Source organism: Lactuca virosa, chromosome 8 (assembly GCF_052849685.1).
Source record: "Lactuca virosa cultivar CGN04683 chromosome 8, Lactuca_virosa_CGN04683_v6, whole genome shotgun sequence".
NCBI lineage: Eukaryota > Viridiplantae > Streptophyta > Magnoliopsida > Asterales > Asteraceae > Lactuca > Lactuca virosa.
In genome coordinates, this window is record NC_136433.1 from 19,689,770 (window position 1) to 19,761,858 (window position 72,089).

The 72,089-nt window shown below is 39.0% G+C and overlaps 1 protein-coding gene and 1 long non-coding RNA gene across 3 annotated transcripts; both read left to right on the top strand.

Moving 5' to 3' along the window:
- Positions 1-35,605: 35,605 nt before the first annotated feature.
- LOC145128700 (uncharacterized) lies at positions 35,606-36,452 on the top strand. Of its 2 annotated transcripts, XR_013717059.1 has the most exons (4): positions 35,626-35,699; positions 35,800-35,851; positions 35,969-36,088; positions 36,301-36,452. It is a non-coding gene; the product is annotated as an uncharacterized LOC145128700 (long non-coding RNA). The 2 variants fall into 2 exon arrangements; XR_013717058.1 differs by having other exon boundaries at positions 35,606-35,851.
- Positions 36,453-37,329: 877 nt separating this feature from the next.
- On the top strand, positions 37,330-39,192 carry LOC145134957 (trigger factor-like protein TIG, Chloroplastic). Its single transcript, XM_079069757.1, has 7 exons — positions 37,330-37,400; positions 37,578-38,141; positions 38,215-38,307; positions 38,403-38,490; positions 38,717-38,797; positions 38,883-38,957; positions 39,071-39,192. Exons 3-7 carry the CDS (start codon positions 38,258-38,260, stop codon positions 39,101-39,103), a joined length of 327 nt encoding a protein of 108 aa, XP_078925883.1. The 5' UTR covers positions 37,330-37,400; positions 37,578-38,141; positions 38,215-38,257; the 3' UTR covers positions 39,104-39,192.
- Positions 39,193-72,089: the final 32,897 nt, after the last annotated feature.

Consider the following 72,089-nt stretch of genomic DNA (forward strand, 5'->3'; position numbering starts at 1 on the left):
CTTCGTGATCCTTACTAGTCCAAGTTAGTGTGCCGGTTAACCACACACGCTCCACCAACGACTTGGTAAGGTACAAAGTGTGAATTTCATGGGTTAGCATAATTTTCACATTTTCCTAAAGTAACTAAGATTGGGAATTTTAAAAAAACATTTAGTTACTTCATAATAATCATTATACTTTTAATGAGAATTTAAAGTCATTGTCCTACCCGTTCGGCTAACGACCCTTCACCGATCAAGGAAGCGGTGGGTGAGAATGGACACCCATTAAGCTGCCATTTTATAGGCAACAACCTTATACCTCCCTTATAGACCGGATTCGTGAATGAGGCCTACTAACGGTAAAACGACTTAATCTTATACATATATATAATTATTAACCATTAATCTTATAAATAGTATAAGGGTTGAATTTTAACTTTTAAAACTCTAAGGGTTGGAATTAAAGTCTATTAAAGTGTGTTCAACTTTAAAATTTCCAAAACTTGAGGACAAGTTTTGAAACTATTCAAAACGTTTCATTTCATAACTTATGAATTAAAGGTTCATAAAAATGAAGACTCTTCATTTTCATGTAACTTATGTGTTTTAAATGTGCATAAAAGAAAGTGACCTTTGGAAATCCATAACTTGAGGACTAATTATGGACTTCATTAAAACACATAAATGATAAAGAATTAATTAATAAACAATTTAGCAAATAATTCCTATGATCTAACAATAATTCATAAGAACATGAACATCATATCAAAATTTCAAGAACATATGAACACATATAAACATGTAATTTTGATATTGGCCATTGTAAATGGATTAGCATAAACATTACACCATCTAAAACAGGTTTTAAAACATCAAAACAGTTTAGGGTAATGTTTCTAGTCCATTTCCAGCAGCAAAAGTCGAAAAAAACTGCAGTCAGAGCCTCCTACTCGTCGAGTGCAGTAACCTACTCGACGAGTAGGATGAATTTGTTCTTGGACTCGTCGAGTCCCCCCATGGACTCGGCGAGTCCCCTGTTCATACAGCAAAAACTTCGACTTTTTCAGCTATTTTGCATCAAGTATCAAACAAACAAGCATAGGCTCTTATACCACTGTTGGGTTTTGAGCATACTAACACTCCTAAGGTGTTCATGCAACCCTAGAAACCTTGGATCTATGTTTGACTAAAATACATGCAAAATAATTTTCCAAGGTCCATAACCTATCTAGCATGGCATGGGGTACTTTCAAACATAAAAGATACTAGAAGAATTACATACCTTTAGTAGTGAGTTGATTCCTTAGGAGTTTGAGAGCCTAGCGCCAATAATGTGAATGCCTCAAATGGAAATCACAAATCACCACAAACTTGGAAAACTTTATTAGAGAGTATAGAAGCTCTAGAAATCGGCCACTCTTATGCACACACACATAGTGTCCTTTCAATCACCACAAGCCTCTTATATAGTGTAGATGATTAGGGTTATGAACCATGCAGACCCTAAAAACCCATGTCGTTTCCTTTTCCAAGGATCCATGGGTTAAAAGCTCCATGGATCATCCATGCACTCCCATGAAAGCTTAGCCCATTTCCTAATGAGTATTAGCCCACACTATATAAATATAATAGCCCATTATTTAAGTAGTCACATTTTGATCACTAAATTAATTCATAATTAATTTAAGATCAATACTAATTAAATAATATGATTTCATATTAATATATTATAACTTATAATATATTAATTAGTCACAAATATACTATTCTCATAATATTATCCATATAAATAGTTCGGGTGAAGTGCAACCCAAATGGACCATGCCGGGTCGGGTCAAGTATATACCAAATAAGTTATGGACTTAGACACCTTATCCAACATATGCAACCCAAGTAAGAATCTTTGGGATATTAAGGAGCATGTGTTGGGTTAGTGTCTAAGGCTGTAACTATATTTAGTAAGTACTTGACCCGGTTGTGCATGGTCCTTTTGGGTTGCCTTCACCATAGCAACTTGACAGGATGATTTGTTAAGAGAGAAGAGATATTATTGTTAATATATTATGAGAATAATATATTAAAGAAATAATAATGTTATTTAATTAATATAAGTCATATATTAATTGAGAATTAATTTGGTGACTTAAAGAGGTTAATTGAATAAAGGGGCATAAATTGTCAAATGTGTGATAGTTGTATTTTGGGCTATGTATCCTTATGGATATGAGGGTGGACGAATTTTAGGGTTTGGATACCATAAAATCGTCCAAGCCTATTATCTAGAAGGATCTTGGATTGCTTAGGGCCTAAGTCATTCAATTAGGGTTAAAGGTGAAACCCTAGTAGCTCATAGTATAAAATAGATCCCTTGGGGTGGGGAAATCGGCACTCATGCAAGGCAAGAAACCCTAGGGCCGATTTCTCTCCCTCCTATCTCTCTCAAGATCATCTTCTTGCTATTTGGTGTTTGTAAGCCATTAGAGGAGTGGCAATTGTGACTCTAAGCTCCAAGAAGAAGAAGTATCAAGCAAGTAATTCAAGGTATTCTTTTAGATCTGATTTCATATGATTAGATTCAATTGTTTACATTAGATCTAGTATTGTAAGTCTTGGATACAATGTATGTTCAATTAGAGAAACCTAGATCCAAGCATTAGGGTTTGCATGTGCACATAGGAAAGTTCTTATGGCTCAAACCCATCAGTGGTATCAGAGCTTTGATTGATTTCTATTGAATTGTTGCATTGGTTGATTGCTTGTTGCTTGAAAAATTCGAGTTTTGTGAGACTGCCTGATGAACTCGGCGAGTTCCACTGTGGACTCGGCGAGTAGCTCCAACTCGGCGAGTCCATAGAGGTACTCGGCGAGTTCGAGCGTCAGAAGGAGGAAGTTTCGGGATTTCTTGCTGTTTTACTTGAGGATACTTGCCTTAACTGTTTTGGGTCATTAAAATCCGATTTTAATCATATATATGAGTATATTCTTGACCAAATAAAAGATAATTGTCAATTAGTTGAATAATAATTTCCTTATATGATTATAATTGATTATTTGAATTGAATTGGTAAATTGTCTTGCAAGTAATTCTAAATAAGATCAAATTGAGATAATCTAATTAGTTGATTTATATTATTTGCTATTTGATCCTTATGTTTTGAAAAGTTCTAAACTTGTCCTCAAGCTTTGAAATTTTATATTTTATGATTAAATGTTTAATTTGGATAATTTAAATTTCAATCCCTAGAATTTTACAAGTTTAAAATTCAACTTTATACTATTATATTATTACAAGCTTAATATATATATGTATAATTTAAAATGCTAGTCTTACCGTTAGTAGGCCTCATTCACGAAGCCGGTCTATAAGGTGGGTATAAGGTTGCTGCCTATAAAATGGCGCTTAATGGGTGTACATTCACACCCACCGCTTGCTTGACTGGTGGAGGGTCGTTAGCCGAACGGGTAGGATAGGGCAAACCTCCTCTCATTAATAAGTATAATGAATCTATATAAAGTAACTAAACATGTTTTATAAAATTCCCAATCTTAGTTACTTTAGGAAAAGTGAATTGATGCAATCCCATGAAATTACACTTTGTACCCTTGCTAAGACATTAATGGAGCGCGTGTGGTTAACCGGCACATTAATTGGGCTCTAAGCAAAGGTGGCAAAGGGTGACTCATTGTTTGTTATAGTTCAATGGAGCGTGTGTGGTTAACCAGCACATTGAATAGGTAACTGTAACAGTGGGGGCACCTTGTATATTTGCATGGTTATTCACACCCACTTTGTGATCCTCGGCATCCCAGTCACAAACGAGAGGGACATATCGAGATTTAAACATGCCATTGAAAGGTTCAATGAATCTCAATGAAATCTAGGAATTCTCAATACATTTAAAACTTAAAGCTTATGTTTTTCATGGTGAAGAATTAGTGAATCGTCATTCACTTACCTCCAAATTATTTGCATGTTGGATTACGGCATCCCTTTTCTAATGTGTAAATAATGTTGTTGGGTCCTAGCCCTAATTTTCTTTTTGGGTGTTAATTAGGGGCTTAATTCTAATCAAACTTTGTTCCTTTCTATTTGTAGATGTCTAACGCAAACAACGCTACTGCTAGCTCATTCCCGCTAATGAGCCTTTGTCAAAAAGTGACTTTCGATGGAACGAACTTTAGCGAATGGATAAGATACATTCACACGATCGCGCGTTACGAGGACAAAGAGTATGTTCTCGATGAGAAGCTCGAGAAGGTCAATCCAGAAACTGCTAGTCCTGAAGAAATGGCTGTCTTTGAGAACCATGAGCGTGATGCAACGAATGTCCATTGCATCATGATAGCCACAATGAACTCAGAATTCCAAAAATCCTACGAGGACATGTATCCTTATGAGATGCATCTAGACTTGATGGAGAGATATCACCAAAGCGCGAGGCAAGAACGCTATGAGATCATAACGAATATGATCACTGCTAAAATGGGAAGTGGAGAGTCTCTAACTGTGCACTTGCAAAAGATGCAAATGTATGTTGATCATCTTCGCAAGTTGAATGTCAACTTTGGGGAAGATTTGGCTATCGACATTGTTCTTCACTCCTTGCCCTCATGCTACAACCAATTTAGGATGACCTACCACATGAACAAGGAAGAGGTCACCCTAAGCAAACTCCAAGGGCTCCTGAGGACTGCTGAGAGCAACCTCAAGGACAAGTCTGTTGCACCAACTCCCAATCCACCCGTTGCTCCTGTTTTGGCTATTGGACAGGGAAGGGGCAAGAAGAGGAAGACTTTTTCAAAGAACCACCGCAAAGGAAAGTCCCAAGATGGTTCCTCTTCTAGTGGGACCAAGGTTGATCCTGCTAAGCCCAACCCAAACCCAAAGGAGGGAGAGTGCCACCATTGCCACAAAATAGGACATTGGAAGAGAAGCTGCCCGGAATATCTGCAAGCCATCAAGGATGGGAAGATCAAGCCATCTTTCGCAGGTATTTACACAATTAAATCTAATGATTCATCTCATGCTATTTCTTGGGTTCTTGATACAGGGTGTGGTTACCACATTTGTTCTGATTTGCAGGGACTAGGAAGAAATGGGGATGTGGAGCTTGGAAGAATAAATCTAATCATGGGAAACAGAAGAACGTCGCCTGTCACCAAGATTGGAGTGTATTCTTTAGTGCTTAGAAATGGATTAAATTTAGATTTAAATAATTGTTGCTACTCGCCAGATATGGCAAGAAACATCATTTCTTTTCATGGTTTATTTAGACAAGGATTTAGATATTCGTTTAATAATGAGAATGGTTCGATTTATGCTTATCTAAATGGTGTTTTATATTTTGAAGCAATGCCTTGCAATGGAATTTATGAAACTGTTATGGTTGTAGATAGCCTAGGAAATGATGTGTTGTGTATGGATTCTTCCAATAGTATGGATAAAGCATCCTTATGGCATTGTCGTCTTGGACATGTCAACAAGAAGCGCGTAGCCCAACTCCAAAAGGATGGAGTGTTGGAGTCGTTCGACCTTAGGGAAGATGACACGTGCGAATCTTGTTTACTTGGAAAGATGACCAAGTCACCCTTCACTGGCACTTGTGCGAGGGGTGAGGGTTTATTAGATCTCATACATACAGATGTATGTGGACCCTTTAGATCCACCACAAGGGATGCAAATCACTTCTATGTGACTTTCACAGATGATTATAGCATATATGGGTATATCTACTTGATCAAGCACAAGTCAGAAACCTTTGAAAAATTCAAAGAGTTTAAACAAGAAGTGGAGAATCAATTGGGCAGGAAAATGAAGATGCTTTGATCTGATCGAGGTGGAGAGTAACTAAGTCTTGAATTCCACGACTACCTCAAGGAATGTGGAATAGTTTCATAATTGACGCCACCTAGGACACCACAATTGAATGGTGTAGCTGAGAGGCGTAATCGAACCTTGCTAGACATGGTTCGTTCCATGATGAGTCGTGCTTCACTACCTATCTCATTCTGGGGGTATGCCTTAGAGACTGCCGCCCATATCCTCAATTTAGTACCTACAAAGAAGGTTGCCAAAACACCTCACGAGATGTGGACAGGGAAAGCTCCCTCGTTGGCACATATCAAGGTTTGGGGGTGTGAAGTTTTCGTAAGACGAGAAACTCACGACAAGCTCGAACCTCGTAGTGAGCGATGTATATTCATCGGCTACCCACAGAAATCCTTTGGATATCTCTTCTATAGACCGAGTGACAATGTTGTCTTCGTTGCGAGGAGAGGGGTTTTCTGAGAGCGGGAACTCATAAGCCAAGGAGACAGTGGGAGGCAAGTCGATCTTGAAGAGATTCAAGAGTCGAGCGATGAAGGAACCTCTAACGATGGCGCTCAACCCGAGGAGGAAACTCCGGTTGAACCAATTGACGAGTCCTTACCTCTTAGACGTTCCGAAAGAGTTAGAGTTCATCCCCAGTTTTATGGTTTTCATATTACTACCGAAGGGGACACGTATATTAGTGATGGTACACTAATAAATCTAGATGAACCTAATAGCTATAAGGAAGCCATGGCAGGCCCAGAGTCTGTAAAATGGAAAGAGGCGATGGACAGCGAGATTCAGTCCATGTATGACAACCAAGTTTGGAATTTGGTTGACAATGTACCAGGTCGTAAGACGGTCGGGTGCAAGTGGATCTTCAAGAAGAAGACCGACGTGGATGGGAACGTGCACACTTATAAGGCGCGATTGGTTGCGAAGGGTTTCACTCAGACTCCTGGAGTTGACTACGACGAAACCTTCTCACCAGTTGCGAAGATAAAGTCTATTAGGGTGATGCTAGCCATTGCTGCATTTCATGACTATGAAATATGGCAAATGGATGTAAAAACCGCTTTCCTTAATGGGAAGTTGGCTGAGGATGTTTACATGGCTCAGCCAGAGGGTTTTGTCGATCCAAAGCATCCCAATAGAGTGTGTAAGCTTGAGAAGTCCATTTATGGGCTTAAGCAAGCGTCTCACAGATGGAATCTTTGCTTCGATGAGAAAGTCAAAGAGTTTGGATTTGTACGAAGTGAAGATGAATCATGTGTATATGTCAAGGCCAGTGGGAGTATAGTTAGCTTTCTCGTTTTGTATGTCGATGACATAATGCTCATAGGAAACAACGTCCCGACTCTGCAGGAGGTTAAGTCCTGGCTTGGGAAGTGTTTTGCTATGAAGGACCTCGGAGAGGCTTCCTATATTTTAGGAATAAGGATAGTGAGAGAACGAAGTAAGAGACTAATAGGACTTAGTCAGAATACTTACTTGGATAAGGTACTAAAACGTTTTAGTATGGAAAACTCGAAAAAGGGAGAACTACCAATACAGAGTAATGCCAAATTGAGTAAGACTCAAAGCCCGAGTACAGAAGCCGAGATAGCTGAGATGAGCCGAATACCCTATGCTTCCGCATTTGGTTGTATCATGTACGCTATGACTTGTACTCGCCTTGATGTGGCCTTTGCTTTGAGCATGGTCAGTAGATATCAAGGGAACCCGGGCAGAGCTCATTGGATTGCGGTCAAGAATATACTTAAGTACCTTCGGAGGACCAAGGAATGGTTTTTAGTCCTTGGAGGGAGTGATGAATTAAAGGTGCGAGGGTATAGTGATGCCAGTTTTTAGACCGACAGGGACAACTACCGTTCGCAGTCGGGCTGGGTCTTTACCCTCAATGGAGGAGCAGTGACTTGGAAAAGTTCCAAGCAAGAAACTGTAGCTGATTCAACGTGCGAATCAGAGTACATTGCAGCAAGCGAAGCGTCAAAAGAGGCAATGTGGCTGAAGAACTTCATTGGTGATCTTGGAGTTGTGCCTGCCATAAAGGAGCCTATGGAAATCTTCTGTGATAATGAAGGAGCGGTTGCCTTGACCAAGGAACCAAGGGATCATGGTAGATCTCGGCATATCGACAGAAAATATCATTTTATTAGACATCGAGTAGAAGAAGGACACCTCGTGGTGAAGAGGGTATCGTCAGAGGATAACCCAGCAGATCCGCTTACGAAGGGACTGAGCAGGGTTAAGCATTTGCAACACGCTAGGAGCATTGGGCTGAAGGACGATATTAGTTTAGATTAGATAGTTTGGAAACATGTAATAGATAAATGTAATTGACATTTGATGATTAAATAAAGGAGTATTATTTATAAGTAAAGCTACTGTCTTATGTTAATTGTTTAACTATTGTTTCATTTTGCATGTTTTGACTTCCTGAATAATTAAGTTATTTGATAATAATCGAATTATTTGAATAGTCCACAGTCGTTCATATGTTGGAAGTAGATATGAATGAAGACTGTCATGAATTGGTGTGTAGATTGTCTAAAGTGTATTAGACATAGCAAAGGTTTGCTACAACGTTCATGAGTGCTTATGAACTTGATTTGAGCATTGGAATAAACCCACACTTGTTGGAATCACTTCATGGAATTTATCACGAGTAATCACAAGATGGTAATATCATATGGTCTTAAAACCTAGATATATGGTTTATTGTTTGTTAATTGGTTATGCATTGATAATGCGCAAACGCATCAGTAACTTGATGTTATAAAACGTATTGTTGTGTGTAATTTGATTAGTGGATAGTAAATGCATATAAGTCGAAGTTTATCTGTTCCTTTTATCCTAAGAGGGTAAAAGCGATATCAGGGCCCCTCGATGATTTGATTTGACTTATGTGCCGGGCCCGGTCAGGACTGAATTGATGTGTTCAATTAAGTTCTAAGTCAAGTAAATCTGAGATCGAGAAACAAATTGCAGGACAATAAGTATGACCATGTTCCATGTAATTGTCCGCACGGTATCTAGAACAGAGGATTATACGATCCCTTATCTGAAGGACAGGATACTGATAAGATCAGAGTTTGACAGCGTCTTTGAGAGCTACGATTGCTAATCGGATTATATTTGCATATATAGTTACTAGACTTATCCAAGTGGGAGACTGTTGGGTTAGTGTCTAAGGCTGTAACTATATTTGGTAAGTACTTGACCCGGTTGTGCATGGTCCTTTTGGGTTGCCTTCACTATAGCAACTTGACAGGATGATTTGTTAAGAGAGAAGAGATATTATTGTTAATATATTATGAGAATAATATATTAAAGAAATAATAATGTTATTTAATTAATATAAGTCATATATTAATTGAGAATTAATTTGGTGACTTAAAGAGGTTAATTGAATAAAGGGGCATAAATTGTCAAATGTGTGATAGTTGTATTTTGGGCTATGTATCCTTATGGATATGAGGGTGGACGAATTTTAGGGTTTGGATACCATAAAATCGTCCAAGCCTATTATCTAGAAGGATCTTGGATTGCTTAGGGCCTAAGTCATTCAATTAGGGTTAAAGGTGAAACCCTAGTAGCTCATAGTATAAAATAGATCCCTTGGGGTGGGGAAATCGGCACTCATGCAAGGCAAGAAACCCTAGGGCCGATTTCTCTCCCTCCTATCTCTCTCAAGATCATCTTCTTGCTATTTGGTGTTTGTAAGCCATTAGAGGAGTGGCAATTGTGACTCTAAGCTCCAAGAAGAAGAAGTATCAAGCAAGTAATTCAAGGTATTCTTTTAGATCTGATTTCATATGATTAGATTCAATTGTTTACATTAGATCTAGTATTGTAAGTCTTGGATACAATGTATGTTCAATTAGAGAAACCTAGATCCAAGCATTAGGGTTTGCATGTGCACATAGGAAAGTTCTTATGGCTCAAACCCATCAGCATGTAGGGGCGGGAAATTGAGTGTGAGTATGCTCGAATAAGTCTCTGATTATTTTTGTGTTGTGTTTCAGAGACATTATGGTGGGTACACGCCATAACCCCGAGGGCACCAGTGGTACCAGTAACGAGGAGATTCGCAGGATCATTCATGCTGAGGTGGGCGCAGCTATCCGAGAGGCGATATTGGAGATGTTTGGGTCTATTAAGACCACGTTGATTGAGACCTTCGATGAGCGCTATGCTGCTGTTACTGAGGCTGCTGCTGTCGCGGCCACTGCAGCCCTAGCTGCTTCAAGACCACAAGGGGGTGACTCATTGTTGTTTCGGGAGTTCAGCAACACGAAGCCACCAGAGTTTGATGGGACAAAGGATCCGATTGCTGCTATGAGATGGATCTCCGACATTGAGGGATGTTTTTACACATGTTGTAACATCCATAAAACTCGAGCCAATTTAAAACTTTTTAAATCATATAAAACCATTCAGTTATTACAATTTGTTTTCAAAATAGCTTAAACATCAGAGTTCCCAGAAATCATAATCATAAATCGAGGAAGTGTATGGTCACGCCTTCGCCTTCCCGCGGCCATTCGCTGAACCTGAAACAATAAAATGAAACCGTAAGATCGAAGGCTTAGTGAGTTACCCCCAAAATACCCATACACACAACAATACACATACAATAACAAACATCATACTATGGGTCCAATCATCCATCGGGATGGAATACCCCAGGCCCGCAACCATCAGGTTGGAATGCCCACATACTACGAGTCCGATCATCCTTGGGATGGAATACTCTCGGCCCACAACCATTGGGTTGGAATGCCCACCCACACAATACATATATAACCGATACTATGGGTCCAATCATCCATCGGGATGGAATACCCCAGGCCCTCAACCATCAGGTTGGAATGCCAACATACTATGGGTCCAATCAACCATCGGGTTGGAATACCCTATGCCCTCAACCATCAGGTTGGAATGCCAACATACTAATCAAACATGTGCACCTATATCAGATAATCATATAACAGTCTATAAAGACAACATACGAGGGTCCTATCATCCTCGGGATGGAATACCCTCAACTAATGAATCATGTGCACATATAACAGGTAATCTCCTACCAGCATACAGACAGTAAGACCAAACTATAGATCACTAAGCATAACCATATCCAATCTACCAGGATACCGATCTAACAGATCACACTAGCATATAACCATCCTATTTACCAGGATACCAATCTAACAGATCATAACAGCATATAACCATCCTATCTGTGACAACCCGAAATTTCAATCTTGTACAAACCATGAAATTCAATCAAAGTTAGACTCGTTTCTACTAACTTTTAGCGCTAATTAGAGTCTGTTTGAGTATTCCGGGCTTAGTACATCAAAGGAATAAGTGAATGGAAGTGCCAATAGGAGTTGTAACCCATCAACCATGCCATAAACCCTCAAAAGAGGAGTTTATGGCCAAGGGTCATGGGTTTACGGCCGTAAACACATGTTGGCCGTAAACTCCCTCCTATATATACAAATCTTAGTCATTTTCAGCCATTCTTCCCTTTTCCAAGCCTAGAACTCGAATTCTCTCTCAAGGATCTTGAAGCTTTTGCTCCAAATCTTCAAAACGGTAAGTGAATCCTTCCATAAACGAGTTAATAAATCTTTTCTTCTTGATTCACCCTTGATTTCATCCACGAAATCTCTTCTTTTGGGTAGATCTTCAAGTGTTCTTCATTTCACCAAAAACACCAAGAACACACACTAGTGTTTTTGGGCTCTAACCACTCTTTCAAGCTTCTACTACGTAAGTACACTACCCTTGGCTTGTTATATACTAGAATCACTCTTTAAACACCAAGTAATCATGTCCAGAAGAGAGTTTACGGCCAAGGCAATCTCCCTTGGCCGTAAACCCTAATGTTGGGTGCATATGGCCCCTAACTCCTTCCTAAGGCTTGGTCTTTAGCCTAGAACCCTTCCTGGAAACTTGTAGGACCTTAAACACATGAAATGGATCAAGATGACATGAGTTTACGGCCGTAAACACCACGGGCCGTAAACCCATGAGCCGTAAACACCATGGGCCGTAAACCCATGGGCCGTAAACTCATGGGCCATACCATTTGGGCCGTAAACTCCAATAAGAGGCCCAACAACCCCTAGATGCAACCCTATGTGCTTCTAACACTTAAAGCAAGGTGTTTTCCATGTCCTAGGGTGTCCTTACTTGCTTAATTTGTTGTCTAAACACTAATTAGATACATATATGTGTCATTATATGTTAAATAGGATCCGTGTGTGCTCAAGTCTTCCCTTGACACTTAGCATCCTATACCATCCATTCATCCAAATCACTCATTGCAGGTGAGTTCATACCCCTTAATCAACCTTTGAAATGATTTTTAAATGCTTTTATGGGGGGAATACAATTTGAAACATTCTAGCCATTGTTTTAATCACATGTGATTAATGACTAGAACAAACAGAAAGATTTACTATTACTTTCAAGTTGCTATTAAACTTATGGATTTCAAGTATTTCAAAACCTTTTATTAAACTCTTTTAGATTCTAAGACTGTTTCCAAACCCTTTTAAACTTGCATTATTGTCAAACTCATATCTATACCAATATATTTATACAAGTAAGGTTTGAAGGACTTAGGACTGATAGCTCACCTTATTTCCTGTTCCTTGTTTGGTTGTGGACTTAAGGTATCCTGCTATTTGTCCGAATGTCGTTGAAATCTTAGTTATATATCGTATATATGTGTTTGGATATAAAAACTTTCACTTCAGTTCAGTACCTTTGGGTAACAAAGACATACAAACAACATTACTATTTAACTATAATAGGTATAGATCACACTATATACTATACAAGAGTACATACTATACACTAGCACAGAGAAAACATTACTACACTATGGTTTACTACACAAATATTTGAATACTATAAACAGAATGTGACATACTACTTCCCGATACGACACTTCATTGTGGTATCACTTTGTAACCAGAGTCTCCTGGAGAGAGAGCGGGCATTGTGTGTATAGATCTATACGGGACAGACACTCCCACACCCCGGCTGCTAGTTACAGTCCCAGCCGATAAGGCCAAGGGGTGACAGGATGTTACCTCACTACATATGACAACGGAGGGTCATCAGTTATTCATTCGTCGATCAGCATGGTTACATACGAGTTCACATTCAAACCATTAATTAACTAACTAAGAATTAAAGGCAAACGGACTCCCCGAGGTGTATTGTACATTTAACACTACCTGGAGTCTGCATTTTCATCACATTTAGCCGGCAGTGATACTGCTGGGGTAAAACATTATTTTCCCCTATTACATCTACCTTGTATTCATCTCGCATCGGTGAGGTCTTAAACTATATTTTCCTAATGATAGTTTCACTGGGGAAAACTCTTACACTACAAAAGAACAAACATACAAATAGTCGAGTCTTGGTAGAAGACTACATTTCACTAGAAAATATAGGATTTTCTAAGGAGTTCAACCATTTACAAACATTTGCAAACAATTACAAACAGCTACAAACATTTACACTACGTTATTACAAACATTTTCTTACAAGCAATGACACTAAATACTTATGAACTCACCAGCGTTATGCTGATAAACTCTTTTCAAAATAACTTGTATTCTCAGGTCATGAGTAGACAGGTACCGATGAAGCTTTTGAGAAGATGGAGCGCAAGCAAGACCCATCTTTTATTTTGATCATTCATTTTGGTGTCTTACAAACTATACAGAACACGCTTGTATTAAAATTATTCTATTAATGCAATGGATGTTGTTGCTTGTTTACTATTATGCCTTGTTGTGATACTGTACATGACCTCCTCCACCCCTGAACGTTTCCGCCATTCCGGTTTTGGGGTGTGACAGATTGGTATCAGAGCATTGTTTATAGTGAATTAAGTATATCAACCCATAAAAGATATACGAACTATAAACGCACCGGGATTAAAACACTCTGGCCAAGAATTTATACTTTTAAATAATAAAATATTTAACTAAGTATATATACATCTATTCATACCAGGGACAGTATCATGCTAGATAAGAACAAAAGTATTATGATTGTTGAACAACGCAATTAGGCTTAGAGACATATAGTCAAATCTAGGGGGATATAGCCTGATCAACTATATTTTCCGAGGAGTGACTAGCATGTGCCTAAGAATGATTTTGGTGTTGCAACAAGTCTAAAAACTTACCAACACTACTACAACAAGAACATTAGAACAGAACATAAACCTAAAATACTATAGGAGTATTTTGTGTTACTATAATTACTTATGTGCAATCTAAGAAGGGTCTGTATTAGTACGTCTATTAACTATTCTTTTCCCCTATTCTCGCATAGATAACATGGCTGACTTCCATCTCCCCGGCGATCTGTATTATCCCAACCAAGGCATTGGTGGATGGCTCGATGATGAGCCAGAGGAGGATCACCCAATTCCTTTGGATGATCACCGCGCAGAAGGCTTTTCGGATGGCTCTGACTCTGAACCAGAGGTCAACAACCTACCCCAAGAAGGTCAAGTCCCAAACCTCAACCCCCGACCAGCATTTCAAGGCCCCACTCCCTTGTGGGCAACAAACTTGAACCGTTGGAGTGATGAGCAGGGTCAACCTTTACCCTTCAACGGAGACCGAAGCTTTTACAACATAAGCGAGGGAGGCTCAGCGGACCGAGTCCTACCCATTATGGTCCGAAGGATTGCCCGGAATGATGAGCAAGGTCGTGCAGCCATCGACCGAGTTATGGAAGTGGACGCCAACTCTGGCGTTAATACAGTCCGCATTCGCCAACTTGAAGAGGCTATGGAAAGGACTAGGAGGACCAACGAGGCTCTGCAGCAACAGCTAACTGCATCCCGAGCCGAAGTCATGGAACTCCGGGTACGCTAGAGGGCACAAGAACGACATCTTCAAGAGGTTGTACGTCAACTGGCAGATCTGAGGGTTCGCCCGAGGGATACCCGCCGCCGGTAGAAGATGTCGACTCACCTTTCTCTTTTGATTAAGGAAAAGCCTTTCTTTTCTGTGCTCTATGGAGCACTTGTCTGTAAAACATTCCTAGCTTCTAAAGTACTCTAACTAGACTTCTAAGTTGCCAACATTTTCCCTTATGATTTGATGTAAGACCTACTGTTAGGTCATTTTTCTCAGACTCATTTTACATCATTAATACCAGTACTATTGGCAGTTATCTAATCTATGGGAAAGTATTTACCTTGTGTTTCCCTACTCTGTTGTTATACCTCTATCTGATAGTTGGACTATGGCAATTTAGTCCATGAAACACTCTCATCATACTTACAAATTGATTCTCACTATTGTCATCATCCCTATCAACTTTCAGTAAAAGATGTCGCCTCGTCCGCGTCCGACCAGGGGCAGACCTGCAAATCAAACTCCACCACCACCACCCCCTCCACAGTTCGATGCGGTGATGTTTCAAGCAGCGGTGACCGCAGCTGTGACCTCAGCCATGGCCCAAGTAAACTCTGGTGGTGCAAGTGGAGCTGGAACGGGCACAAACTCTAGCCATGGTGAAATCCAACCGCGTACACGGGAGTGCACCTATAAAGATTTCATCGGCTGCAAACCAACGTACTTCAACGGAACTGGAGGGATTATTGCACTGTCCCAATGGATCAAGAGAACAGAAGCAATCTTCGAGGTGTGCTCATGCCCTGAGGGAAGCAAGATAAAGTTCGCTGCTTGCACCTTCACCGAAAGGGCCCTGACGTGGTGGAATGGCCATGTCAAAGCACTCTCATTGATAGCTGCTAACGCCATGGGTTGGGATACACTGAAGGACCTGATGACAAGGGAGTACTGCCCGAGGGGCGAAATTCAGAAGCTCGAGGAGGAACTGTGGAACCTCAAAATGAAGGGTTCCGACATAGTGGCTTATACAGCCAGGTTCTGCGACCTGGTGACCCTATGTCCTAACCTGGTCCCCACTGAAAGCAAGAAAGTCGAGATATACATCTGGGGTTTGGTACCCCCATATCGAGGGAATGTTCTAGCATCGAAACCTGCGACCTTTGATAGTGCCAAGGAATTAAAGGCTTATCGATCACGTGGTCCCTTCTCCTACAACAACAACCACAACTGCCACCTCAACACCAACCAACGCGACCGACAACAAGAAAAGGCGTTGGAACCGAAAGAAGGGCAAATCAACTCAACCCTTTTCCAAGAAACAACAGACGGTGGCTGTCCATGATGCCACAACTCATGTTGCCCCTGTACCAGCTAAACCATATGCGGGGAGCCTACCCAAGTGCACCAAGTGCACTTTCCATCATAACGGCCCCTGCCGGGAAATGCATTGCACCAATTACGACCGGAAGGGGCACACCGCCCAGTTTTGCAGAGCACCACCCAAACCTATCACCCAGGTCCCTGGTGCAGGAGTAAGCCATGCCTGCTATGGGTGTGGCGAGACAGGGCACTTCAAAAGAAACTGTCCTAAAGCTGGGAGTGCGGGAGGAGTAGGAAGACTACTTGCTATTGGCCACAATGAAGCCGTGGCAGACCCCACAGTAGTCACGGGTACGTTCCTTCTCGATAACTCATATGCATGTATCCTATTTGATAGTGGGGCTGAGAGGAGCTTCGTGAACCAAAAATTTAAGCACTTACTTAATCAAGCACCGCAAGCACTAAAAGAAACCTTCGTCGTAGAAATGGCCAACGGAAAGACAGAGAGTTCTAACGAGATTTAGATAGGTTGTACCCTCACGCTAGATAATCATTCATTTCCAATCGACCACGTACCAGTATCAATTAAGAGTTTCGATGTCATTGTGGGCATGGACTGGTTGAGTCTCCATCGTACCGATATTCTGTGCTTCGAGAGGGCAGTCCGTCTAAACCTACCGAATAGCGAAACCTTGTTGATCTACGGAGACAAACCCAGTACGAGCCTTCGTATCATCTCAAGTATTCAAGCCCAGAAGTACTTGCGTAAGGAATATCATGTATTCCTTGCACACGTAGTCGATGCGAACCAGAAAACCAAAGACCTAAAAGACCTCCCTGTAGTACGCGATTTTCCTGGCATCTTTCCGGAAGAACTCCCAGGATTACCCCCGCAACGTCAAGTCGAGTTCCGAATCGACTTAGTGCCAGGAGCTACCCCCATAGCCAAATCGCCATATCGTCTAGCCCCAGCTGAGATGCAAGAACTATCAGGTCAACTTAACGAACTGCTCAGCAAGGGCTTTATAAGACCAAGCTTCTCACCCTGGGGAGCTCCGGTCTTGTTCGTCAAGAAGAAAGACGGATCGTTCCGTATGTGCATCGACTATAGGGAACTCAACAAGCTTACAGTCAAGAATCGTTACCCTCTACCTCGCATAGACGATTTATTCGACCAGCTGCAAGGGGCGAGCTACTTCTCCAAGATTTACCTGAGATCCGGGTATCACCAGTTACGAGTGCTTGAGGAGGATGTTCCGAAGACAGCCTTCCGAACTCGTTACGGACACTACGAGTTCGTGTTGATGCCATTTGGATTGACCAATGCCCCCGCAGTATTCATGGACTTGATGAATAGGGTATGCCGTCCTTACTTGGATCAGTTCGTCATCGTCTTCATCGATGATATACTTATCTACCCTCAAAGTGAGGAGGAGCATAGTGATCATCTACGACAAGTCCTAGGAACCCTACGATCGGAGAAGCTCTATGCGAAGTTCTCTAAATGAGAATTTTGGATCCGAAGAGTCAAATTCTTAGGACACGTGGTTAGCGAAGAAGGAATCCACGTGGACCCATCCAAAATTAAAGCTATTGAAAACTGGTCAGCACCGAAGACGCCTACCGAAATTCGTCAATTTCTAGGCCTCGCTGGCTACTATCGCAGATTCATACAGAACTTCTCTCGAATTGCGAAACCCCTTACAACATTGACCCAGAAAGGCGTGGCCTTTGACTGGGAAGAGAAGCAGGAGAAAGCGTTCGAAACGCTAAAGCGAGCCTTGTGCACCGCACCGATACTATCCTTTCCAGAAGGAATAGAAAACTTCGTAGTCTATTGCGATGCATCCAATCAAGGGCTCGGATGTGTTCTAATGCAACGAGGTAAGGTCATCGCCTACGCCTCGAGACAGCTGAAGACACACGAGGTCAACTACACCACACACGATCTCGAATTGGGAGCAGTCGTGTTTGCTCTGAAAATCTGGAGACGCTAACTGTATGGTACGAAGAGCACTATCTTTACAGACCACAAGAGCCTACAACACATATTCAACCAGAAGGAGCTCAACATGAGACAACGACGGTGGGTCGAACTACTCAATGACTACGAATGCGAAATTCGTTATCATCCGGGTAAAGCCAATGTAGTAGCAGACGCCCTAAGTTGAAAAGAGTACTCTGGTCGAAGAGTCAAGTCATTGACTATGAATATCCATTCACACCTATCCACGCAAATCAAGGAGGCTCAACACGAAGCCCTGAAACCTGAAAATGTGGCGGGTGAAGCTCTGCAAGGAATGGAAAAGAACTTAGAAGTCAAGGGTGGCGGAGCCTTATATCTCATGGACCGGATCTGGACACCGAGACACAGTGGCTTCAGAGACTTGGTCATGGAGGAAGCGCACAACACTCGATATTCCGTCCACCCGGGTTCAGATAAGATGTATTTGGATCTTAAAAAGTCATACTGGTGGCCTAACATGAAAGCAGAGATTGCTACCTTCGTAAGTAAATGCCTTACTTACGCCAAGGTCAAGGTCGAATACCAGAAACCATCAGGTCTACTTCAGCAACCAGAGATACCTGAGTGGAAGTGGGAGCGGATCACTATGGACTTCATAACCAAGTTGCCCAAGACAAACGGGTGGACTTGATACCATTTGGGTCATCGTCGACAGATTGACCAAGTCCGCACACATCCTGCCTATCAAAGAAACCGACAAGATGGAGAAGCTCACAAGAACATACATTCGGGAGATCGTACGACTGCATGGTGTTCCTATATCTATTATCTCCGATAGAGATAGTAGATTCACTTCGAGGTTCTGGCAGTCACTACAAAGCTCCTTAGGAATGAGTCTGGACATGAGTACAGCCTACCATCCACAAACCGACGGACAAAGTGAGAGAACTATCCAAACTTTAGAAGATATGTTGCGAGCCTGTGTGATCGACTTTGGAAAGATGTGGGATACTCACTTACCCCTTATCGAATTTTCCTACAACAACAGTTATCACACGAGCATAAAGGCTGATCCATTTGAAGCCCTCTATGGCCGGAAATGCAGGTCCCCTCTGTGCTGGGTTGAGGTGGGGACACACAGTTAGTTAAAGGACGAGTTCCTGACAGCACTCTCACAGGTCCGAAGATCATTCGTGAAACGACAGAGAAGATCGTTCAGATTCGTGAACGATTGAAAGCCTCTAGAGACCGACAGAAAAGCTACGCAGACAAACAAAGGAAACCTTTGGAATTCCAGGTGGGAGACCGAGTTCTGTTGAAAGTCTCACCCTGGAAAGGCTTGATACGCTTCGGAAAGCGTGGAAAGCTAAATCCAAGATACATAGGGCCTTTTGAGATTCTCGCCAGAATCGGCCCTGTAGCTTACAAACTCAACCTTCCTCACGAGCTAAGTAACGTACATCCTACCTTCCACGTCTCGAACTTGAAAAAGTGTCTATCCGACGAGACTCTTGTAATCCCACTCGACGAGATCGAGATCAACGAGAGCCTCAACTTCGTGGAAGAACCAGTAGAGATCATGTATCGGGAGGTCAAACGAACGAAACAAAGCCGTATTCCAATAGTGAAGGTTCGCTGGAACGCCAAGCGAGGACCGGAATTCACTTGGGAGCGTGAGGATCAAATGAAACTTAAATATCCTCATCTTTTTACTTAGTTATTTGTAATAACTTAGTGGCTTAAACTCTAATTTTGGGACAAAATTCCCTCTAACGGGGGGATGATGTGACAACCCGAAATTTCAATCTTGTACAAACCATGAAATTCAATCAAAGTTAGACTCGTTTCTACTAACTTTTAACGCTAATTAGAGTCTGTTCGAGTATTCTGGGCTTAGTACATCAAAGGAATAAGTGAATGGAAGTGCTAATAGGAGTTGTAACTCATAAACCATGCCATAAACCCTCAAAAGAGGAGTTTACGGCCAAGGGTCATGGGTTTACGGCCGTAAACACATGTTGGTCGTAAACTCCCTCCTATATATACAACCCTTAGTCATTTTCACCCATTCTTCACTTTTCCAAGCCTAGAACTCGAATTCTCTCTCAAGGATCTTGAAGCTTTTGCTCCAAATCTTCAAAACGGTAAGTGAATCCTTCCATAAATGAGTTAATACATCTTTTCTTCTTGATTCACCCTTGATTTCATCCATGAAATCTCTTCTTTTGGGTAGATCTTCAAGTGTTCTTCATTTCACCAAGAACACACACTAGTGTTTTTGGGCTCTAACCACTCTTTCAAGCTTCTACTACGTAAGTACACTACCCTTGGCTTGTTATATACTAGAATCACTCTTTAAACACCAAGAAATCATGTCCAGAAGAGAATTTACGGCCAAGGCAATCTCCCTTGGCCGTAAACCCTAATGATAGGTGCATATGGCCCCTAACTCCTTCCTAAGGCTTGGTATTTAGCCTAGAACCCATCGTGGAAACTTGTAGGACCTTAAACACACGAAATAGATCAAGATGACATGAGTTTACGGCCGTAAACACCACGGGCCGTAAACCCATGGGCCGTAAACACCATGGGTCGTAAACCCATGGGCCGTAAACTCATGGGCCATACCATTTGGGCCGTAAACTCCAATGAGAGGCCCAACAACCCCTAGATGCAACCCTATGTCCTTCTAACACTTGAAGCAATGTGTTTTACATGTCCTAGGGTGTCCTTACTTGCTTAATTTGTTGTCTAAACACTAATTAGATACATATATGTGTCATTATATGTTAAATAGGATCCGTGTGTGCTCAAGTCTTCCCTTGACACCTAGCATCCTATACCATCCATTCATCCAAACCACTCACTGCAGGTGAGTTCATACCCCTTAATCAACCTTTGAAATGATTTTTAAATGCTTTTATGGGGGGGGGATACAAGTTGAAACATTCTAGCCATTGTTTTAATCACATGTGATTAATGACTAGAACAAACAGAAAGATTTACTATTACTTTCAAGTTGCTATTAAACTTATGGATTTCAAGTATTTCAAAACCTTTTATTAAACTCTTTTAGATTCTAAGACTGTTTCCAAACCCTTTTAAACTTGCATTATTGTCAAACTCATATCTATACCAATATATTTATACAAGTAAGGTTTGAAGGACTTAGGACTGATAGCTCACCTTATTTCCTGTTCCTTGTTTGGTTGTGGACTTAGGGTATCCTGCGATTTGTCCGAATGTCGTTGAAATCTTAGTTATATATCGTATATATGTGTTTGGATATAAAAACTTTCACTTCAGTTCAGTACCTTTGGGTAACAAAGACATACAAACAACATTACTATTTAACTATAATAGGTATAGTTAAGGGTTTACTCCTCACTATTACTATTACATCGACACATACGAGATTCAGTACAGTTACGAGTCTTTATATACATACTATAATGAGAAACAATACATACTATACACTATACCAGAGATCACACTATATACTATACAAGAGTACATACTATACACTAGCACAGAGAAAACATTACTACACTATGGTTTACTACACAAACATTTGAATACTATAAACAGAATGTGACATACTACTTCCCGATACAACACTTCATTGTGGTATCACTTTGTAACCAGAGTCTCCTAGAGGGAGAGCGGGCATTGTGTGTATAGATCTATACGGGACAAACACTCCCATACCCCGGCTGCTAGCTACAGTCCCAGCCGATAAGGCCAATGGGTGACAGAATGTTGCCTCACTACATATGACAACGGAGGGTCATCAGTTATTCAGTCGTCGATCAGCATGGTTACATACGAGTTCACATTCAAACCTTTAATTAACTAACTAAGAATTAAAGGCAAATGAACTCCCCGAGGTGTATTGTACATTTAATACTACCTGGAGTCTGCATTTTCATCACATTTAGCCGGCAGTGATACTGCTGGGGTAAAACATTATTTCCCCCTATTACATCTACCTTGTATTCATCTCGCATCGGTGAGGTCTTAAACTATATTTTCATAATGATAGTTTCACTGGGGGAAACTCTTACACTACAAAAGAACAAACATACAAATAGTCGGGTCTTGGTAGAAGACTACATTTCACTAGAAAATATAGGATTTTCTATGGAGTTCAACCATTTACAAACATTTGCAAACAATTACAAACAGCTACAAACATTTACACTACGTTATTACAAACATTTTCTTACAAGCAATGACACTAAATACTTATGAACTCACCAGCGTTATGCTGATAAACTCTTTTCAAAAATAACTTGTATTCTCAGGTCATCAGTAGACAGGTACCGATGAAGCTTTTGAGAAGATGGAGCGCAAGCAAGACCCATCTTTTATTTTGATCATTCATTTTGGTGTCTTACAAACTATACAGAACACGCTTGTATTAAAATTATTCTATTAATGCAATGGATGTTGTTGCTTGTTTACTATTATGCCTTGTTGTGATACTGTACATGACGTCCTCCACCCCTGAACGTTTCCGTCGTTCCGGTTTTGGAGTGTGACACTATCTACTAGGATACCGATCTAACAGATCATAACAACATATAACCATCCTATATACCAGGATACCGATCTAACAGATCATAATAGTAACAATCCCATATAACAAAACAAAATCAAAGAGCCGGCCTTGGTGCCTTAGACCCTTGAGTACAGTGAGGATAAATCACCTGGCAATGCTGATCTGAACTTAAGAATCGAACTCCCCAATCGCTATCTCGCTGGAAATCTCGAACTATCACATAATAAATACCAAGTCATTACACAACATAACCATCTTGACTAGGGGTCCAAATAATCCATCATATCCATTCTCTTTATTAGGCCAAGGCCCAATGCCAATTCCATAACCTTGAAATCCCTTAAGCAACACCCATTATTGGCCCAATTTACCAAATTAGGCCCAACTCCCTAATTGGGCCTCACTTCAAGATCCATTATCAAAATTTGGCCCAAAACATAATATTCATAAAGTCCAGCAAAGGCCCAAATCCAACTAGTCCATAAACAGCCCAAAACCCGAAGCCCACTTGTCAAAGGCCCAACAAAGTACATACGCGAGGCGTACTCCTCTGGTACGCGGGGTGTACTCGTCCAGATGTTGACCACCATTGGGGTGGTTGACCCAGTACCCTGGGTATACTGGATTTACGCTAGGCGTACGCTGGGTTTCACCAAAACCCTAATAAGTGCTTAATGGCTTAAGCACTTAAGCCCAAACTCCAGATCCATCGACCAAATGTGTCATAGGACTATAAAGTCTCGAACTTTATCACTTTGGACGTCCAGAAATTTCTTAACACATGGTCTTAATCCATTAAGACCTTCCTACTTCATGCATTAGACAAATCTAGCTATTGGGACACCATTTTTATCACTTAGGACCTCTTCTAAGGTCTGAAAGGACAACTCATTTGTCCAAATCATAACATGCACCATTTTAGGAATTTTGGGACAAGAATGCTTCCATAAACTAAAATGACTAGATCTATCTCATACATGTATAAAGTTCTAAGTTTTTTACCTTCTGGAGCTTCTAGGGCACAAACCAACTTCAGATCTACAAACTTGATCTTCTTATCCAACTCCTTAATGCAACACCTTCTTCTTAAAACACTCAAGAAACACTCAAAAAGCTCAAACACTCATGGAAATGGCTAGGGTTTGGGGAAAACGACTCTAAGCAGTGGAGGCTAGGGTAAGGGAGGTTTTTGTGCTCATAATGTTGCTTATATAGTCCCCAAATCCTAAATATTAGGGTTTCCTTCTGCCATGAGTACGCCCAGCGTACTAGGGCGCGCCTAGTACGCTTAGCGTACCCTTATGTACACGCAGCGTACTACTCCTGATCCCAATAATTGCAATTTAGCCCTTAGACTTTTCATAACTTCACCCTTCCATCCCCAGGGACTATAAATGACAAATCTTGGGATGTTACACATGTTCATGCCCTGAGCACCTGAGAGTTTGATTTGCACTAAACCAGCTTCGCTTGGGAGCAAAGGAGTGGTGGAAGTTTGTGACTACCAGATTTACTCCTACAGATCATGCTGCAATGACATGGGAGAGGTTTACACAACTGTTCCGAGAGGAGTATGTTCCCCAGGTGGAGAGGGAACGGTTGGCCTAGGAGTTTCTGTCTCTCAAGCAGAAGACATAAATTGTGACCGATATCACGAGGATGTTCCATGAGAGGGCGTTGTTTTGCCCTGAGCACGTGTCTACCAAGCAGGCACGTGTGAGCCGATATCTGAGCATATAGAGGAGGGATATACGAGAGTTTGTGGCGAACTCGTCATACCGGACATTGGTTGAGCTTCAGACCAATTCCAGGCGCAGGGAGATTGAGCTAGAGTTATAGGCTAGGGAGGAGGGGGAGTCTCAGGGGAGAGACCGAAGACCAGTGCAGTCGTAGCCGGCGACGAAGCAGGCAAAGCCCGCTGATACGAGGGTTGGAGGCCAGAAGTGCCGCACTTGTGGAAAGTGCGGCAAGAGTCACGAGGGATTGTGCTGGGCAGGGATTTGCTACAAATATGGCAAAAAGGGGCACCTGGCGAGGGATTTCCCCAAGGGGTTTGCAGTCTGCTTTCATTGCAACCAGAACGACCATCGGAAGGCCGAGTGCCCTCAGCTCATTTAGGGATCAGCCCAGGGTTCCGCTCTTGCTGCTTTGTGACCTACTGATAGTCGACCAGTGAAGGTCGAGGCACCGAAGGCTCATGGGAGAGCTGTTCAGCTGATAGCGGAGGAGGTCCGTACAGCACCTGATGTCGTGGCTGGTACGTATTTCCTTATTCCTGTTATTTTGAGATTTGTTTTGCTTATACTGTGTTGTATATAGGTACTTTTCTTGTGAATTCTATACCTGCTTTGGTGTTATTTGACTCGGGAACGAGTCGATCCTTCGTGTCTTTAGCTTTTAGTTGTCACATCAGTGTCAGGCAAGAGGTTTTGAGTCGACCTCTGAGGGTGTCTATAGCCGACGAGCATGTGGTTTTTGCCACTGATGTATTCCGAGGGTGTGTACTAGAGATTTTTGGTGTTGATTTCCCAATAGATCTGGTGCCGATAGCCATAGGTGATGTATGTGCATAGTGGTCATGGATTGGTTGAGTCGGTTTGGAGCTGTGATCGAATGTGAGCGTCAGATGGTGACCATACGAGACCCTAGTAGGGGAGTGCTTACGGTGTATGGCGAGTGTACCAGATCTGGATCAGCTTTCTGCTCTGCTGCCAGAGTGAGACAGAGTCTACAACAGGGTTGTATGGGCTTTTTGGCGTACGTGATGGATACACGAGTTGCTACAGAGAGGCCGAGTTCTATCTCCGAGGTTCCGATAGGGTGCGAGTTTTCGGATGTTTTTCCCGAGGAGTTGTCGGGTGTGCCTCCCGAGAGGCAGGTGGAGTTCCGGATTGATTTGGTTTCCGGTGCGGCGCTTATTTCTAAGGCACCTTATCGGCTTACGCCGCCTGAGATGCAGGAGTTATCCTCACAGCTCCAGGAGCTGCTGGGAAAAGGTTTTATCAGACCGAGTAGCTCACCGTGGGGAGCTCCGATTCTTTTTGTCAAGAAAAAGGATGGTTCACACCGGATGTGCATCGATTACCGGGAGTTGAACAAGCTGACGGTCAAGAACCGTTATCCACTTCCGAGGATCGATGATTTATTCGATCATTTGCAGGGAGCATCTTGGTTTTCCAAGATTGATTTGTGATCTGGATATCATCAGATGAGGGTTTATGGGGAGGATATCCAGAAGACGGCCTTCAAAACTCGTTATAGGCATTATGAGCTTGTGGTGATGCCTTTCGGGCTCACCAATGCACCGGTAGCGTACATGGATCTCATGAACCGGGTGTGTAGGCCCATGTTGGATCGATTGGTGATCGTGTTCATCGATGATATTTTGGTATACTCAAGGTCCAGAGAGCAGCATGAGGAGCATCTTCGGGAGATTCTTGGAGTATTTAGGATGGAGAGGCTTTACGCCAAATTCTCCAAGTGTGATTTCTGGTTACGAGAGGTCCAGTTCCTGGGGCACCTCGTTAATCAAAATGGGATTTTGGTCAACCAGGCCAAGATTGAGGCAGTTATGCGGTGGGAGGTGTCGAGGTCCCCATCCGAGATCAGGAGTTTCCTTAGTCTGGCAAGTTACTCCCGGAGATTTATCACAGATTTCTCCAAGATTGTCGTTCCTCTTACGAGATTGACTCGGAAGGGTGTTACTTTTGCCTGGGGGCCCGAGCAGTAGGCATCATTCGAGACTCATCGCCAGAGATTGTGCGAAGCTCCAGTGTTAGCCCTTCGCGAGGGAGTGGAGGACTTCGTAGTTTACTGTGATTCATCTATATCAGGGATGAGAGCTGTGTTGGTGCAGAGGGGACATGTGATTGCATATGCATCGGGGCAATTGAAGCCTCATGAGACGAGGTATCCCACCCATGATTTGGAGTTGGGGGCGGTGGTGTTCGCCCTCAAGATTTGGCGCCACTATCTGTACGGTGTTCGGTGTACCATATATAGGGACCATAAGAGCATGAAGTACCTTATGGATCGGCCCAACCTGAATATGAGACAAAGGAGATGGTTGGATGTAGTGAAAGACTACGACTGCGAGATATTATATCACCCAGTCAAGGTTAATGTGGTAGCTGATGCCTTGAGCCGTAGATCAGAGAATGCTCCAATTCGAGATATGTGTATGAGGATGACGGTGATGACTCCAGTCTTAGATACCATCCGAGAGGCCCAGGTAGAGGCCGTGATACCGGAGAACCGCAGGAGGGAGCGGGTGATCGGACAGGTTTCCGAGTTTGAGACGGATAGTCGGGGACTTATGACTTTCCGTGGGTGGATTTGGGTGCCATACACGGGTGGAGCTCGACGCATTCTGATGGAGGAGGCCCATCGATAGAGATTCTCGATCCATCCGGGAGCCACCAAGATGTATTTGGACTTGAAGATGGATTATTGGTGGCCCTATATGAAGAGAGATGTGGCATGGGTAGTCGAGAGATGCTTGACATGTCGTCAGGTCAAGGCAGAGCACCAGCGACCACATGGTTTGTTGCAGCCTTTAGAGGTTCCCCAGTGGAAGTGGGAACAAATTTCCATGGATTTTATCACCAAGTTACCGAGAACCGCGCGAGGTGTCGACCCGATATGGGTGATTGTGGACCGGTTGACGAAGAGTGCTCACTTCCTTGCTATCAGTGAGAGCTCTTCTGTAGAGAAATTGGTCGAGATTTATGTGAGAGAGGTGGTGGCACGGCATGGAGTGTCGACATCGATAGTGTCAAATCAGGATGTGCGTTTTACTTCCAGGTTCTGGAAGAAGTTCCATGAGGAGTTGGGTGCCCGATTGCACTTCAGTACCGCATACCGCCCACAGACTGACGGGCAGAGTGAGCAGATGATGCAGACGTTTGAGGACATGCTGCGGCCATGTGTTATGGACTTCGGAGGAAATTGGGACACCTATTTGCCCTTTTCTGAGTTTTCCTATAACAACAGCCATCATTCCAGTATTTGTATGCCTCCTTTTGAGCTCTTATATGGGAGGAGGTGTCAGACTCCCATCTATTAGGGGGAGGTGGGGCAGAGAGTGATGGGTAGCACTGATATAGTGCTTAAGACGACCGAGTAGATTCACCAGGTCAGAAAGAGGTTACTGACAGCCCAGAGTCGCCAGAAGAGTTACGCAGACCGACGAAGATCCGAGCTAGAGTTCCAGGTTAGAGATTTTGTCCTCCTGAAGGTATCCCCGTGGAAGGGGGTGATCCGATTCAAGAAGAAGTGAAAGGTGGGTCCGATTTATATCGGTCCTTTCAGAGTGACTGCCAGAGTGGGGAAGGTAGCCTATCGGTTGGAGCTACCTGCAGAGTTGAGCCAGATTCATAACACCTTCCACGTGTCTCAGTTGAGGAAGTGTGTAGCCGATGAGACGACAGTGGTACCCTTAGAGGACATTCAGGTAGATGCGTGCCTGAATTACATTGAGAGACCAATAGCAATTATGGATAGAAAGGTTAAATCCCTGAGGAACAAGGAGGTGCGACTGGTTAAGGTGCAGTGGGAGCAGCGCAGGGGATCCGAGTGGACTTGGGAACCGGAGTCTGAGATGTGCGAGCAGTACCCAGAGTTTTTTCCGGAGCATGACTTCGAGGGCGAAGTCTGATTCTAGTGGGGGAGAATTGTAACATCCCGACTCCCATGTATAATATATATATATATATATATATATATATATATATATATATGCATATTTTTTTTAGGGTTGACTGAGTGACTCGCCGAGTTGTATGCCCAACTCGACGAGTCAAAGAACGGACTCACCGAGTTGGCGCTGTGTAAGGAAATCCTAAATCTCTGGAGTTGGGTCCTATTTAAAGTACCTTAAGCCCTCATTTCCGCCTCACTAGCCACCCAACTCCCCTGTGTGAAACCCTAATCGATCAGATTAATTTGTGAGAGAGTGAGAGAGAGAGAGAGAGAGAGAGAGAGAGAGAGAGGTTAAATTGAGTGGTTCTGTGCATCTTTGGAAGGAGATTCGGAGAGCTTAGCGTGTTTGATCAAGGAGGGGCTGTAGATCCAGAGTTCTGCAGTGATTAGCTTCAGTGTAAAGGTAAAAAGCTTCTATCTTGACCTTTCCTTTGTGAGATATTAGTTTAGGGAGGTTTTTAGGGTTTTCTCCCATCCATCTTTTGACAATGAGTTATTTGAGCATATCATGAGGTTGAAACCTCAGATCTAGACTGTAGGAGGACGTGAGAGCCCAAAGATCTGTACTTTATTGAGAAAGAGACAAGCTTTTGTGAATTTAACCCTTGTTGGAGTTTGTATTGGCATTATGAGCCTAATATGCCATGCATGAACGCAAAAGCTCACAGCTTTGCGTGACATTCGAGCCTTGGGATACTAGATCTAGAGTTTGGAGTTGTAGATCTGCCTTTAAACATCTGAATGAGAATATAGACCGAATGGACTCGCCGAGTCAATGAGCTGACTCGACGAGTCGGCTAGGGTTTTCCCCGATGAGTCCGGACATGAGTAACTCGGCGAGTTGATGAGACAACTCGACGAGTAAGGTTTGGTTTTTGTGATTTTTCTGAAGGAACAAGGAGACTCGACGAGTCACATAGGTGCACTTGACGAGTCGGGTCAACATGGACTATTGACTCGAGTGTTGACTTCAGTTGACTTTAAGGTTTGATCAAGACAGGGATTATTGAGACCATGGAGGGGTAGAATGGTCTTTTACCCATTCCAAGAGTTAGAGAGAGAGAGAGAGAGAGAGAGAATAGCCTTTGGTTTATTTATAGTTGCGATTGGAGTGTTAATTAGAGATAATTATCATATGTGTTAGGTGGAGGCTAGATCGGTGATTCGTGTATAAGATTCATTTGCTTGCTTACGAGGTGAGTCTTCTTACTATACTTACCTTGAGTGGTAACTATGTGTGACCGGAGGTTCTTGTATGCTTATATTGAGTATTGTGATATCCTGCATTATGTCTTTATGATTTATGTTGTGTATTATTCTGAGCTTACTGAGTTAGGACCGGAGGGTCCACCCGAGTTGTGGGACGAGAGGGTTCCACTAAGACACATTGACCGGAGGGTCTTATTCGAGTATACCCATGAGAGGCTAATGAGATGTGTGTGGTATTTTGGGGAACTCACTAAGCTTTCTGCTTACCGTGTTATGTGATATGTGTTTCAGGTACTTCTCAGGATCACGGGAAGGCGTCGGCTTGATTGTATACACACAAGATGGAGTTTATGTTTTGTGGATCCTGGATTTATCAAACAATTTATAAACTTGTGTTTTGACAATTGTGATTTTGGAATGTGATATTGAGATTTATGTGGTTTTGAAAAATGAAATTTTTGTTTGAAAATTTACGGTGTTACAGTGTCAAAATTAAAAAAAAAATTAAACCTAGTGTCAACATTGGAAAAAGTGAAACTTAATGTCTTCTGTGAGAAAAAAAAACGATTTTGACACGTCAACATGTCACGTCATCAAAGCTGACACGTTATCATGTCACGTCAGCAGGTAGCCTAGTTGACCGGTCAAGTAATCTGAATTATAACAACTTCGAAAATATAGTGTCAAATTTGAGACAAAAAAACATAATATTAAATTAAAATTTTGATGTAAACTTAATATCTTTTGTGCTACATTTACTTAAATGGAAAAACATACGAAATAAATAATAAAAAGATAGAACCTTAATCATTAAGTTACTCATATTATTCAACTAGTTGTGAGACCCATGTAATTTACATGGGTTAACTTAATATATATATATATATATATATATATATATATATATATATATATATATATATATATATATATATATATATATATATATATATATATAGAGAGAGAGAGAGAGCTAGGTTCAAATGTTTTTACCAACTATTGTGTGCATGTATGCACCAATGAGATTTCAGGAAATAATAAATCATTAAATAAATTAAAAAAGGGTATAATGGTAAACTTAGAATATCTAATTATGGTAAAAATAATAAATCATTTAATGCCTCCTTTAAATAATGGAAATCAGTTTAAAACCCTAGATATCACCCTCTTTTTCGTCTGCATCGAACGACCACTCTGTTTCAACCTAGGGCTTGTGTTCCTCTTTGCATCCTTTCTCCAATCGAAATAGCTCCTCCCCCTCCACAATATTTACTTGCTAGCTTCCGTTTTTGATGAATCGTTTCAATCAAATAAGGACTTCAGCGACATCAGGTGGGAACGATTTGGCAGCAAGGATCGATAGAAGGAAAATAAAGGTTGGAGGATAGATTGTTCGATGATTAGAGGTCAAACGCAGAAGGTATCTCAGTTTATGAATACGATCCCCACCATCGCTGCTCTATCAAAGGTCCTCACGTCTCCACCTTATCTTCATCTTCTTGATTTTAATCCTGGAAGGTACAATCACCATGGATGTAATCTTGAATCCGAACTGGGAAAAGGTACATTATATGATTTTTCTCACTTTTTGCTAATCTTTACTTGCTAGCTTCCATTTTTGATGAATCGTTTCAATCAAATCAGGACTTCAGCGACATCAGGTGGGAACGATTTGGCAGCAAGGATCGACGGAAGGAAAAGAAAGGTTGGATGATAGATTGTTCGGTGATTAAAGGTCAAACGCAGAAGGTATCTCAGTTTTTTTAGATGTTTGGCAGTGATCGGTAGAACCCAAATGAGTGTTTGGGTTTAATTCATTTGACAGGAAAAGGAACACGAAAATTCAATCAAATCAGGACTTCCCAAAAGACCCAAGTGAAAATCTTATTGAGTTGAGGAATTTTATCAAGGAGAACATTCATGTGAATATGAGGCCTTTACAAAGCAGCATTATTGGGAGCTTTGAGGCATGAGTAAATCTGATGCACATGTAAGTCTTTGTTATTATTCATTGATTCTTTTTCTACATAGAATGTTGTGAATGGAGTTGCATATGATTGATTTGTATGATATTTGTGAATAGCCTGTTAATAAACACGCCATGTAGGGGTGTTTTTCTTTCTCCATTGGAGAATAAAGCTGTAATATGTTTTTGAAGTCTGTAAATATAGCTTGTTCAAGGCTTGTTTTCATGGAAGTATCAATGTCATTCAGTTTTGATTTAGAATGTAAAAAACAATAAACAAGTGTAAAATAGCGATTTTGAAAGAATTCAGGGTTTGTGTTTTATATTAGTGGAGTTGAATCATTCAATCCCCAACAAATGATTTTTTTAATGTTACAAATTCTTTAAGAATATTCAAAACCATTCTGCAAGAATAGTTTATTCTGTAAGAATATTTATTGCTGTATTCTATTAGAATGTATTGAATTGTTTAATTTTTGGAACTTGATTATCTTTTCTTTGTGGATTTAGGTTTTGAAGAGGCTAACGTTGATGTGGAGAAGGAAGAAAACATATAGAACGAGAGTGTATTATACCAGAATATGTTATACTACAATGTATAAAGTGTTGCTTAAAAATAATATTCTTTCAGAATAGATTAGTGTTTTCGTTAGATTTTGATGTTTTTTTAAAATTTTTTTTTTCAGAATGTTGTTATTATTCAATGAATCACAATCATACAATGTAATTATTTGTTATATTATTAGTTCAAGAATTGATTTGTGTATTCTTTCAGAATATATTTACTAGTTTATGGTTGACATTCTGTCATTCTGACAGAATAAAATCGAAAAATATATTTACTAGTTTATGGTTTGCATTCTATCATTCTGACAGAATAAAATCGGATTTTTAAATTTGAATTAATTTAAAATATTCAAATTTTTAAAAAATAAAGGAATTAATCATCCCTAAAAATCCGAAAATTTCCTTTTTTAATATAGGTTAATTAATTAAAATGCCCTTATGCTGAAATTTGTGTGATTATATGGTACATGTTATCCTGTTCTACTATCATAGACCCTCAGATCATGACATTTGATTATATTCCATCCGATGATCCAGATCTGTGCATTCTGGCACACAATAGTTAGTAAAAACAAAATAATCTAACCATATATATATATATATATATATATATATATATAAGTCTAAATACTTGAACACTTTGAATTTATAAGAAAATAAAAAAATAATGAATTATTATAAAAGAAATGTTTTTTATCTTTTAAATTTCAATAAATAATTTAAATAAATAACCAAAAAAACTAATGGGCTTTAATTTTGAGAATTTTGAAATTAAAAAATAAGTTAATTAATGACATTGATATCCATTTATTACTATATTTATTGTAATTATTACATTAAAATATTATGTGAAATTTAAAAAAAAATAGAAAAAACTTATAAAATGACATGCGGAAAAAAAAAATTCAAAATAACCATAAAATGACATTTGACAAATTAAATAAGAGTGTGACAAGTCTCAAAAAAATCATTCATTTATTAGAGTAGATGACATGTGGAAAAAAATTAATTCAAAATAACCACAAAATAACATTTGACAAATTAAATGAGAGTGTGACAAGTGTCAAAAACCATTTATTTATTAGAGTATATATAACGGTATATGTTTTAAAAGGAGTTAATTATACCAACGATAATGCATAGGATATCATTAGAAGTCTAATAAGTATAAATGTCACGGTAGGAACTAGGAAGAAATGAACACTTAAATTAATGGTTTTGAAGACGTTGGGTGAGGGAGAGGTATCCTATAAATTTATCAATTTATTTTAATCTTTCAACTCCCGAGAAGAATCAAAAGATATATAGAAAGATCATCTAAAGTGATGTGGCCTGAATTCTAATATTCCATTTTATATGCTAAAGATACTAAGGGAAATATTCTTTCCACCTTATTTTTCATATCATTAGAAGTCGTATATAACTTGTTTCGTTTATTATTATTATTATTATTTTTCATTTTGTTTTTCATTTTTTAAATGTTTTTAATACATATTAGCAGCTACTTCTGTTTCTTTTTTAATTTTTTTTATTTAAATATCAATTCGAGTTTTTAATATTCAACGATTATAAAAGTTTCGAATCATAAAGATACTAAGCATTATAATATTTTCAGATCATATTATTTATGGATCATAAAATTTTGAATCATATCATTTGGATCGTATCATTTTCAATCATAGTATATTGGATCATATCATTTTTTTAATAATACGATTTTAGATCATACTATATTCAATTAAATAAAGTTTTTACTCATACCAAATTTTGAATCATTATAATTTTTGAATCTTTTAATTTTGAATCATAAAAGATATACTATTAACGATCATAAAATATTTGGATCAAAATATTTTTGGATCACAACAAATTACGAATCATAAACATATTCAATCATATATATTTTGAATCATACACATTTTGAATCATCTGATTTTAAATCATATTATCTGCAATGTTATTATTTTTTTAATTTGTAACCTTTTAAAACAAACTTTGGTAACTATTCTATTTTTTTTTCAAAAAGTTCATAGTATAGTGAATAGAAATAGCCTTAATTTTTCATGATTTTTTTCAAAAAGTTTATATATATATATATATATATATATATATATATATATATATATATATATATATATATATATATATATACACACGCGCGAACTTTTTGAAAAAAATCATGAAAAATTAAGGGTATTTCTAAAATCGTATTTATATATATATATATATATATATATATATATATATATATATATATATATATATATATATATATATATATATATAAAAGTTTGTAGAACTTATTACTCGGTACCTGTTCGGCCGACTACCCACTACCGAGTACTCGGGAGTACTTAGGAATACTCAGGGAGTACTCAGATTTGGTAATTCATGTAGAAATATTTTTAGGAAAATTATATATGTCAAAATCATAAGTTGATTGAAATATATAACAAAACTAGATACATGTGAATACACAAAAGCTGAAAAACACATAATGGTCTCACTTCGTGAATAATTACCGAAAATTAAAGATATATATATATATATATATATATATATATATATATATATATATATATATATATGTAGTAATAATCACATGTGTGTGTTAAATAATACATCATTAAGTATATTATACATATTAATCACCGAGTTAACCGAATTTTACAACACTGCTCAGTTCAGTAAGGACCGATCGGGGAGTACTCGAGATTCTATAACTCGCCTCGGTTAAGGGCCGAGTAACGAGTACTCAGAGGAGTAATCGGCTAACTCGGCGAGTTTTACAACACTGTATATATATATATATATATATATATATATATATATATATATATATATATATATATATATATATATATATACTATTGTTTGCTAAAATGGTGGTGAACAAGAAACTTTTGCATTTCTCATTTGTGCCCTTTTTTTCCTTCCTTTCCTACTTTCGCCACATACGCTTTGTGTTTTAAAAGCTTATATTTTTTTATTCACACCGCCTTCAAAATTGGGTAAGCTTTATCTTTTCCACCGGCTTAAACATTTTCTAGACGTTCTCTTCTAATTTCCCTTTGTGATTCTCTCTTTCATTGAAGAAAAATCCTTTTGTCGTTCTTACTTTGATTGAAGAAAAATCGGTTCGTCCCTTTGTTGCAATTATCTGTTCTTCTCTTATTCGGCCTTTGTTTTTTGTTTTTTAGGTTTGTCTGCTTAGGTTTCCACCCTACATAGAGGGAATAGATCGACACGGAGGATTTTTCTATTCGACTATGGTTCAGTGTGAAACAGTGCCAACAGTCCGATGGGGAAGAAGCACGCGAGATCTGAATCACCGTCTTCCTAGCCATCGTCGGTCATCGCGTGTTCTATTCAGGTAATATATCAAGATGTTGATGGATTTTAGTTCCAAACATATACATGGACTGGCAAACTTCTCAATTTCTACAGTGGAGGTTCGATTGAGATCGATTGTAGTTCGAATTTCAGAAAAAAAAAAGACACACACACATCAAATTGAGCTATGGTATGTCGATTCTCTGGAATTTTAAGATTGTTATGATATCGGATTCTGTTTTTCGGTTATTACATTGAATTTGGACAACTGGGTTTACGTTTTTATTATGTTTGCATTTTAGAGGCGTATTTCATCTGGGATTTCAAAGTGAATCGATTTGGGTGACTGTTGGGTGCCTTTACACATGATATTTGTATATCCGTTTTTTTTTTATTTTTCATTCTCTGGTTTAACTCCTCTGTTGCACGATTGCTTTTGCGCCATAATGGACTTTGATTCTTTCTTCCTTTCAGAATGGGTCGCAAAGGAGGCGGTGGCAGGGGTTTTGTGCTCATATGGAATTGGGTTTGTTTTCCTGTGTCGTGCTTCTTCGATATCTGCTTCAATTTTACCTTCTACTTTCATTGCTGCTTATTTTATGAATAGAGGAGGTAAGCATTCACTCTATTTTTTGTGTTTCAGTTTGGAAAAAGTTCTGCTAATACCTGGGAAAGCAAATAAGCAGGAAATGACAATAATGCCCCTCTATTGAATATTAGTTAATGGTTCCTTCCTGACAAAACTTTGATGGAATGTGGAAAGGTTAGAATTCAAATCCTTAGAATGATTTGATTTAAAATGTTAGTTACTCTGGTCTCAACCAACACCTATCAAATCAAGTTTCTCAAACTTCAAATTGATCATATACGTTTACTGGTGTTTTTACCTTAATTTTTCAATTTGATTATGAAAATTGAATTCTTATTCCTTTCTATTCACTGTTGTTCATTTTTTTCTATTTAATCATGTTTCAGGTTGACAAACATGTAACCCAGAAGGCATAATCAATTCCTCTATGTTGTTGTCAGATTACGGGAACAAAAAAATTATGACTGCAGCCGTCGATGGTTACGGTGCCTACCACCGGCAAGTGCAGCGGTGGCGTTCTTTAAACAGTACCAGATATCAAGGTGAGCTCTTCTATCCATACTTCAGCACTCAGTTTGAACTGAAAATGATAGATCTTTAAAGAGTTTCATTTGAATAAAGGTCAAAGTAGGAATACCCCAGGAAGAGGATTTAGCTATACAGGGCCACAATTAACATAAAAATTAATTTAATCTACAGTCTATTGAAACTGATATTATTTATACTATTTTTTTGTGAATTCTTTTATGGAAGACGTGATTACATGTGTTGAATTTCATTTCTATTCATTGTAGCACTTTCGCATATAGTAGCTCGAAAGGATCCATTCGTCTCATTGATTTGTGTAAATCCGCGTTATGTGATAAACATTCTAAATTGTAACCTTTTTATGAATTTTATGCCAACTTTAAGTTAAAATAAGCACTAAAATATTCTTTTTACAGATTCACATTTACTATGTTTTGCTATGAGATGGTAGTTTCCAAATTTTGGGTTTTTAAGTAGAGAGCCTAGAAAATCAACAAAGGGATTAGGCTTCTTAAGGAGCATATGAGCCTACTTGGTAAGGAACGAAAGAGGTAAGCTAAACTTTGTTAAGATAAGTGATTATTGTTTCTTTTCAATAGGTCATTTTGCAATATATGGTGTTTTATCCTTAGTTTTTCCAGATGATGCTTATAAAATATTTGAGAAAATGATGAATATTTGGGGACATTGATGAAAAAGGCAAAATCTGGCAAATTTGATTATAGTTTGGTGTTAGACCTTAACGAGAAAGCTTCGTTTCTGTTTTAGGGATCCATTATTGTCTACAAATGAGTTCATATTAAAGATTGAGTTGGGGTTGTTTGGATGTGTATTTCAAAGCAATTGAAGCAAATAATCCTATAATCATTTCATCCCTAAACAACTGCAGGACCATGTTGCTGCAAAAGTTAAAAATGTATCCACAAAAGCACAAATTGTATAACATCCAACTCAGCCGGTAAGTTCTCCAATATATGATTCTTTCTATTTTTCTTAATACGATAAGAAAGACTTAAACTTAATAGAGAAAGTCTAAGAATTCTGTCTTTTCCAATTATTATTTTCTAAAACTCAGTTATATATTTACTAATTTACCCCTTGAAGATTCAAGAATGTTATTTATTTATTTTGGCAGGGAATGGTGTTGGTAGTTGGTAGAAACAGGTAAGTATATTTCCATTTTACAGGGAATGGTGTTCGAAGTTTTTGTTTCCTATTACATTTTGTATACCGGTAGAAACAGATACATGCATTGCAATTTAATAACTTTTATGTTGCAAAATTTGTTACATGTAATGTTTTTTATTTTATTTTTTTGACTAAATTCATGATTTTTGATGGAATATGGATATTCAGCAACATTTTGCACTTTTCATTCACTTTCCATCCATCAATGGAGACGTCCTCCAAGCCCTCATCAACCAGATTGAAGCAGGGAAACTGTCGCTCCAGAATATCAAAAGCGGTTTCGCCGATCACCAGCAAGCCAAAGAAGAATGGAATGAGTCATTACATTCCATTATAATGTTTGGTTGGATTTGCAGGTTTCCAATTTGATGCAGAAGATGAAGATAGAATTATTTCTGGTTTTCTTGATGCCATAATTAGAATTCAAGGAGGTGAAACAAAATCTTTCCCACTTACATTTCCAGATTCATGGAAACAAGAAGATCTACGTGGCCTTCCTTGTCAATTTACTGTAAGCCCCCTCCTCTTACAAATTTTGTTAATAATTTACACAAATATTAATTTTCTTGCAAATGTATCACTAGGTTGAATGTAAAGAACTCTTCTATAGAGAATTACCAGAGATGAATGACTACATTGCTGATAAGCTTCTTACTGGATACACCACTATCGATCAGGTTATTAACTTTGTCTATTAATCATGTTTTGACTTTTTACACAATTTCATTCGTGCTTTTGACTAAATGTTGTTTACTTATGTTTTTTTGGTTAGGAAGTCATTGTTGGAGAGGTTTGTGGAACTTGAGCAAACAGCTAAAGATCAAGCAACAGATAATGCAATACCTGATCAGCTTCGAAAGGTATTTAGACAGGGGTAAAATGGTAATTTTCCATTGATTTAATGGATGCTCTGTGAAGTTATGCAATAAAGACTCGCTTTAGAGTTTAGATACTGCTTGTGCAACAAATGAAACATCTAGATGAAAATCGTACCTTTTGACAAACCGCAGGGACTAAAGTTGTAATTTACTTTTTTCTTTTTTCTTTTTTGTTTAATCAAAATAATTTATTGAAACTTGTGTCCAGATGATTCAAGTTGAAATCCCACAATCTTTGTTTGAAGAGCAAGGAAGACATCTTTATGGAGCTAGACTATTACAAATACATGTTTAGTAACAAATATATGTTACACATTTGATTAAATCTGAGACATTTTTATATAAAGTTTTTAATTAAATATTTAATTTTTTAGGCAAACATGAAACTAAATGAAGAACAGTTGGCAATGCGCATCAGTTTTATCCCCTGCTCAACACGAAGGGATAGGGTAAGGGGATAAATTCCAACTCTTAAACCCCTTTTGCTCTTTTCTTGTGTTTAACATATTTTCCTTCATAAGTAATAATATATTTGTTTGTTTATATTCCAAAAAATATACAGATCAAGGTTTATCATCATGGGGCTGGAATTTGACTGGTCAACATTCTACATATCATGCATTGTTCTTTTGTTAGTTGGTGAATATTGGGAAGGAAAGGGCACAACTCAGCCTTCTTTTAACATGGACAGTAAGTTTAATTCTCCTTCTTCAACTCACTGCTATTTTGAGCATTTTCCTACATCGGTTTCTTGAATATTTATGTGTTTTGTTTTTACTTATTACTTTACAGAACTCAATTGGAGGTGTTTCACAAAAAATTAAAATGACTCAGCGCCAACGGGCACGCATGATTCCCATCTAGTTACTCTTCAATTTGTAGAAATTAAATTCGTTGAATTTTGGTTTTTTCAGTTATTTTACAGAGATAAAAATAAATTATGACTAAAAAAACTAAGTATATTAAAAAAAACCTACCGGCTACTAAAGGGTAGACACTTGGCACAAAAGGGTGGGTCTTGGATGGAACATGTGTCGTAATGGCGGGTGAATTTATTTATTTATTTTTTCTTTTTTTTTCCTTTCTTCCTTTGCCTTTTATGTCTTTCAAACATTTAACCTACGCAACAAATTATAGAATTCTCGTAAAATTTTGCAATTATTAAATCAATATATATATATATATATATATATATATATATATATATATATATATATATATATATATATATATATATAGAGAGAGAGAAAAAAAAAAAGAGGTTCAAATGTTTCTCATATCTATTGTGTATTAGAATGCACCAATAAAAATTTAAAAAAATTATATGCATATTAAATGATATTCATACTTATAATTCATTTTTTTAGAAACTAAGTAAATTCGTTATTAATGTTAACAATAATATTCTTTCAAAACTAATTTGTATTCAGAAGAATGAGAGTGTATTCTAGTAGAATACACTCTCGTTCTTCATATTCTATGCAACTTTACTGTATTTTAAGTGAGTGGGTTCTGAAACAAAAAAAAAAAAAAAACTCACACATAAAAACCTAGATGCGAATTCATTCTCAAAGAATGTTATTTCTGACATTAATGATGAATTTTAATTAGTTTTCAAAAAAAGAGAATTATAATTATGGATATCCTTTAATATATATATATATATATATATATATATATATATATATATATATATATATATACAGTTATAGAAATCATTTAATATCTATCTTTATTTAATTAAATAATTATTTAATTTACTAAATTTCTATTGGTGTATTCTAGCACACAATAAATGTAAGAAACACATTAACCTATATATATATATATATATATATATATATATATATATATATATATATATATATATAGATCCGGTAAGAAATTTTTTTTGGTAGGAAGGTAAGAAGTTTTTTTTCTACATATTTTTTTGACGAACAAAAAAAATGAATCACTAGATGATTCATTTGTAAGATGATTCACAAGAAAAAATTCCCAAAAAAACATCTTTATGATTCATTTTTAAGTAAATTAAGAAAAAATTCACTTTTATGACAATTTTAGTGAATAACAACAAAATCATTGTATAAATGAATCATCGAGATGTTTTTTTGAGAATTTTTTCTTGTGAATCATCTTACAAATTAATCATCTAATGATTCATTTTGTTTGTTCGCGAAAAAAATATGTAGAAAAAAAACTTCTTACCTTCCTACCAAAAATTTCCTTCTTATTTGATCTTAACTATATATATATATATATATATATATATATATATATATATATATATATATATATATATATATATATATAGAGAGAGAGAGAGAGAGAGAGAGAGAGAGAGCTAGGTTCAAATGTGGATGAACATCTATTGTATGGACGTGTGGACAATGCTATTCTGTGAGAATGACAAAGAAAATATGTTGTTTAATAGTATGAATACGTTCAATCTTACATAACTATTGTCATTATCACACTTTCTCGCTAATTAAATCGTCTATAAGGTTATTATAGACTTATTATTATTATTCTCATTCTGTGAGAATGTTGTCGGAATGTTTATTGAGTCGTATTCTGTCAGAATGATAATGAGTGAAAAACGATTTGTGAGAACAAAAATGAATAAGAATTAGTGAGAATGCATGGAAATGACGATATTTTTGTAAGGTTGAACGTATTCGCATTACTAAACAATTTATTTTCTTAGTAATTCTCATAGAATCGCACTTTCCACACGTCCACATGTTAATTGTCCATCCACATTATAACTTAGCCCTATATATATATATATATATATATATATATATATATATATATATATATATATATATATATAGAGAGAGAGAGAGAGAGAAAGAGAGAGAAGTAGGATCAAGTAAGAATTCAAAAAATGGTAGGAACCGCGATGACTATTTTTGGCCTTAAGATTGAAAAAATAAATGACCAGGAGTTAATTTTATTTATCGTCAAAATCTTGCAAGATGAATGCATTTTTGTAATTAATTGCGAGATTTTGATAATTTCTGGGAAAGGTTAATTGTTTGGAGGGTACGAGTGACAAAAGCAAAAAGATTAAAAGAAATGGAAAATTTTTGCCATGTGGCCTTTCTAGGAACTGACATGTGCCCCTACCCACCCACCCCCCCTCAACATGACAAGTGTCAAGCCTTTATTGGCTAGTGAGTTTTTTTCCACCTGCTTAGTTTTTCGGCCATAATTTTTTTTTCTTTGAAAAAAAATTTGAAAAAATTAAAGTTCTTAAAATTTAATTCTCTACAAAATCAGCACTATCACAAAAATTTGAAAAAAAAATTATTTTTTATATTTATTAAAAAAACCCAAAAAAAATTCTCCAAAATTTATAAAAATTTAAGGAATACTTCTAATCACTATTCTAATGACTTTGTAAAAAGATTTTTTTAAGAAAATAAGGCGTTTTAGATACTAAACTTGATTTTAAAAGATTAAAAGTTTTTTAAAAAATGTTAAACATAATATGATCCAAATAGAGATGATTCAAAATATTTATGATTCAAAAATATTATGATTCAATATATTTATGATCATTAACTTGTTATGATCTAAAAATATATTGATTCAAATATTTAATGATCCTTAGTTATTATATTTTTTATGATTCAAAATTAAATGATTCAAAAATTATAATGATCCAAATGTTTTATTGAACAAAAACTTTATTTAATTCAATATATTATGATCTAATTTAAAATGATCCAAAAATATATGATGCATAATATTGTTATGATTCAAAATACTATGATTTAAAAATTTATGATCCAAAAATAATATGATTCATTAAAAATATGAATGGAAATATTATGATCCTTAATATTCTTCGTATTTAAAATTTTATAATTGTTAAACATAAAAAACTCAAACCGATATTTAGTTTAAAAAATAAAAGAAATAAAAATAAAAATAAAAAACCCTACTATCTTCAAGTATGTAGTAAAGATATTAAAAAAAACACGAAAAAAAATAATTTTAAAAAAAACGAAAAAAAATATAAAAAAACGAAAAAATATATATATATATATATATATAAAAACATTAAAACCGAGCATATATCTATTTAAGAAAAAAAATTTGAATTTTTTTAATGAAAATAAAAAATAATAATAATAAAACCAAAATAAATGAAAAAGAAAAGGAAAACTCATTTAAATGACGTTCCATGGACGTTTGTCGCGTATGATTATTCTCTCAAGTCCGTATTACGTTTCATGCACGTGCACCGCGTGCAAACGCGTCACGACCAAGTAAATGAGTTTGATGTTTGTGCCCTTGACGAAATGATTGGTGGAGAATATTTATCGCGGTTCCTACCAATTTTTGGGTTCCTACATGATCCGAACCTTATATATATTGGGTTCCTACCTGATCCGAACCTTTTATATATATATATATATATATATATATATATATATATATATATATATATATATATATATTGATTTAATAATTGTAAAATTTTATGGTTTGATTTCATGCATCTGTATATAGCAAGTTTGGTTAGATGCCAATGGTACATCATCACACGCCGCACATACCCAAGCTCCTAGTTGTCAACAAGCCAAAAACTAAGGGTATAAGTTCAAAGTTGAATGCCTCAAGAAAGGAATATATCGAGGAGCATTGGCGGAGCTTCAATCTTTTATTTGGGGCCGAAAATATAATTTTTATAAAAATAGTTGTTCATTGTTCAATATGAACTAATTTGCTTTATCACTAAGATTTGTTTTTGACTTGTGACATTACATAACTAGACTTATTGTAGATGTAAGAACTCATGCAAAATAATATAAAGGTATGGGTTAATTGGAACTTAAAACTTCAAAATTTTATTATCAGTATTGTATCAACAAAAGAACGACTTTCCTCGTATGAATTTGTTATATTCAATTATGATTTTTAAGTCTTATTAACAAGTGTATATGAATATAAAAGCAAGAATAACAAGTGTTTAAGAATGAATATAAAAGCAAGAAGTTCTGAAGTTGGTAGATTATGGAAGTACGTGTTATTCTTATGGAATATAATGTGTGTATAGCATTTTCCTTATCTGCTTTCCTTTTGTTGGTGCTCTTTGGCTCCGGTAGTTTTGCTTTTGGAGGGAATCAATACATTTGATTCTCCTTCATCAATATGTGTTTATTCTATTCTATAATTCTCCTTTATATGCAATAAAAGAATACATAAAATGGTAAACATGCATCGCAGAATCATTTAGATAAAACATTTTTTAAAAACATAATTTTGATTAGAAGGTAGCTAGAAACTAGCAAAAAAAGGAACAGTGACAAATTTAGGGCCATAATTCGATTTCGTAACCACGGAACCAAATTCAATTTGACCTTAGCGTTTATATGGCAAAACCAAAAAAAATTAAGAGAACGCTATAATGAATTCAAAAGTTTCTCCTTTCAATACTTATTGGCACCAATGAAAATTTTATTACGGTAACCCGACAACACAAATAACCTTCATGCACATTGCGATCATCCCACATTTCAAATGACTCAAATTTTACGAATCAGCCCTCATAAACAAATTAGAAATAGAGGCAAATTCTGAAGAAGTCAAATCCCTCCAACACTGCAAAAATAAACGATCGACATCTTCCATATGTTCTCGATAGCATATATAAAAAGTTGAGTCCAAATCAGTACATTTATCTCACTGCCAAATCTATTTGCCAGTATTACCAGAAAGATAGTGATAACGTACCCCTTGGCGCTGGCCAAGTGCCACGTCCCAGCCACGCCAAGGTTCTTGGCCGGCCACTAGTGCGACTAGGGACTCCCGGCAACAGCCATGTCAAAGAGTCTCGCGCCCGCCAACGTCCGCCCAGCAGAAGGAGCTCACGCAGGGCAAGACTCCATAACATATACAACAAACCTAACGGCTCTAAGCGACAAAGGGTAAGCTCAGAGAATTACTACATGAGCCAATCACAAGGTCTGACACGACGAAAAGCACGATTGCCCAATCAGCGCACCCGATCTTGTCGAGTCGGACGCCCTTCTTTATCGTACGAACTGGCAGGGAAATCTCAATCTAAAAGGTCTCCTCCGTCCGCCGGAAAAGGGAGGACCATTCACTCTCACTCTCAATTCTCTCATTATACTCAACACCTCAGACCACTAACTTGATCATCGGAGCATTCTTCTGGGATCACCTCCCAAAAAACGGCTGATGGCTCTCTTTATGTCGTGATCTTACCAGGTCTTCCGTTACTGCAGTCATCTCAAGCTTCCGGAGTTGGAGAAATCGGTCACATCATTTGGCGTCGTCCGGTGTGTGACAATCAATATGAAAAACCATACATCACTCGACCTCGAATATGACGAACGAAAACACCAGCGAAAGTAGCGAAACACCGAGAAGCCTAGTGTGGCCGATGGCGTCATTAGAACGAGTTCTCACACTAGTGACACCATCGGCCTCAACCGCTACAAATACGAGCAACCTACCTGTAACGTCCCAAAAATGTCAATAAAAATTTTCATTTTAAACATCGAGTCGTACAACCAATTGTGCCAAAACCAAATAAAGTAAAAGTGTATTTTTCAAACATCAGGGTATCTCAAAAGTAACCAATGCAGAAAAAGCCATCAGGGGATGCGGTGCAGTCAAGCCGAGCCCTTCCTTTTGAAATTGGAAGTACCTAAAAAATGTTAAATCACAAATCGTAACCACAAAGCTTAGTAAGTTCCCCTAAATACCACATACCATGCATACATTGCCACGTGCTATCCCCATGGTCTTGCATACAAGTGTCATGGGCTACCCACATGTTCTTTCATACCATTGTCATGGTCTGCCCCCATGGTTTTCCCTTGCGGTGCCTTGGCTACCCCAAGGTCTTACACATAAGTGACATAGGCTACCTCCATGGTCTTTCATACAAATGCCACGGGATACCCCCACGGTCTTCCATGCAAGTATCACAAAGACAACTAGCATCCTACATAACACAATCCACTAGGTCGGCATTGGTGCCTTCGACCCACGAGTACAGTGAGAAGACTCACCTCAACCCTGAAGACAAGATAAACCACCCACTCGAGCATACGATACCAAGCCTCCCCTAGCTAAACATAACCACAATAAAACCCTAATTAACCATCAAGGAAATAACTGGACGACGAAAGGTCTACGCTCACAATTAAACCTCATTTCGGCAAAAGACCATTTTGTCCTTCCCATACTAAGTCCCAACATGGTTGACCAAAAGTCAAACTGGTCAATGGTCAACCCTCAGTTCACTTATGCCCAGCGTAGAGCTACGCCTGCGTACCTAGGCTACGCCCTGCATACCTAGGCTATGCCCTTCGTAGAGCCCTTGATCCTAAAAACTTCTATTAAGCCCTTAATGTAGCAAGTCAAACTCTCAAAATCCTAGATCTGATCTAAATGAATGTCTTAATGGATAAAGTCTTTGGCTTTATCCCTTTACATGGACAAGAAGAACACACAACCAAACTCTAAGTCCATATTGACACCTTTTGCTCAAGAACTCATGCATGGATAGATGAGAGTGCCCAAACTCTCATGTTATGACTCTATATCCTCAAAAGCATCAGAAGGAGGAATTTAAATGGTCTGGAGTAACTCATACTTACAAGGACCAAGATTATGGGACAAAAGCATAAAAACCTATGAACTAATTAGATCTAACAAAAGGAACATCAAGATACAAGCTTTATACCTTCTGGAGATAGTTGATGAAGTGCAAAATCTGGATCTACAAAGCTTAGAGCTCACCCTTGCTTCTCCAATGAAATCCTCAGTGTAGCTTGAGCAGGTGCCCACACCGCTCTACTCGTCAATCTCATATAGTTGGCCTTCCTGTGGCTCACCTGGTTATAGAGAAAACAAATCGACCACGATCCCCCGAGACAATCCCTACTGAAATGACCAGTCTGGCCGCAATGAAATTGTACTACAGCTCCCCTCGTGAGACCTTGATCGGTCTACATTTATAACATAATAAATTGTACTAAATATGTTGAATTGATGTGTAATTGCCCAAGAATGGCACTACTTTGATGAGTTGTTGAACTTTATATGCAAGTCAATATGTAGTACTAAAAGTGGGTGGAACCTGCAAGAAAAATGAGCAAAATGAAGCTAACAAGCATGGGAGACGAATTGCTAAAAGAATGAAGAAAAATGATGCTGAGAAATTTGACCACTCTTCAATGTTTTGATCATATCTCAATATCTAGAGCTCCGATTGACATGAATGAAAAAGTTCTGGAAACTAGACATAATTTCCTACAACTTTCATGTTTTGCGTTTTTACTAATTCTACCGTTTTCATCACCAAAAAGGGGCAACAAAGATGAGGGACGTCCTAGAACGCGTCTAAAACGCCTACACATTTTAGGCCATTTTCAAGTGCAAATCAAGGACGACAGAAGGCATGTAAAACATCCCGAAGGACGCCCAGACGTCCTATATGACGTCTAAGACGCCCACTATGACGTCGACGCGGAAAACAGCTCAGAAAATCAGTTTTTCAGCACCTATTTAAAGGAGATTTAACCCTAATCGAAAGAGGACTTCTCCCCTGCAATTTTCCACAGTTTTCGAGGGTTCCAAACACTTTCAAACCTTCTCCAAATGCGTTTTTGATCATCAATTTCTGAATTCGAGGCTACAAATCATCAAATTTATTATCATTCAACATTTGAAGATCGTTCAACCGGTGAATCGTTATCAATTCCATCAAACTCCAGATTGATCATTAGACTTTATTAGTTTTATGATTTCAAGTTTGTTTATGAATTTTAGTATGAATTCCATTGTTTTTATTCAATTTGTGTGCTTTTTGATTGTTATGGAAGACTAAACCATTAGGGTTACTTCCAGGAACGTTGTAGGATATTGCAACTAAGATAGTGTATTGTTAAATTCGCTAATCATTCTGATTTCAAGTAGTTTAGGAATTAAGATGGCTAGTAGAATCCACATACATTATTCTAAACTTGTAGTATTAAATGCTCAACATTGTAATATGTAATCGTAAGACACATTATCGCCAAACCACTAGTTGTTCCTAATCCAGTTAGACATAGGGAGTAAGACAATTAGTTGGATCAACATTTTGTGTGCCCATAATTATATATTGAATGTGAGTCAACCTTAATTATGTATAAGTAATTAAATTGGAATTTAAGGGAAGAAAACATGTTTGTCCAACCATCTAAACAACTGAAACGGAAGTACCTTGTTTTCTCATTCATAGTATTTTTTTACAACCTTTTGCAACATGAAGTCTCTAGTTATTTAGTTTATTTTAGTTTAATTTGAATTCGTGACAATTGCAAGTATTAGTTCTTTTTCATTGACTATTATAGCACAAAGTTTGACCACAAACTCCTCGTGGATTCGACACTTACTTACCCTAGCTATCTAGTGGTTTTTGAGGTTATTTTTTATTGAAACAACGACCACGATCAAAATTTGGTGCCGTTGCCGGGGAGATTGTGCGCTTAAACTATTGTGTTGAAGTAGTCATTACATTTTTTTTATTTTTTGTTTTGTTTTATTTTTAGTTCAGAATCTTCACTCTTTTTTTGTAGGGACAGTGGTGAGTGAAAGAATATACTTACATGAATCAAGACATGTGGTGGGAGAGAGAAAATTCAGACCAATATCAATATTATAATGATCTCTACTATGAGTCATATAATTATAATACATGTGATGATCCATATGACGATGATTGTTGGTGGACTAACGATTCAACTCAAAGTCAACACCATGAATCACCTTGTTTTATGGAGGACCAAGAATCAGATGAATCTTCATTTAGCAAGAAGTTGGATCAAATGTTGGACATATTGAATGAAACCTTCAACAAAGAAGAAGACAACTCCAAATCAATTTTGGAGATTGAAGATCAACTAAAACAAATAATGTAGCAGCTAGAGCAACAACCACCGGGCAAACCTTTGGACACTACCCAAGTAAATGAGGTTAGTTTTCTATGCAATGATAAGATTGTGCATAATCCTACACCACCCGAACTTGAGGTTGTGGTGGAGGATGCTGCACCTTTAAATGATAATGATACCCACAAGATGTTTGAAATCAAAGAAGCTGTAACTGAATTGGAAAAGTCTAATGATTAGTTTCATGAGTTAGAAGCGTCCAAGGTTGGGGAGGGGTTTGTGGAGGCTAATACCACCCCCTACCCAACAACTTTTAAAAAACCGACCAAAAACTTCTTCTGATAGATTCTAAAATATTGGCCAAATACAAACCACCAAGTATAATCATTAATCGTCCTTTTTTGAAAACTATATATGCTCATATTAGTTGCCATGAAGGTGCGATAAATGTGATCTTTGTAATCCATAAACTGAGACTCATATTATTTGGACCTACTAATGATTCTCCAATCATTGATGACTTGTTTGTAATCAATACTATTCATGATTATGTCTATGAGCATACCGAAAATATGCTCTATGGCACCACCCACAATTTGGAGAAAATTTTATCATGTAGCAGGTCAAAAGCACTAGATGATTGCATGAGTCAACACAAGAAAAGAAGATTAGGGAATAAGAAGCATGATTACATGCACTCTCAAAAATCAAAAATGAAAGTGTTACATGATATCAAACATCGATCAAAGAAGTTTACTAGATGGAAAGATGCATGGCTCTTCAAAACAAGGTTTAAGCATCATTGTGGAAGGATTAAACGTAAAATAGTTGATTTACACAAGGCCAAAAAAGGCTTGCCACATGATCCGGTTCCTCAAAGTAAGGTGAGCGACCTCACGGTTGGCTTTCAAGGAAGTCAGCTAACATATGATCCTCCATAGACATCGGTTGAGGTAACCTGTCCCGCTAATGGCGTTAAACTTGGAAATTTTGGAACTTTGTGGGTAAGTTCACTGCAAACCCTCACGAGACTTCACTCGTCCACTAGGGATAACCTAGGGGTTTAAAAACCTTGTTGCATGTGCCAAGTGCAATCATGGACCCCGGCGAAATTGAGGGCTAGTTAGTGTAGTTTATTTTTATTTGATTTGAGTTGTGTGCTTGTAGTTTTTTTTTGTTATTATTTTAGGAATTTGTCTTTGGATGCATCGAGGATGATGCAAGACTAAAAGTTGGGGAGGGGTGTACACAATTAGAAAACTGAAGATTGAAGAAAAAGTGACAAATTAAAAAAAAAGAATCATAATTTTTTTCGGTTTTCGTTCGGGCATACCGGAATATTATGAAAATGCCTCAAGTTAGTGAAGCTTTTCAATAATCAAAACCTATTCTACCACCGGTACCATCAGGTGTGTCGTCCTCCTCATTTGTATTATTTTTATTAGTTTTGATGATTTTTATTAGGTAATCATTTTGGGATAAATGAATGTTATCTTAATTTTTTTTTATTATCTTATTTTTCCGAGTTGGTCACCATGAAATATGTGATGAGTTAGTAGCATCTCTATATCTTGAATGTAACTCATCAAGATGGAAAATGATAGGAGTTTCGTACATCGAGTCATAATATCTATTTAATATTGATTTTGTGGGTTGCTCAGCCGGTTTGAAAATATTTATATTTATTTAAAAATTGTTATGTGAAATACCCATGTGTTTGAAAAATGAAGGTTTTTGGCTTGAGCCTACGATCTTTCAATTGAGGACCCAACCGAACAATAGGTGTCATCATGCTCTGAGTACTTGGTCTTACTTATTCCTCCGCCTTTAGGGTTAGGGGGGACTATTAGGGTTTTCACACAACCAAAAAGCATCAGAAGACATTGAAGAACTTCAAAGTATATATATTCAAGCTCAAGTCAAATACAAATATGATCAAATCCGATGAAGCCATCAAAGAACTTGAAGAATGCACAATCAAGATAAATATGAAGAAAAATTCAAGTTGAAGACATTGTGTGAAACAATATGTGTCCCCTCGATAGCGGGAGTGTATGGGTTGGTCCATTAAGTGTTACCGACCGCGCTAACTATGTTAGTGACCCTTGAAAACGGGACTTTGGCAATGATTTCAACTGATTACTCATGAGGTTGATTATTGGAAAGGGTTCAAAAAGTGAAGGGTTTCAAACAACAAAGTAAAATAAGCATAACATGTATTTTGTTTAAAAGTCTGGATAAACAACTAATAATCCCCAAAATCAGTATATTATGCTTATTGAAAATATTTTGATGAAATGTACGGAATTCGTGATTCCATTGAGTTTTTCTTAGGATTAGGGAGTAAGCCTACGCTGATTATTTCAGGCCAACCTCGGGACGAGTTTGGAATAAAGTTGGGGAGGTTTGATCGGTCTACATTTATAACATAATAAATTGTACTAAATATGTTGAATTGATGTGTAATTGCCCAAGAATGGCACTACTTTGATGAGTTGTTAAACTTTATATGCAGGTCAATATGTAGTACTAAAATTGGGTGGAACTTGCAAGAAAAATGAGCAAAATGAAGCTAACAAGCATGGGAGACGAATTGCTAAAAGAATGAAGAAAAATGGTGCTGAGAAATTTGACCACTCTTCAATGTTTTGATAATATCTCAATGTCTAGAGCTCCGATTGACATGAATGAAGAAGTTCTGGAAACTAGACATAATTTCCTACAAATTTCATGTTTCGCGTTTTTACTGATTCTACCGTTTTCATCACCAAAAAGGGGCAACAAATATGAGAGACGTCCTAGAAAGTGTCTAAAACGCCTGCTAGGACGCCTACACGTTTTTGGCCATTTTCAAGTGCAAATCAAGGACAACAGAAGGCATGTAAAACGTCCCGAAGGACGCCCAGACGTCCTATATGACGTCTAAGACACCCACTATCACGTCGACGAGGAAAACAGCTCCGAAAATCAGTTTTTCAGCACCTATTTACCCTAGCTATCTAGTGGTTTTTGAAGATCATCAAATTCATTATCATTCAACGTTTGAAGATCGTTCAACCGGTGAATCGTCATCGATTCCATCAAACTCCAGATTGGTCGTTAGACTTTATTAGTTTTATGATTTCAAGTTTGTTTATGAATTTTAGTATGAATTCCATTGTTTTTATTCAATTTGTGTGCTTTTTTATTGTTATGGAAGACTAAACCATTAGGGTTACTTCCAGGAACGTTGTAGGATATTGCAACTAAGATAGTGTATTGTTAAATTCGCTAATCATTCTAATTTCAAGTAGTTTAGGAATTAAGATGGATTCGACCCTTACTTACCCTAGCTATCTAGTGGTTTTTGAGGTTATTTTTGATTGAGAGAACGACCTCTATTAGACCTCCCATAATTGGCACAACGGCTCTAGCCCAGCGGTGGTTACGACCAACGGTAGCCAAAATTTATCATCTCCGATCACCACCCAACTAACCTGTTTCCTTCACCATACCAATATATGATGTTGTCGTTAGCAAGCCAGATGCCTACCTTCTCTTTCCCACAGCCAAACCAACAACAAAAGTTATACAACCCAATACAGACGCACCTCTCAACATATAACGCCATTCATATACAACCATATGTGATATTACAACCACAACCTAATCTCCCTTCGCGAAAGAGCTACTCGACGATAAGATTACAAACACAGCGAAACTAACCCACCTGAATACCTACAATGGCACCACATACCTCGGTAGCCATATTGACACATAACAATGGACCATGACTTTGCTAAAGCTCGATGAACGTTTTTGGTGCACATACTTCTCAACAACCCTAGATGGCATCACGGGTACGTGGTTCAAGATGATCCGACTAGGGAGCATATACGATTTTGGGTGGTTAAAATACCTCTTCCTAATGAATTTCATGCAACTAAGAAAATACAAGGGAAACTCTCACTCCATCGTAGGATGTAAACAAAAAGAAGGGGAATCGGTCAAAGATTACTTCACAAGGTTCACAAACTCCACCTTGGACGTTCCAAGGCATGACGAAGGCCTGATTGCAGGAGCATTCATGGGGGGGGGGGGTCTTTCTAGGACCCCTATATCAAAAGATAATGGGGAAGAAACCCCAAACACGCATTGAGCTCAAAGAAAAAGTGGAATGCTACCTACGACAAGAAGAAAGAGAAGCCTCACAAAACAACATAATTGAATGCGATGTCAGCCACACACAAAACAACAACACAAACCCAGCGCCTACCAAGAAGGCCATAGTGGAAGCAGGTACTATGGACAATGAGGACGACCACCAAGGAGGTTCAGACCATTCCATAATGAAGAACAGAGAGGAAGACTTTCTGATATATACATTGTGACATACAAACCCACCGGGAAGAATGCAGGCTCAAATACGAGGTATTATGAATACCACAAGAGCAGATCTCACACACTACCAACTGCTCCATGTTGAAGTGGGAAATTGAGGAGAAGAAACTGAAAGGAAACCTAGTAGAAATCGCACGAAGCTTACGCTCCTAGTTCGAAGGAAAAAACACCAGAGAGGGAGGAAAGTCGAGCGACTAGGCCCAATAAATATTAACCATACGTCACCGCAGACGACAGTCAAACAACCATGATAGAAAAAATAGAATTTCAAGATGCGTGCAAGGCCTGTCGTTCTCACCTAGGTACCCACGACCCACATGATGGAGGGCGACGATCCACTAGTCATCCAAGGCTTGATACGGAACATCACATTACACCATGTATACATCGATATAGGTAGCTTTGCAGACATTATTATGAACATTGTTTCTTCCTCCTCCCGGATAGGTGGAAGGAGGGCCTCAAACCTAAGGCATTTCGATACCGACACGGTTAACAATTGGAGCATCACATTAGGAGGTAGATGAGTCGCCAATAGCAATCACTTGGATACCATTAAGGAGCATCCCCGATATGACTCCCGATGAGAAACAGAGGTTTAAACTATTGTAACTGATATATTAGACCTTCCTTCTACACCATGGTTTTAGCTTTAGGCTGTTTTCATCTGGAGCTTAAAACTTAACCTATGATATCTCTTTAATTCTGCATCTTCTCTTTTGGTGATTCTTACGCTACCATCTTTGCTTCGAATATCTCAATTCAAGCTCAAACCATCCCCCTTATGCCGAAAATTTGCAAGTCTTAGTTTGAGGCCCCCATATGCACTAGTGATCTTCTTAAGTATACCACCACCTTACACTTTCCAAATTACTAACATGTTTCATGCCTAATCTTCAACCTTAAATTTTCATGCCTGATCAAACATCGCACTACTTTGTTGTATGAATCCTTCCTATAATTTCAAATCCTCCTTCGACCCTAATCGTTTTCATACATTTGTTTGAGTCCTTATCGGCATTACTAATATTCTTGTCATTATCAAGGATTACATACTCTTATGTCATGCGCCACACGCCAAATGTGACATCCCCATTTTCAGGGCCAGAAAAGACCGATTTTGTTTATGCTTTATAAAAATCAGAGTACCTCTTTTAATAAAAATGTTGCGGAATTTGTTCCCAGTAAAACATGATAAATACGTTATCAAAGCATTTCCGAAGAAAAGTATTTTTATTCATTTTAAAACATTTGGGATGTCATCGTCAATACAGAAACATAAGCATAAACAGAACTTACATTCATTATCACTAGTGATTTATATCTCCTTAATCTCTCAGTGTAATGTGACTTCATATCAACACCTGTGATATAAATAAACTGAGTGGGTCAGGTTGGGAAACCTGGTGAGTACATAGGTTTTTCAACCCACAATAAATAAGTTTATTAACTTTATCAAACCAAACAAACCCGATTACCCGTTCCCGTTATCCTCACTTTACGTCCCTAAAGCATCTAACACAAGGGACCTAGTCTAAGGACTTTCATCGGGGCGACAACACATGCTTCGGGGGTTCCTCAGCAATTCATGTCAAATAAGGCAACCATGTGGGGGATGGAGTACTGCTGGTGAGCACACAGTTCAAATAAACACCTACAGGTTGCGAGCCTGCTAGCGTTCCACTGGACTGTCTAGAATAGTCCGTGGTCGTCATCTATACTCCGCTAGATGACTGGATCATCAATAACATCTATATCGAGGCCTCTCATTATTTTATTTGGTCACACAACAACTATTACATCTACCCATGTTTTACCCAACACGTTTTGTAGATATAAAATACATATACAATTTAAATCATTTAAAATGTGTATAAAAATATTTCACCCAGCATAGACAGCAAGTATTCAGACAATATGCACACACAGCACATAATTTATATTAAATACTTCATATTTATGTGTAAGATGAAAGGGACCATGCACTCACTTGATAAGGTGGTGACTCGGTACTCGGACAACGCTTCGTTTACTTTAAAATAATTTCCTCCGACGAAACCTAGTATTATTACCACTAGATTTTAGTCTAATATTTACCGTGACTAATTATTAGTCTTATTATTATTATTATTATATAAGCGTTTAAACAATATTTTCCAACCACTATGTACAGACAGGGGCCAGACATAAAACACCGGAGGGCAGGATCATTTTGGCATATAGCACTTTTGAAATCCAACAACCCAGGCGGCCCTTCAAACCGGATTCCCCGTACCGCGAGTGGTTAAAAAGATATTATAACGACACTTATATAACCCATAATAATAGCTCAAATAATTATTATAAGGTCCTAATAACGTTACTATATTTAAATAAAAACTATATTAAAAATTAGGTAGGCGTATCTTACATACGAGGGGGTTTGGATAGAAGCCGCGTTCTGCAGGGGCAGAACTTCCGAGCCGAAAGCTCTTCTTCTCGGAGCCGTCGAGCGCTCCGGGGCTTTCTTCTAGCGCTAGGGGAGTTTTGGGAGGTTTAGAGAGAGAGAGAGAGTAGAGAGAGAATGGTGGAGGTTTGAAGAAATGAGGGTGGAAGGGATTGTATTTATAGGGTGAAATATGGCTGAAATTAGTGCCACATGTCACCATCTAGTGGCATGCCTTGGGAAGAAAGCAATGACCAAGATTGTGCCACGTCACCCCTTTTGCAGCAGCACCCTGCCGACTTCTAAACCCCGTAACTTTCGCATACGAGCTCCATTTTTGACGTTCTTTGTATCCACGCGTAGGTAAAAATACGATCTACAACTTTCATTTTGACTCCGTCGGCTAATTCTCGACCGATCTTAAATTTAATAGTACGAGGTGATTATACTGTTAAATGTCCGCGTAAAATTCATAACTTCTACATACGGACTCCGTTTTCGTCTGTCTTTTTACCGTTGAGTTCCTATTAATGAGATCTTCAACTCTCATTTAGGCCGCGTAGGCCAAAAACAGCTCGATCTAAAATTCGAGTTTCGGGTCGTGCACTGTTATGCCAAATCTTAGAAAATTCATAACTTCCTCATACAAAGTCAGATTTGGGTGTTTTTTTTGTACGTTCTCGGTTTAACGTATACTATAGCTTTTGTTTATATTTATAAGGCTAAAAAGTCCTCCATCGTAAATTCACTATTTACGTCTCCCGGTGCCGTGCCGGTTTTGCCGAAAAACTTCGATGAGCCATAACTTCTTCGTTATAACTCGGATTTCGGCGTTCTTTATATGTACGGAACCCTTGTAACATATAATATGACTTAGTTAATATTATTCATTCTAAATAATCTTCTATTAAAAAGTCATTTTTGACGTTTATCGTCTCTAAATTGACTAGCCCGGATCTACGGGCGTTACACCAAACCTATAACTTAAACTTTTACCCCTATAAAGGGCGCGAAACTGCATCTACACCATAAAGCATTTTAAAAAGAGTTTTTCATGTCCTCTATTTTAGAGGAAAATCATTGGTACTCGCATTGGTATTTAGGTACGACTAGCTACACAAATCCACTTATTCCTTACTTTTTAATCTTCCATTAATAACCTATTTCATTTCACCACTTTTATTCAGCATCATTACAATATTTTATAACCATTACATACAATTTATTAGACCTTTCCTAACCATGTAGGCCATAATTCTTGCTAAAACAATCGACTTTACTTTTACCAACTTGCATTAACTTAGCACTCTTCTTCAAAACTCAATTTAACCATTGTTGGTTTTAACCTTGTTATTTAAATTTCATTTCAAATCTATTTTAATGGATAGATGTGTTTTTTAAGGACATATAAACCTTTTAAAACATTGTTATTGTAACAACGTGAATTTCAAAACAATTTTTCATTTTTCAAACATAATAAAACTCATATAATATTCTCAAAATCCCATGTATCAATGTCATCACAAATAACATATCCCAGAATCCCAAAACATGATCCTCTGCCAGTGTGTACAAATCATGCCGGCGCCTTCCTCCGATCCTCGCTGGTACCTGAAACACATATCACATAACGCGGTAAGCATAAATGCTTAGTGAGTTCCCCAAAATACCACATAAAACACATAAGCCACTCGAGGCTATAACTCGGTATGACCCTCCGGTCAATGTGTCTCAGCGGGACCCTCCAGTCCCGTAGCTCGTTGGACCCTCCGGTTCAGTCTAGCTCGTTGGACCCTCTGGTCCGGTCTAAATCGTTGGACCCTCTGGTCCGGTCTATATCGTAGGACCCTCCGGTCCGGTCTATACAACACATAGCACACATATATCACAATGCACATAAACTCAAACATAAACATAACACAAAAGACCCTCCGGTCTGCATATATAGTTACCACTCTAGGTAATGTATAGTAAGAAGACTCACCTCGGGTAATCTCGGAAAGTCTCAAGCTCGAAATACTGATCTAGCCTCCGCCTAATCACACGAAATAATGGTCTCTAATTAGTACGGCTCTCAAAGGCTAGACTAGTCCTTTCCTATATTCTCTCAGAAAGGAAAAAGACCATTTTACCCCTCCAATGGTCCAATGTCCAAATGTTGACCAAACCCTAAAAGTCAACCCCAGTGAACGGTCAAACTTTGACCAGACTCGTCGAGTGCACTCAGGTGACTCGAAGAGTCCATACGTGTCCTCTGAATCATTCAAGGCCTCACTCGACTCGTTGAGTCAACCTTTCTCTGACGGGTTACCCATGAACACGAACCGTGGTGCAACACGATCCGACTCGTCGAGTCCGATCATGGACTCGACGAGTTTCTTCCATGAGAATGCTCAAACGACCTTCTGAGGTCAGATCTGTTTCTCTAACCTATAGATCTGACCTTCCCATACACAATAATCACGTAAAGGTTCAACCTTTATACTCATGCAACCAACATAGGGATTCTTTTGGTGAAATAGCTTCTAAAATGGCAACCTAGGTTCATATCTCCAAAGGGGTAGCATAAAGCAAGATAGATAGGACTCTCTGGACCCCCTAAGGTCCAGATCTAAGAAGAATTCCACCTTGGGATCTCATATGCTTCGAATCCAAGCTAAAGAAGGCATAAGAAAACCCTAGATTCAAGGGTTCTACACCAAAACATAAGAAGGGTTCGATTTAATACCTCAAGGATGGAGTTTCATTGCTTGGAACCACAAAATAGCAACCCTTTTGACCTTCTTTTGCTAGAAACTCCTCCTTCTTTGCAAAAACCACACCAACAAGGATTAAAATGGCCCTTCTCCTCACACCACACGCTCAAGCTCACTAGGGTTTCTCTCTCTGGACTGGTAGCCGCAAATGAGGGCCATAAGGTTCCTTAAATAGGGCACAGACCCGAGGATTTAGGGTTTTCACCCACAGCGCCTACTCGGCGAGTCTACCCTTGGACTCGTCGAGTAGTTCATTAAACTTACGTGGCCACCCCGCTTCTACTCGACGAGTTATAGCACCGACTCGTCGAGTAGATCAATGATTCTCAAAAATAAATAATTAAAATAATATACCTGGAAATCCAGGTGTTACAATTCTCCCCCACTAGAATCAGACTTCGCCCTCGAAGTCTCACTCTGCAAACAACTCTGGATGCTGTTCCCACATCTCTGACTCCAGCTCCCAAGTCAGCTCGGACCCTCTCTGATGTTGCCACTGGACCTGAACCAGGGGCACCTCCTTGTTCCTCAGAACCTTGACCTTTCGATCCAAGATCGCGATCGGCCTCTCAATGTAATTCAAACCCGTGTCCACCCGAATATCCTCTAACGGTACAACCGCCGTCTCATCGGCTATGCACTTCCTCAATTGGGATACATGGAAGGTATCATGGATCTGACTCAACTCCTCAGGTAGCTCCAGGAGGTATGCTACCTTACCCACCCTCGCGATCACCCTAAATGGACCAATGTATCGGGGTCCCAGCTTGCCCCTCTTCCTGAACCGGATCACTCCTTTCCAAGGAGATACCTTCAGGAGTACGAAATCTCCAACCTGGAACTCGAGCTCGGATCGCCGTCTATCCGCATAACTCTTCTGGCGGCTCTGGGCTGTCAGTCGTCTTAAGCACTATCTCAGTGCTACCCATCACTCGCTGCCCTACCTCTCCCCAACAGATGGGAGTCCGACACCTCCTCCCAAATAAGAGCTCGAAGAGAGGCATACCAATACTCGAATGGTGGCTGTTGTTGTAGGAAAACTCAGCCAATGGTAAATACGTGTCCCAACTTCCTCCGAAGTCCAACACACATGCTCGAAGCATGTCCTCGAGCGTCTGAATCGTCTGCTCACTCTGTCCGTCAGTCTGCAGGTGGTAAGCGGTGCTGAAATGCAACCTCGTACCCAACTCCTCATGGAATTTCTTCCAGAATCTGGAAGTGAAACGTACATCTCGATCCGACACAATCGAGATATGTACTCCATGCCGCGATACCACCTCCCTCACATACATCTCTGCCAGCCTCTCTGCGGAAGAGCTCTCACTGATAGCAAGGAAGTGAGCGCTCTTCGTTAGCCGATCAACGATCACCCAGATTGCATCGACACCCCTCGCGGTCCTCGTCAATTTGGTGATGAAGTCCAAAGAAATCTGTTCCCACTTCCACTGGGGAACCTCAAGTGGCTGCAACTTGCCATGTTGACGCTGGTGCTCGGTCTTAACTCTGCGACAGGTCAAGCACCTCTCAACAAACCACGCAACATCCCTCTTCATACAGGGCCACCAATAATCTCCTTTCAGGTCCAAATACATCTTAGTGGTCCTGGGATGGATCGAGAACCTCAATCGGTGCGCCTCCTCCATCAGGATGGTACGTGCCCCGCCTGTAAAGGGTACCCAAATCCGACCCTGAAAGGTCATAAGCCCTCGACTATCGGTAACAAACTCCGATACCTGCCCAATCACCCGCTCTCTTTTGCGGTTCTCCGGTCTCACAGCCTCTGCCTGGGCCTCTCGGATGGTGTCCAATACCGGAGTCATCACCGTCATCCTCATACAAATATCTCGTATCGGGGCATTCTCCGCCCTACGGCTCAGGGTATCGGCTACAACGTTAGCCTTGCCCGGGTGGTACAGGATCTCGCAGTCATAATCCTTTACCACATCCAACCATCTCCTCTGGCGCATGTTCAGGTTGGGCTGATCCATCAAGTACTTCAAACTCTTGTGGTCCGTGTATATGATACACCGAACCCCATACAAATAATGACGCCATATCGTGAGGGCGAACACCACGGCCCCCAACTCCAAATCGTGGGTGGGATACCTCACCTCGTGAGGCTTCAGCTGCCTCGATGCATACGCTATCACGTGCCCTCTCTGCATAAGCACCGCACCCAACCCCGATATGATGCATCATAATACACTACAAAATCCTCCATTCCCTCTGGAAGGGCTAACACCGGGGCTTCGCACAGTCTCTGGCGAAGAGTCTCAAATGAGGTCTGCTGCTCTGGATGTCACACCCTAAAACCAAGAACGGCGAAAACGTTCAGGGGTGGAGGACGTCATGTAAAGTATCATAACAGTGCAAAGTAGTAAACAAGCAACAACATCATCCATTGCATTAAAAGTAAAGTTTTAATACATGAGTGTTCTTTCATTGTAATAAGACACCAAAATATGTAATCAAAATAAAAGACGAGTCTTGTATGTGCTCCGTCTTCTCAAAACCTGGTCATCGTACATGTCTACTGGTGACCTGAGAATACAAGTTATTTTAAAAGTGTAGATCAGCATAAAGCTGGTGAATTCATAAGTATTTTAATGTCATTGATTTGAAAAGCTGTTATGAAAGACTTGTAAATGTTTAATGAAACATTTAGTATAAGTGTGAAAACCCTAGAAAATCCCATATTTCCTACTAGTATAAAAAGGTAGTCTTCTACCAAGACCTGAATGCTTTGAAAGTTTGCATTTCTGTAACAATGAAAGTTTTCCCATGTGTAACTATTATTTTAAATATATAGTCTACTTCATCGTTTATGTGAATGTGTCACAAAATAAAAGTAATAGGGAAAATTATATAATCATTGAAATCGTATCCTTTTGCCTTAGGATAATCACGACGTGGAAACTCGCCGAACAGTACAACCGAGAACATTTGTCGATGAACAGGTCCCGCTGTAGCTAGCAGCCAGGTGTAGGATGGTCAGTCCCGTAAAGTATATATAGTATATCTCTCCGTAAAGTATATATAGTATATCACTCCCTATAGTATATAGTATTTCTCTTTGTATAACAAGTAATAGAATCTCTTCATATAGTAATTAGTATAGACTCATGAATGAACTGACTCTTGTGTAATTCCTTGTAATAGGAATAGTAATTTGTATTCCCTAAACTATACCTATAATAGTTTACTGGAATGTAGATTGAATGTCCAAGTAGGTTTATATACCCTTGATACTCAAGAGTGTTGGAACTGAAGAAATAATGAAAGCTCTCACATCAATACATATATTCATGAAACATAAGTGTATAGATATGGTTTTTAACAATAAGTTGAAAGAGGTTTTGTAATACATTTCAGAGTTTTGAACAATAAATAATAATGACTTGATGTCAGTTTATAAAATGATACAAAAGTAGTTTGTTTGATAACAAAGTAAAAATAACTGAAAATCCTTTGCATTTATCACATTTTGAAGTATGTGAAATCAGTTGGTTGAAAACACAGTTATAAATCACATGTGATTGATTCTTTTACTTCCTGTTTTCTACTTGTATTCCCCCCCCCCCATGAAAGCATTTAAAATCATTTAAAAGATTGATTAAGGGGTATGAACTCACCTGTAGTGGGTGGTTTGGATGAACTGAATGTATAGGATGCTAGGTGTCAAGTGAAGACTTGTACACACACAATGATCCTAGTTAACATATAATAACACATATATGTATCCAATTAGTCTTTAAACAACTAATTAACAAAGTTAAGACATCCTAGGACATGTAAAACACCTTATTTAAGTGTTATAAGTGCTAAGGATTGCATCTAAGGGTTGTAGGACATTGCAATTGAGTTTAGGGTTCAAGGGTAAACTCCCTTGGAGTTTACGGTTTTGTGACCATAACTCATTGAGTTTACGGTCGTAAACCCATGAGTTTACGGCCGTAAACTCATGGTACTTGACCATTTTGTGTTTTGAAGCCATAAAGATCATAAGAAGCATTCATACTTCATGTTTAAGCCTTAGGAAGAGATTAGGGCACCATTTCACTCCTTTAGGGAGTTTACGGTCCTTGGACCACTTCTCCTTGGGTTTACGGCCGTAAACCCAAATGGTTTATGGTCTTTTGATGTTTTCAAGTACTAAGCACATCAAGGAAGGGGTATAGGCTAGTTTCCAAGGCTTGGTAAGGGACTAGGGCCACTTTGGCCCCTTTGTTAGGGTTTATGGTCCAAGGTGTTCTTGGACCGTAAACACCTTTGATCTTGTGTTTCTTGGGTGTTTTCTTGATGATTAGAAGTGTAACAAGTCTTATAATACACTAGGGTAAGAGTACTTACTAGGTAGAAGCTTGAAAAGGTGCTAAAAGTCCAAGAACACTAGTGTGTGTTCTTGGTGTTCTTGGTGAAACTTGAAGATCTATACTTTTGGAATGATTTCACGGATAGAATCATGTAAGATCACTAGATTAAGTAATATATCAAATTATTAGGGCTAGAAACACTTACAAAGTTGAAGATCAAGAGGAAAAGTTGGATGATACTTGAGAGAGAATTGAGTTTGGATCTTGAAATGTGAAAAACTGATTAAAATGGCTAAGTGCCATATTTATATCCTTGGGGTTTACGGCCGTAAACTGTTTAGGCCGTAAACTCCAAACTCTTGGAGTTTTGGGACTTTATTGTTGCACAATAAACCCTAGAGCATCCTCTCTCCTGATATCTCCTGAAGTACTAACTTAAAAACACTCAAACTTATTCCAAAAAGCTTGATAGTTAGCAGAAACTGTTCTGACTTCTATTGAATTGAATGGTTATACATAATAGAAATTTCGGGTTGTCACATCATCCCCCCGTTAGAATGAATTTCGTCCCAAAATTAGAGTTTAAGCAAATAAGTAGTTACAAATAACTAAGTAAAAAGACGAGGATATTTCAGTTTCATCTGATCCTCTCGCTCCCAAGTGAATTCAGGTCCTCGCTTGGCGTTCCAGCGAACCTTCACTATCGGGATGCGGCTTTGTTTCGTTTGCTTGACCTCCCGGTCCATGATCTCTACCGGTTCTTCCACGAAGTTAAGGCTCTCGTTGATCTTGATCTCGTCGAGTGGGATTACAAGAGTCTCGTCGGACAGACACTTTTTCAAGTTCGAGACGTGGAAAGTAGAGTGTACGTAACTGAGTTCGCGCGGTAAGTTAAGTTTGTAAGCTACAGGTCCGATTCTGGCAAGAATCTCGAAAGGCCCTATGTACCTTGGATTTAGCTTTCCACGCTTTCCGAAGCGTATCGAGCCCTTCTAGGGTGAGATCTTCAATAGAACACGGTCGCCCACCTGGAATTCCAACGGTTTCCTTCGTTTATCAGCGTAGCTTTTCTGTCGGTCTCTAGAGGCTTTCAATCATTCACGAATCTGAACGATCTTCTCTGTCGTTTCCCGAATGATCTCCGGACCTGTGAGAGTGCTTTCAGGAACTCGTCCCTTAGCTAACTGGGTATCACCCACCTCATCCCAGCACAGAGGGGATCTGCACTTTCGGCCATAGAAGGCTTCGAATGGAACAACCTTTATGCTCGTGTGATAACTGTTGTTGTAGGAAAATTCGACAAGGGGTAAATGAGTATCCCATGCTTTCCCAAAGTCAATCACACAGGCTCGCAACATATCTTCCAAGGTTTGGATAGTCCTCTCACGTTGCCCATCTGTCTGTGGATGGTAAGCTGTACTCATGTCCAGCCTAGTTCCTAGGGAATTTTGTAGCGACTGCCAGAACCTCGAAGTGAATCTACTATCTCTGTCCGAGATAATGGATATCGGAACACTATGCAGTCGTACAATCTCGCTAATGTAAGTTCTTGTAAGCTTCTCCATCTTGTCTGTTTCTTTGATAGGCAGGAAGTGTGCGGACTTGGTCAATCGGTCGACGATGACCCATATGGTATCAAGTCCACCCGTTGTCTTGGGCAACTTGGTTATGAAGTCCATAGTTATCCGCTCCCACTTCCATTCCGGTATCTCAGGCTGTTGTAGTAGACCGGAGGGTTTCTGGTATTCGACCTTGACCTTGGCGCAAGTAAGGCATTTACTTACGAAGGTAGCAATCTCTGCTTTCATGTTAGGCCACCAGTATAGCTTTTTAAGATCCAGATACATCTTATCTGAACCTGGGTGGACAGAATAACGAGTGTTGTGTGCCTCGTTCATGACCAAGTCTCTGAAACCACCGAGTTTCGGGGTCCAGATCCGATCCATGAAATAATAAGCTCCGCCACCCTTGACCTCCAAGTTCTTATCCATCCCTCTCAGGGATTCACCCGCCACATTTTCAGGTTTCAAGGCATCGAGCTGAGCCTCCTTAATTTGTGTGGACAAGTGTGAATGGATAGTCATGGTCAGTGATTTGACTCTACGACCAGAATATTCTTTCCGACTTAGGGCGTCAGCTACTACATTGGCTTTACCCAGATGATAACAAATTTCGCATTCATAATCACTGAGTAGCTCGACCCACCGTCGTTGTCTCATGTTGAGCTCCTTCTGGTCGAATATGTGTTGTAGGCTTTTATGGTCTGTAAAGATGGTGCTTTGTGTACCGTACAGGTAGTGTCTCCAGATCTTCAGAGCAAACACAACTGCTCCTAGCTCAAGATCGTGTGTGGTGTAGTTGACCTCGTGCGTCTTCAGTTGTCTCAAGGCATAGGCGATGAACTTACCTCGTTGCATCAGAACACATCCGAGTCCTTGATTCGACGCATCGCAATAGACAACGAAGTCTTCTATCCCTTCGGGGGGGATAGTATTGGTGCGGTGCACAAGGCTCGCTTGAGCGTTTGGAACGCTCTCTCCTGCTTCTCTTCCCATTCAAAGGCCACGCCTTTCTGGGTCAGTGTTGTAAGAGGTTTCGCAATGCGGGAGAAGTTCTGAATGAACCTGCGATAGTAGCCAGCGAGACCTAGAAATTGACAAATTTATGTAGGTGTCTTCGGTGCTGACCAGTTCTCAATGGCCTTGATTTTGGAAGGGTCCACGTGAATTCCTTCTTCACTAACTACGTGGCCCAAGAATTCGACTCTTCGAATCCAAAATTCGCACTTAAAGAACTTCGCAAAGAGCTTCTCCGATCGTAATGTTTCTAAGACTCTTCGTAGGTGTTGACTATGTTCCTCCTTACTTCGAGACTAGATGAGTATGTCATCGATGAATACAATGACGAACTGATCCAAGTAAGGACGACACACCCTATTCATTAAATCCATGAATACTGCAGGCGCGTTTGTTAATCCGAGCGGCATTACTACAAACTCGTAGTGTCCATAACGAGTTCGGAAGGCTGTCTCGGGAACATCCTCCTCTAACACTCGTAGTTGATGGTATCCGGATCGTAGATCTATCTTCGAGAAGTAGTTGGCTCCTTGAAGTTGATCAAATAAATCGTCAATGCGGGGTAAGGGATAACGATTTTTAATGGTAAGCTTGTTGAGTTCCCTGTAGTCGATGCACATATGAAACGATCTGTCTTTCTTCTTGACGAACAAGACCTGTGCTCCCCATGGTGAGAAGCTTGGCCTAATGAATCCCTTCTGGAGAAGTTCGTTAAGCTGACTGGAAAGTTCCTGCATCTCTGCTGGTGCCAGACGATATGGAGATTTGGCTACTGGAGTAGCCCCTGGCACTAAGTCGATTCTGAACTCGACTTGGCGTTGTGGTGGTAATCCTGGAAGTTCTTCTGGAAAGATGTCGAGAAAGTCGCGTACTTCTGGGATGTTCTGAATATCTTTCACTTCTTGACTCGTATCGACGATATGTGCGAGGAATGCATGATATTCCTTTCGCAAGAACTTCTTAGCTTGGATACACGAAATGATGCGAAGGTTCGTACTAGGTTTGTCGCCGTAGATAACTAGAGTTTCGCTGTTAGGAAGGTTAAGACGAACTGCTTTTTTTCAAAGCACAAGATGTCGGCGCGATGAAGACTCAACCAATCCATGCCGATAATGACGTCGAAACTTTTAATTAGGACCGGCATGAGGTCTATCTTGAAAGTATGGCCATCTAAAGTTAGAGTACAACCTACGTATGTGCAGTTAGTACTTTCTGTTTTCCTGTTTGCCATTTCTACAGTGAATGATTTATCTAGTGCACGTGGTTTTTGTTTAAGCAGGTGTGCAAATTTCTGGTTTCCAAAACTTTTCTCCGCTCCACTGTCGAAAAGTATGCAAGCATATGAGTTATCGAGGAGAAACGTACCAGTAACTATTGTAGGATCAGCTACGGCTTCCTCGTGCCTATGGCCAGAACTCTTCCTACTCCTCCAGCTATCCCTGCCTTAGGGCAGTTCCTCTTGTAGTGGCCCACTTCGCCATAACCGTAGCAAGCTTGGCCCACACCAGCGTTAGGAACTTGAATGGTCGGCCTTGTTGGAGTCTTGCAGAAACGGGCAGTATGTCCCCTTCTGTTGCAGTTAGTGCACTGCATTTCCTGGCAAGGTCCGTTGTGATGGAAGGTGCATTTGTTGCACTTCGGAAGATTACCGGCATAAGGATTCGCTGGTAAGGGATTAGCAAGGACAACAGGAGTTACCGTGGCAGCATTGATTGTAACTAGTTGTTGTCTCTTTGAGGATTCTTGTGAAGTCCCGCTTTTCCTCTTGTTCCACCCATTTTTCTTATTGTTGTTGTTGTTTCCCTTTTGTTGCTCGGGTGTAGAAATCGTTGGGTTCTGGTAGTTTCCGTGATCTATAAGAGATTGTGCCAGCTCTTTAGCGCTGTCAAAAGTAACAGGCCTTGATGCTAACACACTTGACTGGATCTGGGGCGACAGTCCCCAAATATATATCTCTATTTTCTTGCTCTCTAGAGCAACCATATCAGGGCAAAGAATTGCCAGATCACAGAATCTATTAGTATAGGTTGATATGTCAGAACCAACCATTACAAGACCCCATAGTTCCCTGCTCGAGTTTTTGAATTTCTCCTCGTGGGCAGTACTCTCTCATCAGCATGGCTTTCAAGTTCTCCCAGCTTATCGAATTTGCCACTATCAGAGTCAGTGACTTAACGTGGCCATTCCACCAAGTTAAAGCCCTGTCAGAAAAGGTACAAGTAGCAAACTTGACCTTATTGTTCTCTGGGCAGGCGCAGATTTCAAAGACCGCTTCTGTCTTTTCGATCCACTGCCTTAAGATCATAACCCCTCCAGTTCCATTGAAATTTCTGGGTTTGGCATTCGTAAAATCCTTGTAGGTGCATTCCTGGGGGTGCCCATGACTCTCGCCATGGTTAGAAATAGGTGCACCAGTTCCTGATCCACTAGGGACAGGAGTATTGATGTGTGACATGGCAGCCGCTACGGCCGCCGTGACAGCTGCTTGGAACATAGCAGCGTCGAACAGAGGAGGTGGTGGAGGTGGTGGTATCGGTGTTTCGTTATTATTGTTACGCCTCGGATTTCTGCGAGGAGGCATCTTTTAACTATACGTTTAGAAAGATGAAGATATTGATAAGAATTCAATAGGAAAGTTGATGAAAATGACTCATGGACTAACTCTTCATAGTCCAACAGCACGATTGAATGTAGATCTAGAACTAACATATGATAGCACTTGGATAATAATTTCCATGAGATCACGTACCTGTCAATATTACTGGAATTACAGATGTAACAAGTTCGGGAAAAATGGCCTAGTAGGAGGCCTTACATCAACCATGATGGGAAAATTTTGACAGGACTACGACCTAATCAAGACCTAACAGGTCTAAGATTTACAAAGATAGGAAATTAGACCAGAGTTTTACATAACTAGGTTATATCCAAAAGAGAAGTCGATGAGATTCTATCGGCGACGAGAACTACTAGAGTGAGTTCTTGATTCCGACAGAAGGCGTTCTATGTCCCTCACACGCCTGTCAGATCTTACTTGCTGAGCTCGAAGTTCCCTGACTTCAGCTTGGGTTCCAGCAAGTTCTCTCTGCAGAGCTGCATTGTGGACCATAGTCCTTTCATGAGCAGAATCTAGTTGGCGAATGCGGACTGTGTTAACGCCAGAGTTGGCGTCAATCTCCATGACTCGGTCGATAGCGGCTCGACCATGTTCGGTGTTCCGGGAAATCCTACGAACCATAATGGGTAGGACCCTGTCAGCTGAACCTCCCTCAGTGAGGTTGTAGAAGCTTCTGTCTCCATTGTAGGGGATGGGTTGACTCTGTTCCTGACTCCATCTATTCAAGTTTGTGGCCCACAGAGGTGTGGGTCCTTGAAATGCTGGGCGAGGGTTTGGGTCATGAGCAGCTGGGGGTAGGTTGTTGACTTCTGGTTCTGAGTCAGAACTATCAGAAAAGCCTTCAGCTTCATGATCATCCAAAGGAATTGGGTGATCATTCTCCGGCTCTTCTCCGAGCCATCCAGCATTACCGTGGTTAGGGTAGTACGGGTCGTCGTGGGGATGGAATCCAGCCATGATATCTACGCGAGAAAAGGGATATAAGAAGAAATTAATAGACGTACTAACTAAGATAATTATAAGATGATCTTTATCAGTTACTTCAATACTTGTTTAGTGCATACCAGTTATATGTACTCAGGACAGGATAGACCTTCGAATAAGTGACCCTAACTCTAAGCCCACAACCAAACAAGGAACAAGAAGTAAAGCAAAGATTCACAGATTCTAAGTCTATGACGTCCTAGGTGCATATAACCTTAGTGTATCCACTCAGCAACTATTGACCTACTGATAAAGACCTTTTAGTTCTCAAATAAGTAATTATAGTAACACCAAATACCCCTATGGTATTTCATTGTGGTAATGTTGGTAAGTTTTTTTAGACTTGTTGCCATATCACAACCATTCTTGGGCATATGCTAATCACTCCTCGGACCAGCATAGTTGATCAGGCTATGCCACTCCCAGGACTGACCATACATCCTCGAGCTTACCTGTGATATCCAACAATCGTAATACTTTTGTTTTTGTCGTTGTGACACTGATTTTAGTATGAATGCAGGCATGTATACTTATTTAAATATTTTATTATTTAAAAGTATAAACTCTTGGTCAGAGTATTTTAATCCCATTGCATTTATAGTTAGCATATCTTTTATGGGTTGATATACTCAATTCACTATATACAGGGCTCTGATACCAATCTGTCACACCCCAAAACCAAGAACGGCGGAAACGTTCAGGGGTGGAGGACGTCATGTAAAGTATCATAACAGTGCAAAGTAGTAAACAAGCAACAACATCATCCATTGCATTAAAAGTAAAGTTTTAATACATGAGTGTTCTTTCATTGTAATAAGACACCAAAATATGTAATCAAAATAAAAGACGAGTCTTGTATGTGCTCCGTCTTCTCAAAACCTGGTCATCGTACCTGTCTACTGGTGACCTGAGAATACAAGTTATTTTGAAAGTGTAGATCAGCATAAAGCTGGTGAATTCATAAGTATTTTAGTGTCATTGATTTGAAAAGCTGTTATGAAAGACTTGTAAATGTTTAATGAAACATTTAGTATAAGTGTGAAAACCCTAGAAAATCCCATATTTCCTACTAGTATAAAAAGGTAGTCTTCTACCAAGACCTGAATGCTTTGAAAGTTTGCATTTCTGTAACAATGAAAGTTTTCCCATGTGTAACTATTATTTTAAATATATAGTCTACTTCATCGTTTATGTGAATGTGTCACAAAATAAAAGTAATAGGGAAAATTATATAATCATTGAAATCGTATCCTTTTGCCTTAGGATAATCACGGCGTGGAAACTCGCCGAACAGTACAACCGAGAACATCCGTCGATGAACAGGTCCCGCTGTAGCTAGCAGCCAGGTGTAGGATGGTCAGTCCCGTAAAGTATATATAGTATATCTCTTGGTAAAGTATATATAGTATATCACTCCGTATAGTATATAGTATTTCTCTTTGTATAACAAGTAATAAAATCTCTTCATATAGTAATTAGTATAGACTCATGAATGAACCGACTCTTGTATAATTCCTTGTAATAGGAATAGTAATTTGTATTCCCTAAACTATACCTATAATAGTTTACTGGAATGTCGATTGAATGTCCAAGTAGGTTTATACACCCTTGATACTCAAGAGTGTTGGAACTGAAGAAAGAATGAAATCTGTCACATCAATACATATATTCATGAAACATAAGTGTATAGATATGGTTTTTAACAATAAGTTGAAAGAGGTTTTGTAATACATTTCATAGTTTTGAACAATAAATAATAATGACTTGATGTCAGTTTATAAAATGATACAAAAGTAGTTTGTTTGATAACAAAGTAAAAATAACTGAAAATCCTTTGCATTTATCACATTTTAAAGTATGTGAAATCAGTTGGTTGAAAACACAATTATAAATCACATGTGATTGATTCTATAACTTCCTGTTTTCTACTTGTATTCCCCCCCCCCCATGAAAGCATTTAAAATCATTTAAAAGATTGATTAAGGGGTATGAACTCACCTGTAGTGGGTGGTTTGGATGAACTGAATGTATAGGATGCTAGGTGTCAAGTGAAGACTTGTACACACACAATGATCCTAGTTAAAATATAATAACACATATATGTATCCAATTAGTCTTTAAACAACTAATTAACAAAGTTAAGACATCCTAGGACATGTAAAACACCTTATTTAAGTGTTATAAGTGCTAAGGATTACATCTAAGGGTTGTAGGACATTGCAATTGAGTTTAGGGTTCAAGGGTAAACTCCCTTGGAGTTTACGGTTTTGTGACCATAACTCATTGAGTTTACGGTCGTAAACCCATGAGTTTACGGCCGTAAACTCATGGTACTTGACCATTTTGTGTTTTGAAGCCATAAAGATCATAAGAAGCATTCCTACTTCATGTTTAAGCCTTAGGAAGAGATTAGGGCACCATTTCACTCCTTTAGGGAGTTTACGGTCCTTGGACCACTTCTCCTTGGGTTTACGGCCGTAAACCCAAATGGTTTATGGTCTTTTGATGTTTTCAAGTACTAAGCACATCAAGGAAGGGGTCTAGGCTAGTTTCCAAGGCTTGGTAAGGGACTAGGGCCACTTTGGCCCCTTTGTTAGGGTTTACGATCCAAGGTGTTCTTGGACCGTAAACACCTTTGATCTTGTGTTTCTTGGGTGTTTTCATGATGATTAGAAGTGTAACAAGTCTTATAATACACTAGGGTAAGAGTACTTACTAGGTAGAAGCTTGAAAAGGTGCTAAAAGTCCAAGAACACTAGTGTGTGTTCTTGGTGTTCTTGGTGAAACTTGAAGATCTACACTTTTGGAATGATTTCATGGATAGAATCATGTAAGATCACTAGATTAAGTAATATATCAACTTATTAGGGATAGAAACACTTACAAAGTTGAAGATCAAGAGGAAAAGTTGGATGATACTTGAGAGAGAATTGAGTTTGGATCTTGAAATGTGAAAAAGTGATTAAAATGGCTAAGTGCCATATTTATATCCTTGGGGTTTACGGCCGTAAACTCCATGTTTAGGCCGTAAACTCCATGTTTAGGCCGTAAACTCCAAACTCTTGGAGTTTTGGGACTTTATTGTTGCACAATAAACCCTAGAGCATCCTCTCTCCTGATATCTCCTGAAGTACTAACTTAAAAACACTCAAACTTATTCCAAAAAGCTTGATAGTTAGCAGAAATTGTTCTGACTTCTATTGAATTGAATGGTTATACAGAATAGAAATTTTGGATTGTCACACTGGATCCCACGTAAAAGCAACCCCCTTCCTGGTCAACCTGGTGAGGGGCACGACAATCTTGGAGAAATCCTTGATAAATCTCCGATAGTAGCCGGCCAACCCCAGAAAACTCCTGATCTCGGTGGGAGATCTCGGCACCTCCCAACTCATCACCGCCTCAATCTTGGCCGGATCGACCAATATCCCATTCTGGTTGACGAGATGCCCCAAAAACTGGACCTCTCGTAACCAGAAATCACACTTGGAGAATTTGGCGTACAACCTCTCCAATCTCAAAACTCCGAGGATCTCCCTCAAATGCTCCTCATGCTGCTCTCGGGACCTCGAATACACCAGAATATCATCGATGAACATGATCACCG

What these genes read in the sequence shown, in the direction of transcription:
- LOC145134957 (XM_079069757.1), top strand. Translation starts at nt 38,258, where the DNA reads ATGACTACATTGCTGATAAGCTTCTTACTGGATACACCACTATCGATC. An exon ending in TACCTGATCAGCTTCGAAAG is followed by an intron (nt 38,491 to 38,716) that starts GTATTTAGACAG and finishes ACTTGTGTCCAG; the next exon opens with ATGATTCAAGTTGAAATCCC. An exon ending in CTAGACTATTACAAATACAT is followed by an intron (nt 38,798 to 38,882) that starts GTTTAGTAACAA and finishes TTAATTTTTTAG; the next exon opens with GCAAACATGAAACTAAATGA.